The sequence below is a fragment of the Canis aureus genome, chromosome 7 (genome assembly GCF_053574225.1).
Source record: "Canis aureus isolate CA01 chromosome 7, VMU_Caureus_v.1.0, whole genome shotgun sequence".
NCBI classification, from domain to species: domain Eukaryota; kingdom Metazoa; phylum Chordata; class Mammalia; order Carnivora; family Canidae; genus Canis; species Canis aureus.
Genome location: NC_135617.1, coordinates 53853494 through 53925582, shown reverse-complemented (window position 1 = coordinate 53925582; position 72089 = coordinate 53853494). Strand labels below are relative to the sequence as shown.

The 72089-nt window shown below is 39.9% G+C and overlaps 1 protein-coding gene across 1 annotated transcript; it reads right to left on the bottom strand.

The window, feature by feature from the left end:
• Positions 1 to 18306: 18306 nt before the first annotated feature.
• LOC144316720 (uncharacterized) lies at positions 18307 to 54147 on the bottom strand. The gene is given in 14 exon segments (XM_077902609.1): positions 18307 to 18535; positions 18537 to 18711; positions 18714 to 19203; positions 19522 to 19670; positions 19850 to 21079; positions 21082 to 21184; positions 21186 to 21391; positions 21394 to 22527; positions 22530 to 22903; positions 22905 to 22996; positions 22998 to 23272; positions 23275 to 23762; positions 52050 to 52101; positions 54078 to 54147. Coding segments are annotated over 14 exon segments (5067 nt in total).
• Between the last annotated feature and the right edge of the window lie 17942 nt (positions 54148 to 72089).

Here is a 72089-nt window from a genome sequence, read left to right as displayed (position 1 = left end):
GATTTATTTATTTATTTTAGAGAGAGGGTGAGAGAGCGTGTGGGTGGGCAAGTGTTAGCAGTGGAGAAGGGCAGAGGGAGAGGGAGAGAGAAAGAATCCCAACCAGAATTCCTGTCAAGTGCAGAGTCTGATCCCACGGACTCAAGATCATGACTTGGGCTGAAATCAAGAGTTGGATGCCCAACTGACTGAGCCACTCAGGTGTCCCTGGCTCCAAGATATTTGAAGAAGGCAAATATTAATAGATAAACTTGTTTTTTCCAAGGGAAAATAAAAAGTCAACTATCTTTTCTTATAGAGTATATAGACTCCTTTGGAAATTTTTTTTTTTTTTGTAATTCTGTCATAAAATCTGCGCATGACTAATTACCGCAGTGGTAAGTATATGTGGAGAAGGTGAATAATTAAATGGGCTACCAAGATGATGTAAGATACTGCCACTTTGTTGAAACACATAGTCATCACTGCAGGTATGATTCTTCCAAAACAGAAGTGGGGAATATTGATATATCAAAGGAATTCTTCTGTATAATGTGAGTTTGGGTTTGTTGATCCATGTCTTATAGTATGACCTTGTCAAATTAATTCATTGAATGTAGATGCCCCAAGCCTAATATTATGAAAATTTAGTTGACTAGGGTCTTGTAAAGAATTGAAACAAGCTCCTTGTGTCCTCTAAATATAAAAATTGAAGGAATCCACTAAACAAGATCTCTCGATTTGGCTATAGCCATTCTTTGAGTTTGTCTTAGTAACATCTAACCTTATGTTAATTACTACCCAAAAAATTCTTAACTGAAACTTAAAAAAAAAAAACTGCTTTAAAAATATTGAGCATAAAAAAAAAATATTGAGCATTTCAAAGATAGCAAACCAAAAGTCATGCTGGTGGTAACTTGCATGTCTATGTTTTTACTCATGAGAAACTTACATATGAATGAGCAGAATAAAGGGAAGAAACTATTAATTGACTGAATTGTGTTTTAGTGGAATTCTATAGTATACATTTTCTTGGGTATTTGGGCTGAGAACGAGTGTTGCCTGAGGTGGGAATATAAAATGATGTAGCTGCTTTAGTAAGCAATCTCAGTTCCTCAAATGGTTAAACCTAATTATCATAGGATCCAGTGATTCTGCTCCTTGGGATATGTCCATACAAAAACGTGTACACAAATGTTTCTAGCAGTATTATTCACAATAGCCAAAAAGTGGAAACATCATAAAGTTCATTGACCGATGAACGAATGCATGAACAAAAAGGTGGTATATCTATATAATGGAATACTATTTGACAATATAAGGAAATGTAGTACTGATACTGCTATAACATGATGAACTTTGTAAATCTTATGCTAAGTGAAAGAAGCCAGTCACAATGTACCACATATTGTATGATTCCGTTTATATGAAATGTTGAGAATAGGCAAATTTATAGAGTAAAACAAATTAGTGGTTGCTTGCATATGGGAGTAGTAGTAGTAAGGGGTCTGGAGAGTGATAGCTAAGGGGATTCTTCTGGGGGTAATGAAAATGTTCTAAGATCTGTCGGGCGATGAGTGTACAACGCTGTGAATATGCTAAAAAACATTGAATTTTACACTTTAAATGGATGAATTATGTGAATTATGTCTTAATAAAGTTGTTTAAAAGAAAAGAATGCTGTCTCTATATAGAGTCCCAGTATATAAAACCAAACCACTTTATATTATCAGTTTTAAAACTTTCACTTGTATTTTGCTAAATGACCTTTGGTCTCTTTTAATAAAGATTTAGTAAGACTTGTATTCCATTTTATAAGGTGGGTATATGAGAGCTAGGGGAGCTATCTGATTATCACATATAATACACCAGCAATGCTTTTGGTCACTATGTTAAAGAGCCCCCTTTTAACCATGAAAAATCCGACTGAAGTCAATCACAGGAGAACCACATTCATTTCAGAAGGATTTTGTAAAAGCAAAAGTAATTGGCAATAATATATATAGGACTTGTAAATATTATATATACTTCATGAAGTTAGGTCTGAAACTTCTGGGCTCTTGTCACGTGGTACAATATTTGTACTGTGTTCTTACGCATGAGACCTCTTAAATTCATAAAGAAACATTAAAAATTGTTTTTAGCTGTTTAGCACTGCACATAGAATATGAGATCTGGTTGTCGTATTCTCTGTGTCCCATCACACAGCAAACTGTAGAAATGGGACCTTGGTCTTCTGTTCACATCATGCTAAACTGCTGCTTGGCAAATTTGAACAGATTAATATACATTTTTCTCTTTCATCTTATTAACTATGTAATCAGTATCAGTAATAGAAAGAAGCCTTGATTCTTTTCTTCTCATATTTAAAGAAAGAAACCCCAACCAACTTCAGTGTCTATAAAAGCAAATAAAACTCTTAAAGCATCAATAGTAAGAAAATTGAAGATACTGTCTTTATCCTGTAAGCATTCAAAAACTAGACATGTAATTACTAAGAATACGTTTTTTTCAAGGCAGACATATATGGGTTTATCAAGTGGTATGTTGGTAAATAGTTAACAACTAGCTTTCCTAAATAAAACAAAACAAAAGCCTTGATTGGTAGTGATGGTTGATTTCTGTGGTGTAATATGCCCACCATGGTTGATTTTTCAGGCTACCTGTGAGATATCTCTAATGTGCAGCTGAGAAAAGATGCTCACAATGGCTTCTGAAAGCTTCATTAAGCTGGCTCAAGTATATGTGTACTTCCTAACATACACATACACAAATACACAGACACATGTACTTGTGCATTGACGTAAATGCACTGCCATTGGTAATTTATATACCTCTATTGGGAAATGAGATGTTCAACAGTATATTTTTGTTGATATAAATACAGAGGTATTTACATTTTTAACCAAATTGAAGGCTTTTTCTAAAATTTCAAATCCCTTGCTTATGATATAGAATTTACTTCAAGAGATGTTATCTCTTCTTGATCACTCAAAATCAGTTGCCTGGGTATGAGGTAGGATTGAGGTTCTCATTCCAACTTAATCATTTAGTAGGGGTATGTTTGTATGTGTGGGGAGGTGTTTGGGTGTGTGAGAGAAAGAGGGAGGGAGAGAGAGACAGAGGCCACCTTCATTGAGCAATGCCTGAATTATCTCTCAAGGCTTGAGTTTACTGCCAGTGAGCAAGTTGACTTAGACACATTCCAAGGTTCATTTCATTTCCAAACCTGTCCACATACTCGTTATGAACTCATACATGCAAACTACTGGTCTCAGTGCAACATGGTGTAGAGTGCTTATATCTGTTCTTTAGGATTATTCCCTTAGCTGCCCTAATTTTTGCTCTTGATCTCTAGATTTCCTTTCCCTACCTTTAGTTGGCTGCTTCTAATCTCCTGTGGGCTTGAGAGAAGCAACCATATAGGAATGGTAAGTAAGTCATGAACAAAAATTGATGTCTTAGGGCTGGTTATCCGAAGAATAAAGTATGGCATATTAGATTATGTTATGAAGTGCTTCTTACTCAAGGTCTTTACAGTGATTGGAAAGCTGAAGTTGCTATATAAACGGTATTTGGATGAATTTTCTATATTTTTAAAAATATTATTTTATTTATTTTTAGAGAGAGAGGGAGCGTGTGTGTACATGCACCAGAGGGAGGGGCAGAGAGGGAGAGAAAGTCCCAAGCCAACTCCATATTGAGCATAGATTCTGGAGTCTGACATGGGGCTTAATCTCAGGACCCTGAGATCATGATCTGAGCTAAAACCAAAAGTTTTATTGTAATATACTGGCAGTTTTTAATAGAGGAAATTTCAAGAAATTCAGGTTTGTTTAGAGGGCGCATTTTATTTATTTTTTAGAAGACTTTTTAGAAAAAGATTTTATTTATTTATTTATTTGGAGAGTGAGCAGGGAGGGAAGAGGGAGAGAGAGAAAAAGAGAGAGAGAGAGAATCTGAAACACACTACACCAAGGCTGGAGCCTTATGTGGGACTGACCCCATGGTCCTGAGATCATGACCTGAGCTGAAATCAAGAGTTCGAGGCTTAACTGACTGAGCTATCCAGGTGCCCCTAAAGGCACATTTTAAGAAAGCCAATTTTTACATATGGAAAAGTTGAGGATGAAAGATGATCTCAAAACTGTATTATACCTAAAGCAGAAACAAGATTAGAATTCAGAATTCCTAACCCTTAGGACCATTCACAAATTTGTCATTCACCATCTATACAAGAGTTTCAGCAAGTGGGTCATAATTCCTATTTTGGAGAGTTTTATTTCCAGAGCCTTCAAAAGAAATGCATAAAAAATGCATAAAATAATATATAAAATGTGGCATTCCGTTTTTTATAAAGAAATTTGATTTTGATTCATTTTCATTGGTGGGAAATTCTAATTTGGTCATTTTTGTGGGTCTCCTTCTGTGTCAAGGTTTATGGGTCTTAAGCAGCATCCAAGATGGTTACAAAGGCTTTGGCTGGTGGCCACCTCTGGCCATTGACCCTCTTTCCAAATAGCTTACATCTGAGTTGTATAGTTGCCTTATTTGCAAAGCAACTTTAGGTTTGAGGGTCTTTGTTTTCATATCACAGTTGAGACATGAGAAAATTTTCAGGGTTTCAGTAGTGCCATCTCTACATCTTCAATGACACTATTTTTCCTGAAGGTCTTGTATCCCTGGTTTTTTTTAATCTACTCTGGGACCCATAGGTCTGTCTCCTTTCCCCAAGTCAGTAAGAATTTTTTTTTTTTTTTTTTAAGACCAACTTTCTCCTCTCTCCTTTGTTTCTTTACAGACACTCTGCTTCTTCCTGCATCCTCTCTTTGCATGTTTGCTTTCTTGGCCCACTCTCTGTGTGTTCACTTACGACCTAGACTTTTAGAAATAGAATCAGAAAGTGTCCCAGGCTGATTCTACTTTTTCTCCCATCATTGATCACACATGACCCTTCCACCCCCAAGTGTTGAAAAAAATAACTGACTACTTGCCTGAATATAGCAACATGAGAAATATATGTTATCATTGGTTACTTCAGGGAGATGGGATTAAGGGTGAGATGGAGAAAGATTATGGAAATTTTATTTATTCACTTTTGTGAATTTGATCTTTCACAACTAGTATATTTTACTTTTATCATTAAAAATACTAATGAGGTTTTAAAAAGGATTGGTTTAAGAAAATAGACTAGAGTTTTGCTAAAATAACTTTTTATAAAAAAGCCAGTGATCTTCTTTTTTTTTTTTTTGGAGGCTTCGTGTATTTTCCAAACTGCATTTTTATTTGCCCACATTAACAATAAACAATTGGGAACTAAAATCAATAATTCACTTACAATAGCAGAAAAGTAAAATACTTAGGGATGGTAAGATAAAGGACAGTCCTTTGAACAAGTGGCTCTGGAACAATTGGATCCCTGTGTACAAACAAAACGTACCTCAACCATTACCTCATACAGTACATAAAGATTAACTGGAAATGAGACATAGCCTTAAAAAGTAAGAGTGACAACTTTGAAATACCTAAAAGATAATAGAATAATCTTTCTGACTTTAGGTTAGACAAGTATTTCTTGGATAGAACACACACACACAAAAACATGAAACATAAAAAAAGCCCTGATAAGTCAGACTTTGTCAAAATTTTAAAAATTCTACTCCTTAAAAGACACTGTTAAGAAAATAAAAGAGAAGTCATAGAGTAGGAGAAAATATTTGCAAAATACATATCTGATAAACGACTTGTATCTAAAATATATAAAGAATTTCACACTTCATTAATAAGATAAACTACTTGATGACATATTGACAAGATATTTCATCAGAGAAGATATATGAATGATCAATGATCTTACAAAAAATATGCTCAGCATCATTAATTATCAGGGAAATTTTGATTGAAACTTACTAAAATTGAGATACCTTCATACCCCTACAAGAATGGCTAAAATTAAAAAGGCTGAGAGCTCCAAGTGCTGACAAGGAGGTAGAACAACTGGAAATCTGAAATGCAGTTCTACTTCATTTGCAAATGCAAATGCAAAATGATGCATTTTGGAAAACAATGTACTTTGGAAAACAATCAGTTTCTTATAGATGTAAGCATAACATTTGTCATAAGACCTAGCAATCTCACTCTTAGGCAAGAGAAATGAAAACTTAAGCATAGTTCACAAAAAGATAATGTATAAGAATGTTGATAGAGTCATTCATAGTAACTGCAAACTGGAAACATCTCCATTGCCCATCAGCGAAGGAATAGATAAGTAAATTGTGATAAATCTGTACAATGGAATACTACTCAGCACTTCAAAGCAATGAGCAACTAATAAATGCAACAACCTTTATAAATCTGAAAAGCTGTATACTAAGTAAAAGAAGTCAGATACAGAAAGCTCCATAGTGTATAATTTCAATTTTGTGATATTGTAGAAAAGATAAAAGTATAGGAACAGAAAATAGATGAGTGGTTGCCAGGGTCCAGGGTGGGAGAGGGATTGACTACAGTGGGGCCTGATCATCAATTTATGTCTTCCACTGTCTATATTCTAAGATTATTTGTAGGCAATATTTATATATTAATTTTACACTTTTTATTTTGAAATAACTTTATGCTTAGAGAAAACCTGTGAAAAACCATATAGAGAGTCCCTGTATACCCTCACACTACTTCTTTTAATGAGACTATTACAATCATATAACCATTGAACAGTTAAGCAAACCAGGAAATTAACACTAATATGATACTATTAACTTCTACACAGACCTTGTTTGTATTTCACTACTTTCCCACTAACTGTCCTTTCCTGGTCCGGGATCTGTTCAGGATTCCACATTGTATTTAGATGTCATGTTTCCTTAGTCTTCTCTAGTCTGTGACGGTTTCTTTCTTGTCTTTCATGATGGTAACACTTTTGAAGAGTCCTGGTTAGTTATTTTGTAAAATGTTCCTCAATTTTAGGTTGTCTGATGATTTCCTTATGCTTATAGTGAAGTTAAATATTTTTGGTCAAGAATACCACAGAAATGATGTAGTATCATTCTCTGTTCATCATAAAAGTGATACAAGATGCTCATATCGAGTCTTATTACCGGTGATGTTGATCCTGGTCATTTGGTTAAGGATGTCTGCCAGGTTTATTCACTCTTTTCCTTTTGTGATTAATAACTCTCGGGGGGAGGGGGACATATATTTTGAGAATCTGCAAATATCCTGTGTACTTTCTTCTATCAAATTCTAGGAAGAGAATCATCAGTTTACCCTGATGCTTAGCCAAACAGCTTTGAAAAAAAAAAAAAGGATTTAGGAAGCTTAAAACATGGGTGTATGGGTCTATTTTAGCCCTGAGTCCTTCTGAATATGCATGATTCTAAGGCTAAATGAAGAGAAGGAGTGGAGTGAAATGTGCATTGCAGGTGTCTGAGACAACTGACTGATTCAGTCACATTCACGGCATATTTCTGGGACTTATGTCATATAGCCCCTGCTGCCACTCTTTGGGACTCTGACTTACCCCACCTCCAAGCCATTCCACACCGAAGTTGTGAGGATTTCAGCTCAGTGTCCTGAGGGTGTTTATTTCCTAGTTTCTCAGAGGGAAGGCACAGTGTGACTACCCTGGCCTCCCTCTCCAATCAGAGAATCAGCTACCTCCACAGATGCCCATGTAAATCATCTTTAGTAGAACAATGAGAATCTGGGGAAAACCCCTCCTAGGGAAATGAGTGCCATTTCATTAAAAGAGGAAAAAAACCACAATCCTTCAAATCTGGTTCATCTCACAGTCTAAATGCAAGTTCTTAATTAAAAGCCAACAGAGATTTCTAAAGTTTGAGAAAAACTAGAGCAACAACTTTTAAAATTATCCTGTGGGCTTTTTTTCCTTCTTAGTCTCTTAAAGGGAAAAAGGCTAATAACCATTCAGTGGCAAATTGCTGTTCCTTCAGAACAAGGAAGTGAACGAGAATGAAAAGTGGCATCCCAGGGGAATAGGGAGTCATCCCGTAATTAGACTGGGCATCATGTAGAGAGGCAGCAAAAAATTACTGGAATGGATCAATGAGGAATTATCCTATTAGACCTCGATGGTTTATTCTAATTTCTAGTTTCTGAGAGAATAAGTAAAAGACATCTTACACTTTTGTGTTTTTCACAGAACCTAAAACAGCACTGAACACGAAGAACTCGGGATCCTTGTTTATTGATCTGAGGATTCCATCACTCAAAGTCTCTGGTGTTTTTGTAGCTGTGGTTTTTGTGTGAGCAGATCAGTGCTGAAACCATGGCAATGTTGATGGGTTCTTTAGGTCCAGCCTATCTCTGCCTTGTACTATTGACTTTTTAAGTCAGATAATTCTTTATTGTGGGGGCTATCCTGCACATTAGAAAATGTTTCATAGCATCCCTAGTTTCTATGCACTAGATGCCAGTAGCACCCCCAAATTATGACAGTCAAAAATGTCTCCAGACATTGCCAGATGTCCCCACAGGGGTTACAAAATCACCTTCATTTAAAAACCATGGCTTTATTTCTTTATCCCAAGGTCACACAGCAAATAAATGGTAGAATTGAGGCTAACACCCAGAAGCTCTGAGCCCTGGCCTCCAGTAATTTCTGTGATACAACCCTACACATTGCATTGCCGACTACATGGATAGGAACATAATGTTAGGAGCATTGATATAGATCGGCATGGATTTTTTGGGAATGGATCCTATCCACAAGTCTGGTTAAACCTAGTGGCATAAAGACTGCCTTAAAGAATCAAGAAACTCTGTCCATTTTTGAAGAGCACCAAATGATCACTGAGACATGCAGTAGTCTAAATGGGAGATTTGGTTTTGCCTCTATCTGCGAACCAGCAGAGGTCTGGGGCAGTTCTGAATCTGCATCTCTTTCCTTAATTTACATACTGCCTCCATTTTAGCAATGCAGAAGGGAAATGAATAAAAACAATTATCCTCAAAGACATTCAGTCTGGTCTTGACTTGTTAAGAACGATAAAAGTCAGCAGTTAGAAGCATTTAATACAGCTGAACAAACCATAGAGTCTCAAACAGCTTCATCTGGTGCATTTCCTCTCAATAGCAAATAAAAAGGAAGACTATAATTAGGGCATGATTCTATTCAAGCTATCAAATAAAAGCTTTTAAAAATGATTGCCCTTATAGACAGCAATGTAAAGAACAAAGGAATCTTGCGTGGCTTATTATTTGCTTATTAGTATTACTATATGATACTCTCTACTTTTTGCATTTTGAAACAAAAGGAAACACTAAAATGCTCACAATTATTTTTTAAGTATATTTTGACAACACATTGAAAGTACACTGGCTTCCTTATTTTGAAAGCCAGGTCACAGATTTAATCAATATTAAATCAATAAATATTATTAATATTTATTAATAATCAATAAATATTTATTAAATCCCACACTGTTTTCCAGTTCCAGAGAACTACATAAAATTTGGCTGAGACATCTTAGCCTCTTCTACATTCTAGAAATTGAAAGTAGAGGTAATCGGCAGAGAAATCAGTGACCTCCCCAATCTTCAGTGGGCATACCAATCACCTGGGGATCTTGTTAGAATGAGTTTCTGACTTAATCAGTTCTGGAGTGGGGCATGGGATTCTGCATTTGTAAGAGGTTTCCAGGTGATGCTCATGTTGCTCGTCCAACAGTCACACTTTGTGTAGCAAAAATCTAAATGACAGGTCAAGGATATATGATATAAAATATGCTGAGCTCTGATTACTAAATTCTAAATATGGTCTCCTCTGGGCACAGAGAGTTACATTTGTCTCCTCTCTGTGGCTTAGCAGTGACTAAAGATGTTTAAGTGTCCCATGCTAGTACACATTGTCGGTACCGCATACTATTCTTCATGTGTACAGTGTGTTTGCATTTGCTAAATGAGGCAGGGATAGGCTTCCACCATTCTACCTCTTGAAACAAGTGGCTCAGTTTCTCAGGAAACTATCTGTAATCTGGTATTGCCTGAAGGCCTGGACTTCCTCTGGAACTTTTGTGGCTCCTGCATTTTCTATTTAGGTCTTATGATTGTTCAGACACTATTCAGATTGGGGTCTTTGGTTTAACCATGTATTATTCACATCATAACCTTGAGGACATTCTTTGTTACTCTCTGAACCAGATGCAGCTTGGGGGAAAAAACAGGTATAAATTGAGTCCTGCTCTCCTATTTCATATAAATTTGTGGGAGGTCTTCCCTCTGGAGGTTTGCTCATAGTTGATGGTGACATTGTGTTCAGTTAGCAGCCGAACTTCTAGGCCAGTGCAGTCTAATTCATCTTTCTGCAGTGAGGGGATTTTCTCTTTCTCTGCTGTCCAATTAGTAGCCATTAGCCACATTAGGCTGCTGGGAATTTGAAATAGAGCTTGTGCCATTGAGGAATTGAGGTTTGAATTTTACTTAAGTTTAATTAAATAAAATTTAAAGCTAAATTCTACCTGTAGCTAGTGGCTACCATATTGGACAGCACAGCTAGATGAACTCCTCAAAGACACAAGTTCCTATAGGAAAACAATAGGAGATAGTTGGATTCAACCACAACTAGACTAGTTTTACCTGGCTTTCTAACTTATCAAGGTCATGAATTGACCTACGGAAATATCTGAACTTCTCTGTTCATTTTTGTACCTTTCCTAGATGTGAGAGAGACTAGGCATTTAATTTACATTTTAAAAAGTCTTTTGGTTTGTTTTACAAGACACAGAGGTAGCCATTATAGAAAATCTAGAAAATACTATTATATAACATGAACTTTAGGAAACCTCTCATAAACCCACCATCTAAAAAAATCACATTGAACACATGGTAAACATTCTAGTGATTAATTTTCAATTCTTTGTGTGTGTGTCTCAGCTAATGATCTGTGAATAAACTTCTAGATCTAAAAACTATAAATAAATAAATATTAATAAATATTACATAAAAGATTTAATTTAGATACAGTACTTTGGGGAGGGTCATAGTGACATAGTGCTAGAAAACATACTCCCTAGATGCCACAAGAAGAGGGAAGATAGGGTAATTTACTTCCTTTTTTGGAAAAAGTAAAGCTCTTCTTTGCAGGGTAACTATGACCAACCTATGAAACTCTTTTGTAGGCATCAAAGAAATGGAGCCTGTGAGTGACTGATCAAAACTCATGGGCTAACAGACGGACGCTAATCTAGGAGCCCTATATAAGCACTTAGCCATATGAGTTGCTGTCAGTATCACAGCCAAATAACAGATGGAAATGGGGGAGAAAGTAGACCCAGCAAACTCTAGGATGAAGTTTGTCTTCATCATGTAGCGTTAAGTACTAAACAAGATGTTCTCTAGTTAGTAGAGTTGTTTTCCTAAATGCTCTTATGTTACTGCTTAAGCAGCCCCTGCCTTTGTTCAGGCCCACAAAAAAGAAAAAGAAAAAAAAAATTCTTTTGAGGATCAAGATGGTGATTGCTTCTGAGGCCAGTTAAGTGGAAGGGGAAAGTTCCTTTGCAAACTGAGCTTGGAAACTTGGAACTTAAGGCTTTTGTATCCAATGGGATGCAAGTCATTTTAAGGAATCTAGGTGATTTTTTGTGATAGGGAAAGGAGGAAGGAGGAGGGAGGTTGCAGAGGTCAAAGGATAAATGAAAAATTCCCCCAGAAAGCTGTTGTAAGGGAAGTTCCTTAAATGTAGGGCTGTTTTCATTTGAGATCATTTGCAGTGTTAAGTGCTTAATCAATCTGAAAGCACTATCATAGTAGCAGCTAGCAATAATGCTTTTATTCTTTTCTGGCTGTTTCTCAGACTCGTATTGAATGACAAGTTCAAAGTTTATGAGCGTCAGCAAGACAAACTTAGACTTTTCTCTTGTATACTGTGAAAGCTTTATGTTGTCCTCTTTGCCACCTAAGACAGAAGTACAAGTACAGGTACAAGGAACTGAATATCCGATTTATGAATTACCAGAGGGTTCTTCTTCCTTCTCGAATTTTCTGCCCTCTTTTTTCACCATTTCCCTGCTTATTTAAACTTATGATTTCTGTGGCATTTTCAATCCAGACTGCTGGTTTTGATGTTTGGCTGTATCTTCAGAGCATGACTCTACCATTATTTGGATTAATTTCTAAGCAGTTATGTGTAACTCCTCTTATGTAACATGGCAAGAACAATAACAATATTACCTTTTATTATTATCTGTTATGGTCTAGAGATACTTGTTCCAACGTCATAACATTGTTGTGACTGAAATTAGACAACCCTTGTAAATTAGACCATCACAGTGACCAGCACAGTACATGTTCTAAAGTAACTTGGCGCAGAGTGCTTAAACCATGTTAGGTGTGCCTTACCTCACTGGCTTGGCTTCTCCAGTGAAACGTTTACCTATCAAGGCTGAGGAGATTTTTCCTTTAGTTTGTTGCCTATGGCTTTGTGCCTGGTACTCGAGGAGTGAAGAGCTAAACTACATAGTACTACTAGTCTCAGCCAGCACTTATGGTAATTTTAATACATACCTGAAGAGTTTATAAAGAGAGATGAAAGGCCCAGAGTTTAGAGTCAAATAGACTTGGTCCAGCCAATCCCAAATCTATCATATACCAGCTGTGTGATCTTGGGCAAATTACTTAACATCTGTTTTAAGGTCCCTTATTTGTGAGTTGAGTATACTATTCCAAGCTCATAGTGTTGCTGTGAGGCTGAAATTAGAGGGTCCTAATGAAATGCTCTTTATAGTGACTGGCACATTATTATCCTAGAGTATCTATTAGTAATAGTTGCATAATTTGCCATTTTCTTCTAGAGAATTATGTGGCCAAGCTTAGGAAGAACTTATTCTCTGAAGAATATTCATTCATCCTACCAAAATCAGATTCTCTACTGGTGCTCCCTGCTGCAGCATTCAATTCTAGGTATTCAGTGAATGCTTGATTTAAAAAATGTATAAATATATGAATAATATGCACATAGATATTGCATTTATGTAGCATTGACTCTGTGTGAAACATTTGTCCCAAGTACTGAAAAATATTAATTCACTTTATTTTTATATTGATTTCCATGAAGTAGTACTGTTATTATCATCCTCATTTTACAGATAAAGAAATGGAGTCAGGGAGAGATTAAGTAACTTTTCAGGATCTCAGAGCTAGTACATGGTGAAGGTGGGATTTGTGCTCTGATTCACGACACTGTGCTACCTCTAAGTGTTGCAGCCCTTACTCAGAGTATCTCACTGGAAAAAGGCAGGTGAAGTCACATATATTTCTTTTTTTTTTTTTTAAAGATTTTATTTGTTTTTTTTTTTTAAGATTTTATTTATTTATTTATTCATGAAAGACTGGGAGACAGAGAGCGCCAGAGACAAAGGCAGAGGGAGAAGCAGACTCCATGCACCGGTAGCCTGATGTGGGATTCGATCCCGGGTCTCCAGGATCGCGCCCTGGGCCAAAGGCAGGCGCCAAACCGCTGCGCCACCCAGGGATCCCGAAGTCACATATATTTCTTTACATTCTTCCTTTTCTTCTAAATCTGGAAATCAAACAACCAAATAATTTGTAAAGTCCCTTCCTCTTCCCTTCTCCTCCATTCTCTTCCCACCTCCTCCATTCCCTCTCTTAGGCCATTCCATTATGGAAGTCCCATTATGGGCCTCTGCTGTCACACTCTGGACACAGTATAATTCAACATGACACATGGTGAGCAAAGATGTGTAGAAATACCTGAAACTATTAGAGCCAAACAGCTTTCTGTTAAAGTTTTTTACTGCCGCATAAATATTCTCCTAGCTGGCTGGAGTCTCTGAGGTATAAATACTCCATTAGAGAATATATCTGTGGCGGCAGCATGGCCCTCTGGGTCTTGTCCAAGAGCCCAAGAAAATGCAAGGGTCTGGTGACATCTAATTTCATTGTATTTAAACAGCTTTCTCCAGTTTCGAGCATACAGAGACATTATTAACAAGATCCGTTTGGCTTATTTCTTCTTTAGAAGAAATCTCAAGACCCCTGTGGACAGATGTAAGGATCAATTAGACAACTGTATTTATTGAGTGCTTACTATGTGTCCAGCTCTCTGGCAGGTACTATGGTAGAAACAGGTAAGCATTGAAATACTACATCCCATTGTTATTGAATATTCAGATATTTTCCTATGAGCTCTCTAAAGTGTAATCTGGATTTGAACGAGGTGAGGGCTCTCTTTCATCCTAAAACAGCACATTCATCTTCCATGAAGACTCCTGAAAAAAATATTTATTATAATTTATTTTCATTTGACTGTTTTGCTTTCTAAAATAACAAACCTTATCTACAAAATGCAGACAAAAAAAAAAAAAAAAAAAAAAAAAAGGCTGCCTTGACTGTCTCTTCTTTCACAGTATTTTCTGAAGAGACCAAGCTTGTTCCTGACCACTCCAGGTGGCTGACAACACCATAGTCCTGATTACTTAGGAATTAATATTTTCTTAGGAGGGAGGCTGGATGTCAAGAGTGGTGAGGCTCAGCAAGAATGTATCATCAACTGGTCCACATATTTGACAGATTCATTCATCCTTGTTCTTGTTCTGCCCCTGGCTGTGCCACTCCAGAAACATGGGAATAGAGTGGCAGCATGCAAGCTGGCCACTGTATGCGGGCAAATGAGGCATACCCTCCAGTCCTGCATAAATATGAGAAGGGCATGCTTCCGTCCTCTCTGATCCACAGATCAGAAAATTAAGGTCAGTATCTCTTTGGCCTATACAACATCTTAGTGAGATGAAGGAGAAAGGAGGCAGTCAGCCTTATCACCATTTCACAAGCCAGAGAAGAGAGACCTAGGGAGGCCACACCTGCAGAGGGAAAGATGAAATGAAGCCTCTCTCCACTGAGGTTCCACATGCTTTCCATTTGACTGGGCTTCCCCAAACTTGGCTAATCATCAGCATCACCTAGGGGCAGGGGATAAATATGTGATTCCAAGGTTCATCTGTCCCTCAGAGACTCTGATTAAGTAAGTCTGGGTACCAGGAATCCATATTTTTAACAAGCGTCGTACATGATTCTAAAGACTAGCATTGCATGACACTACTGCCTGATGTTTTCCTAATTGTTATGGGATAGGAAAGAAAAGTCTCTGTTTGACAAACAGCAGAACTACAGACGTGTTACCCTGTTACATGGGATTCAGTTGCATCTTATGCAAAAGACATCTCTTGAAGTGAACAGCTTTTGAGAGGAAATGGCCAAGCCAGTTCCAAGCAGCTGACAAAGGCCCTGCCAATGTGTGATCAGAGGAATGAAATGTGGGGCTTTCATCCACCAAATGTTTATTTTGGTCATAGAAGTGCCATGCTATTTTGCTTGTCACTTATGCTCTCTGGGCTGTTTCATGAGGTTCTGAAGTCTTGGGAGTACGTCAGTGTGAAAGGGATGGCAAATTCATCACATAAGGGGATATCCTTTAATTATGGAATTATGGAATGTCTTGTCTTGGTCTCGTGGGGATTTGGTCTGTGTTTTTTTTTTTTTTTTTTTTTTTCAGGATGTTTTGTGGAAGCAGCACACAGATATCAGGACTGGCATGAAGTCTTGCCCCCATTCTGATGTTAGATCATTTAAGGAGGGATTTGCTAGATTTTATTTTAGTGAGTGGGCAAGTCACTGATCAAAGGACAAGAATTCTCAGAAATTAATCTGAATAAACTTCTTTACTGAGATCTTTCATCTTTTTTCAGTAAATTGCCAACTAAACATCATCAAGGAATAGGGATAGGATAACTAAAACACACACATAATTACTACTCATATCATTTTTTCCTCAAACTCACAACAGCCCGGCCTTGTTAGTAGAAATCAAATAAAGTAGCTTAATTTTTTTCTCTTTATGTACCCTTTCTATCTTCCTGAGTAGTTAATTCATTTAAAAAAAAAAAAAAGTATTTCTTTAACTGGAATGGGGGTCAGTGGAATTTTATTATCTACTTGGAAATATGGAAGAATTCAGTTATATTTATGCAGTAGCTTCTACAGAAGATTCCAACATCCAGATGGACATATTGACTTATTTGATCATCCCAGTAACAGCCTGGAAAACCAGAATTTCCAGATGCATGTAAAACTGCAATGATATGCCTAAGTAAAGAAAGATTCAGACACTTGGTTAATTCAGTTCTGCTGTGCATATGTGCAGACATGGCCAGGATTTTGCAAAATGTTTAAAATGAAGTACCTAAGAGAGAGAGTATTAGTTCTTTGCCTGTAGATATGTAATGGGAAGTCCTGCAGGTGTGTGGCTTGATCACTTTCCAGTAAGCATGTAGGAGCCCCAGAAGCTGGATGCTCCCCTTAAATGGCTAGCTCCATGCTTAGGTGGTGGTGACAATGACATGGGCCGAGGCTTTGCCCTGTCTTGCCCACGTGAATTAGGAAGAAAATATCTGTAATACTGGGGTGAATTCAGCTCTGTAATTTTTTTGCTTCACTCCTGATGCCAAAGGTCAAGTGATTTCCCTCCCAACTTGCCTCATGGTTCTTTAAAAATGAATTGTTGCCAGTTGCATGGTTTTCACTGCCTCAGACGAGTTTTCTAATGTATTTCATGACTAGCCCTCATTGGTTGATAATAGTTTGGTTAGCAGTTTACCTTCTAAACCTTGTTGGCCCCTACCCCAAATTCCTCTTAGTTCAAATTCCGCCAAACTGTGGCTTTGAATGAGTGATGCCTTCTTTTTTTTTTTTTTTAAGATTTTATTTATTTATTCATGAGAGACATAGAGAGAGGCAGAGACACAGGCAGAGGGAGAAGCAGGCTCCCCATAAGGAGCCCGGTGTGGGACTTGATCCTGGATCCCGGGATCACGCCTTGAGCCGAAGGCAGATGCTCAACCACTGAGCCACCCAGGAGTCCCAAGTGATGCCTTCTTTACTGATTTTTTACTATCAGGAGATCCTAACTGTTGAATTTAAACAGCCAGTTAATACATTTGAAGGAAATTTGGAAGGTGGAACTAAATTTTGTTTAATAATGCTACAGCATTGGACTTAGGAGCATACAAAATTTGAAAAAACATCATACTAATAGGATTGGCAGTATAAAACAATTGGAAGACTTTATACCAAACATTTGTGGAGACTTACTCTTTTGGAGACTTACTCTTTTGAGGTACTTCTCATTAGGCCTGCAGTTTTTAAAAAATAAAATTTATTTACATACTAAAGTATATACTATGATTACGTACATACAAATATGTACTACAAGTATATTTTTACTGTTCCTCTTTCATTGTCAAAGCCAACACAATTTCTTGTGAACTCCAGTTTCATATTTTCACGATGCCTTTCTACATCTGTTGTGCCCAAGATTGCGAATCCGAGAAACCGCCAAGGAGCCGACACTGATACAATCACACGAGGGTTTATTTACAAGCTCGAGCCTGGGTCCAAGTGTACCTGACACAGCGGAGCAGGGACTTGGACCCTGAGACGAAGAGGTGTAGCAGCTTTATAGGGGCCAGTGGCCAATGGGATACACAGAAAGTTGCACAGTCCTGTCGGTCCACATGCAGGTGGCCGATTGAATTACATCTTACCCTATAGTATCCACTTGAGCTGGCCTATTACTTTGGTCAGAATTGGCGCGCACTTTTGGCGGGCACAAGGCGGGGTTACATTGTCATGAGCCGATTTCCGATTAGGGTGTGCCCAGCAGCTTGACTAGGGTGTGCCCAGCAGCTTGACTAGGGCTGGGGCAGCGCCTTAAGCAATAAGCAGGTTATGTGGGGGTCATACAGGAGGTGGCAGGTGTAGCACAAAATGGAATCAGTCCTGCTCTGCTTTGTCCAGGGGTAGCGGATTTTTGTTAAATTTCCTGGGTCCCACATTCCCCCCCTTTTCGGAGGATCCTATGCAGGACCCAATCATGGGTCCAAGTTGCTCTTAGAATGAGCCAGGGGGAATGATTAAACCAGGATTCTGGGATCCCTGGGTGGCGCAGCGGTTTGGCGCCTGCCTTTGGCCCAGGGCGCGATCCTGGAGACCCGGGATCGAATCCCACATCAGGCTCCCAGTGCATGGAGCCTGCTTCTCCCTCTGCCTATGTCTCTGCTTCTCTCTCTCTCTCTCTCTCTCTCTCTGTGACTATCATAAATAAATAAAAAATTAAAAAAAAAAAATAAACCAGGATTCTAACCAACCTTGTTGCTGTTCTCGCTCTCCTTTATATTCCAGCGAAGAAGCAACATTCTACGTTTAAGGCAGCACATAACCCCCCCCCCCACCCACACACACCCTTTGTTGTAAGAAGACTAAGTCTAATCCCCTTCTATTTTGAAGGACAACCTCAGACTAGGGAGTCTTGGAGATGCGAAATAAGTGAGAAAGGTGTAGTCTTAGCTTTAGGGGATTGTCCTTGTCCGGTTGGCTTTTCCATTCTGGAACAAAGTTCTTGAGAACGGTGTGTGGGTCAGCTGGCCAGACGTGGGTGTAGTGGACCCAGGGAGTAATCCTGTCCACCTTGAGAGTGGTGGGAGTGGTCAGGATCATGATGTAAGGTCCCTTCCAGCGAGGTTGAAGTGTCACCTGGCCGATATTGATGGAGGTCTGGGGGTGGCCCAGTCTCATAGAGGGCCCTCAGCTTAGGCCACACCTGCTCATGGGTTCGTTGTAACATTTGGAGGGAGAAAAGAAGTTGGTGATCATCAAATTCAGCAAGCACCTCAGGTTTTAAATTGGGGATAATAGGTGGAGGAAGATCTCGTAGGGAGTTAATCCCATCTTATATGGGGAGTTCCTCACCCTATATAGGGCAAAGGGGAGGAGAGTCACCCAGTCCCCGCCAGTCTCCAGGGTTAATTTAGTTAAGGTCTCCTCTAATGTTCTGTTCATCCTCTCTACCAGTCCTGAGCTCTGGGGCCTATATGCACAATGTAATTTCCAATCTGCCCCAAGTACGAGTGCCACTCCCCGTGTTACCTTAGAGACAAATCCTGGGCCGTTGTCTGACCCAATTCTAACGGGAAAACCATACCTCGGTAAGATGTTTTCCAGCAGTTTCTTGGTCACGGTCTGTGCCGTTTCATGTTTGGTGGGAAATGCCTCTGTCCATCCTGAAAAAGTATCTACAAACACTAGTAAATACCTATACCTGTATTTTCCAGGTTTTACCTCAGTGAAGTCCACTTCCCAGTAGGCTCCTGGGTGGTCCCCTCGGAGCCGGGTGCCCGGGTTAGATCCATGGGCGGTGGCATTAGTTAACTGGCATGCGTGGCAGCTTGCCACAATCTGCTCAATCTTTGCTCGAGAGTCTTTAATAGTGATCTTTGCATGTCGTATGAGGTCTTCCATCTTCCTTGTTCCCATGTGAGGACTCCCATGCATTTTGGATAGGACTCGCCGTCCTAGTTCCTCTGGCAAGATGATGCTGGAGTCTGCGGCCCTCCACCAGCCACGCAAGCACTGGGTCATAGGCAAGCGTTTGATCCAGTGTAAATCAGCATCAGTATAGTTGGGGATGTTAGGCAGGGTCGGTGCCCCCGGATCAGGTAGCGTGGTAGTTAAGACCTCGGTCACCAAAAGGGCTGCCTCCTTTGCTTTTAAATCGGCTAGCCGGTCTCCCCTGGCTACTGGCGTGTCTGCCTTTTGGTGCCCCGGACAGTGGATGATGGCTAGGGCCTTGGGCAGCCAGAGGGCCCTCAGAAGTTCAGGAATCTCTGTTTTTTTTTTTGTTTTTGTTTTTTTTATGATAGTCCTCACAGAGAGAGAGAGAGAGGCAGAGACACAGGGAGAGGGAGAAGCAGGCTCCATGCACCGGGAGCCCGACGTGGGATTCGATCCCGGGTCTCCAGGATCGCGCCCTGGGCCAAAGGCAGGCGCCAAACCGCTGCGCCACCCAGGGATCCCCCTGTTTTGTTTTTAACAGTCTTCCCCTCTGCTGTCAGAAGCCCTCTCTCCCTGTAAAGGGCTCCGCGGATGTGAGCGGTGGCGAAGGCGGACCTGCTGTCCGCGTAGATGTTTATTCGTTTACCTTCCCCCATGGCCAGCGCCTTGGCCAGTGCGATCAGTTCTGCCCGTTGAGCCGACGCTCCGGCTGCCAGTGGCTCCACCCAGACGGTCTCCGTCTCTGCGGTTCCGGCTGCCCCCGCATATCTGACTCCTTCTCGGACAAAACTGCTGCCCTCCGTATACCAGGTGGCGTCCGCATTCGGCAGTGGCTGGTCCTGGAGATCAGCTCTGATTCCGTGCACCTGTGCCAAAACTTCTTGACAGTCATGCAGAGGGGGGTCCCAGTCTGGGTTAGGGAGTAGCGTTGCCGGATTCAGGGTTGTCGGTGGCTTAAATAAAATTCTGGTGGGGTTTAGCAGCAGGCTCTGATAATGGGTCAGACGGGCATTGCTGATCCAGCGGTCTGGGGGCTGTTTGAGTGCCCCTTCAATAGCATGTGGGGTGCTAACATGCAGTTCTTGCCCCATGGCCAGTTTGTCTGCATCCTTGACCATAGTGGCCACCGCAGCAATAATTTTTAAGCATGGGGGCCATCCAGCAGCCACCGTGTCCAGCTTTTTGGAGAGATAGGCTATGGGTCTCTTCCAGGGACCTAAGTGCTGGATAAGGACCCCTTTTGCCACCCCGTCTTTCTCATCCACATACAGGTAGAAGGGCTTGGCTAGATCAGGCAACCCAAGAGCCGGGGCAGACAGTAAGGCCTGTTTAAGGTCATTAAAGACTCTGTTCATGGCCTCTGTCCATTCAAAATTTTGCTGGTGCCTGGTGGCCTCATAGAGGGGTCTGGCCATCTCAGCAAAACCCGGAATCCATAAGCGACAGAACCCTGCTGACCCCAGGAATTCACGTACCTGGCGGATGGTCTGCGGCTGTGGGATTCTTAAGAGAGTTGCCTTCCGGGCATCCGTCAACCATCGTTGTCCATCCTTTAATTTGTACCCAAGGTAGCTCACCTCTGCTCTGTGTATCTGGGCTTTTTTAGCTGAGGCCCAGTATCCTAAGGCCGCTATGGTCTGGAGCAAGTCCCTGGTGCTTTGCAGGCACGCGTCCTGGTCCTCCGCCGTCAACAGGATATCATCTACATACTGTAATAAAGTCAAATGAGGGTGCTCGGAAGGAACTCACCCAAGTCTTCGTGTAAGGCCTCATCAAAGATGGTCAGTGAATTTTTGAATCCTTGTGGTAGTCGAGTCCAGGTGAGCTGGCCATTGATGCCTTTTTTCAGGGTCCGTCCATTCAAAGGCGAAGAGGTCTTGGCTCTTGGGCGCTAAAGGCAGGCTGAAAAAGGCATCTTTTAAATCTAATACCGTATACCAAGTTTTGTCTGGAGGCAGGGTGGAGAGGAGGGTGTATGGGTTTGGGACCGTAGGGTGCATATCCTCTACTCGCCGGTTGACTTCCCTCAAGTCCTGGACTGGCCTGTAATCGTAGAGTGCGGTTTCGGAACCGGCAGCAAGGGAGTGTTCCAGGCCGATTGGCAGGGCCTTAACATGCCCGAGTCCAGTAGTCGCCGTATGTGGGGTGTGATTCCCTTTCGTGCTGCTAGAGGCATGGGGTATTGGCGGACCCTGACAGGGTCTGCCCCCGGCTTTAGTTCTATGTATATGGCCGGTGGATGCTGGGCCAGCCCGATTCCCCCAGTTTCTGCTCATGCTTGGGGAAATTCCCGCAGCCAATGGTCAGTGTCAGTCATTGGGGCTGAGGGCATTTGGTGGAGACGATATTCGTCTTCTAAACTCAGGACAAGCACCTGAATCGGGTGCCCCTTCTTGTTCAGAACTTTTGCCCCTTTGGGGTGGAAGAAAATTTGTGCCCCCATCTTGGTGAGCAAATCCCGACCTAACAACGGGTAGGGACACTCAGGGATGACCATGAAGGAGTGGGATACCCGGCCCGTGCTGAGATCCACAGTTCTTCGGGTAGTCCATGAGTATTGTTTGGTGCCCGTGGCCTCTTGCACCCCTGAAGTTTTGTTTGCCAATTTCCCTTGGGGTTGTAATAAAACCGAATGTTGTGCCCCAGTGTCCACTAGGAATTCAACAGGTTGCCCCTCCACTTTAAGAGTTACCCTAGGCTTGGGGAGGGGTGCCGAACCCTGACTCCCCTAATTGTCCAGGTCCTCCATTTCCAAGATCTTGGCAGGGGCCTTAGATCTTTTGTTAGGGCAGCTTTTCACCCAGTGGCCCTCTTCTTTGCAAAAAGCACATTGGTTTTTGTTCAGCTCCCGACGGGGACCAGGGTCATCCTCCTTACCTGTCCCTGAAGCCAGCTTCTTGAGGTACCTCCGCCTTTCCTGTGGGTCGTCCGTGGTTGTGGCCAGCAGGATCTTGGCCAGGTTTCGGGTCTGCCGGTCACTTAGTTTGGTTTGTTGCTCTTCCGGACTTTCTCTATTATTATAGACTCGTTCTGCCACTATCACTAAGGCCTGCAAGCTCTTCTCCCCCAGTCTCTCTACTCTTTGCAATTTCTTTTTAATGTCCGGAGCGGCCTGGTTAACAAAAGCCATGATAATTGCGGCCTTTGTTTCCGGGGCTTCTGGGTTCATAGGGGTGCACTGCCTAAAGCGTCTATGACCCTCTCTAAGAAGGCTGCTGGACTCTCGTCCTTACCCTGCCTCACATCATAGACCTTGGCCAGATTGGGAGGCTTGCGCGCGGCAGCCTGGAGACCTGCCCCTAGAGCCTGGCGGTGGACCTGGGGTCTCTCCTTACCTTCAGCTGAGTTGTAGTCCCAGGTGGGGCGGGATAAGGGGAAGGCAGGATTTATGAGGTCTGGGTTTTGAGTCGGCTGTCTGTCCTCCTCTCCCAGGACAGACTTTCGGGCTTCTACCTGAATTGGTTCTCTCTCCTCGGTGGTGACGAGGACCTGCAAGAGCTGTGGGCAGTCATCCCAAGTAAGCTGGTGGGTAAAGAGAACAGTATCTAAAAGCCCGATCAGATCTCTCGGAGAACTTTGCATTTTGGGTTTTCCAATTATATAAATCACTGGTGGAGAACGGCCAATATAACATTAGCTGTTCGCCAGTCTCATGGGGGGGGGGGAGGGGGGCTCCATGGCGCGGAGAGGAAGGGCGGTGGAGTCAGCCGGCCCGAATTCGGAGGTGGGGCCGTCTGGTGGGTCCAACCATGTGTCCCCGCTGCTGGCCTGCGCACAGGGACTCCCTTGTCAGGGAGGGGTGGCGCCCCTTCTGCAGCCCCCGGTGTCTCCAATGGAGGGGCGGAAGGGGGAGGGGGTGCCCGGTAGGGTGGCGGGAGGATCAGGTCCTCTGGGGAGGAATCCTGGAAGACCGGATAAAGGGGTGATGGGGCGTAGAGTCGGTCTCCTTCCCGGCTTTCCGCAGGGCTAGAATCTCGGTGGGTCCTGCTTTGGGGGGTAAAAATGGTTTTAGCCAAGGAGGGGGATTCTCGATCATGTCCTGCCAGATCAGGATGTAGGGCACCTGGTCAGAGTGGCCGTCCGGTTTGTCCCTGAAGATCACGGCCTTAACCTGTAAGATAATAGGTAGGTGGAAAGTTCCTTCTCCGGGCCATCCCTCGCCAAAGGGGATTGGCCATTCTGATATGCAATAAATTTGGAATCTCTCTCTCCGTATGTCTATGCTCAGAATACGAGCTCTTTCCCTAACATCCGAGAGGTGGGAGAGCATAAGAGACAGGGGAGTGGTTTCTGTCTCCCCAGTTATGTCCCCAATCCACACCAAGACACAGACAGTAAAGACGATTAACAAGGACACAACAACACAGACAAATGCAAAAAAAGTTAACAAGGACGTAGTAACACAGACAAACGTTCCAGTGCGGCTGCAGAGACAAAACAGAAAGCAACCCGAAGGGCTGACAGTCAGACCTCCTTACAGATGAGGACCCCCATCCTCCTTACAGATGAGGACTCCTGTCCTCCTACAGATGAGGACCTCAGTCCTCCTTACAGATGAGGACCCCCGTCCTCCTTACAGATGAGGACTCCTGTCCTCCTACAGATGAGGACCTCAGTCCTCCTTACAGATGAGGACCCCCGTCCTCCTTACAGATGAGGACTCCTGTCCTCCTACAGATGAGGACCTCAGTCCTCCTTACAGATGAGGACCTCCGTCCTCCAGGCAGGGGCAAGAGACGTCTCCTCAAGACCCCCGGTCAATGGCCCGCCAGCGGGTCCACCTAAGCCAATGCGGACCTAATACAGATCGGAATTCCTACTGGTTAGAGCTCTCAGAGAATATGCGCGCAAAAGGTGGAAAAAAAGCTGAGTGCACTCACCACACGTGAAACCCTCCGGATGGGGTCCTGGAGGTTTCTTGGATCCCGGACGAGCCCCCAAATGTTGTGCCCAAGTTTGCGAATCCGAGAAACCACCAAGGAGCCGACACCGATGCAAACACACGAGGGTTTATTACAAGCTCGAGCTTGGGTCCAAGTGTACCTGACACAGCGGAGCAGGGACTTGGACCCCGAGACTAAGAGGCCTAGCAACTTTATAGGGGCCAGTGGCCAATGGGATACGCAGAAATTTGCACAGTCATGTCGCAGGTGGCCACACGCAGGTGGCCAATTGAATTACATCTTACCCTATAGCATCCACTTGAGCTGGCCTATTACTTTGGTCTGACCAAATTGGCGGGCACTTTTGTCGGGCACAAGGCGGGGTTACATTGTCATGAGCCGATTTCCGATTAGGGTGTGCCCAGCGGCTTGACTAGGGTGGGGCAGCGCCCTAAGCAATAAGCAGGTCATGTGGGGGTCCTACAGGAGGTGGCGGGGGCTGCACAAAATGGAGTTAGTCCTGCTCTGCTTGTCCAAGGGTTGGGGATTTTTGTTAAATTTCCTGGGTCCCACACCTGTTTACAGGCTCTCTCAAATATATAAATCTTTTTTTAAAAAGCATGTTTATTCTTTACCTTTTGATAAGTTTCTCAGTATTTATCAATATATGTATTGCAATTTTTTTTTCTTGCTCTTGGGGTAGTTTCAAAATGAATACCATCATCTCAATAGTTCTTCTTTCTGTTCATTCTTAAAAATCTTTTTTTGGGGATCCCTGGGTGGCACAGCGGTTTGGCGCCTGCCTTTGGCCCAGGGCGTGATCCTGAGGACCCGGGATCGAATCCCACGTCGGGCTCCCGGTGCATGAAGCCTGCTTCTCCCTCTGCCTGTGTCTTTGCCACTCTCTTTGTGTGTGTGTGACTATCATAAATAAATAAAAATTTATTTAAAAAAATCTTTTTTTGTTGTTTTATTACCATCTATTTTCTGTATACATATGGAATCCTACTTTTAGTTTCTCTTTACTATCTTATCCACTTTACTTTGCCTGTATAGGGTTTTCTCAATTTCTTTTCTATTTGTTTCATTTTATTTGCTTAAACTATTTCCATTTACTTTTTTCCCATTTTTATATCCATCCAAAGAACATTTTCTTAATATCATATTTTAACATATTATTACTCCTGTGATGTCTTGAGAGTAAGGCTTCTAGTTGTTTTACCTTTCTTCTTACCAGAGTTTGAATTTTTCTTGTTTATAACAGGACTTGGCTAATTTTTATTTATTCAGTAGTTCAAGGATCTTTGAGGAAGTAATATCAATTATGACCAGAGCATGATTAGCAAAGATGCTGTTTTTCATTCTCTATTATGCAAGCTCAGATTCTCTTGTAAATAAATCTTATCCATTGTAACTGACCAATTTTTTTTTTCAAATTATTATTTTTCAGACTCTTGGTGTAACCCACATGAAACAGTCATGAAAACAGTTTCTTAGTATATCTCAGTTGAGTTTGCTACACTGGGCTCATGCCCAAGGTAATAAAGTGCTTTGTAATAGTGGCATTTAGAGTAAGAAATAGAAAAAAAAGTGTAGGGGAAAGGCATTTGGGTGGCCTGTGCTCAGTCTTGAAGGTATTATTTTTCCTACCCCAAGTCATGAAAGTTAATATTCCTCTAACTGTGGCAGTCTAGTGTAGAGGGAATTAGCAAAGGAAATTGGAGGCATGCCTTGTATATTTTATGTACAGTATCAACTTTCACTATAACAATAGAAATAGAGCAATAGAAACAGTTGATAAACTTCTGTAGCAAAAGCAGGAAACCTGTATCATTGAGAGATTATAGAGCCCATTACTCTTAGCATATCCCCATTGATGCCTATAGTTAACAAGACTTGCATGGAACATGAAGGAACAAGACTGAAAGTTGAGCCTTAACACTCAGCAGGTCTTCTGGCAAAATTCTTGCAAATAATTTCTTGAGGAAGGACTTGATTTGTACTTGCCCTTATGTATTATTCACAAGTGCCATTGAATAGAGTTAGTTAACCTACAGTAAAATGCATGTAATCTGTTGTGTGTTTAGTTCTCCCTAATAAATGTGTGTGTGGGGTTTTTTTTTTTCCTTAAAAGTGTCTTGCTTTAGGGACACCTGGGTGGCTCAGTGGTTGAGTGTCCGCCTTGGGCTCAGGGCATGATCCCAGGGTCCTGGGATGGAGTCCTGCATCAGGGTCCCCACAGGGAGCCTGCTTCTCTCTCTGCCTAGGTCTCTGCCTTTCTCTGTGTCTTTTATGAATAAATAAATTAAAAAAATATATTTTTTAAAAAGTGTCTTGCTTTAAATAGCTGTTTTAGGATTAGCAGTAAAACATTTCCTGGTTGAACAATGCTATGGCATCACAACCTATAAAGCAGGTTTGATCTATATTTTTGACATATGTTGAGTTTCCTACCGTTTTCTTATTCTTCTAATCCTGAACCTTCCAACCCTGAGATTTAGTCGATACCAATTTTCAGCATCACCCTTGTCGTCAGGATTTCTGCCATATTTATTTGTATGCAGTGTGTCACTCTTGATCCATAATCTTATTTTTTCATGTCAAATTAAATCATTCTTTCATTCAGCGTGACACACACTGTAGGCTTCTTGAATTTTATGCTATTTTTATTACATGTCCACCTTTACATTGTGCTATCCCTATATTTTTGAGAATTTATTTAGTGTTGAGGCCTTTTCCCTTCTCAGACTCCTGTCGTTCTACTTGAAAGTTGTTCGTTCTTGTTCCTTTATGCTCCATGCAAGTCTTCTCATTTTTTCTCCCTTCTGAGACTTTGTCTGCATATATATTGAACATATTTTTTTCAGTCTTTTTTTTTTTTTAATCTTATCCATTAATTTCTCTGGATGCTATTTTTTCTCCCAAGAACTGAATTGCCTCTTTTGAGAAATTTGTTCTCTTTTCCTTCCTTGGCAGGAGCCACCTTTCCTTGAGGTTGCTAACTGCTCTTGTCCATCTCCAGCATCTCTATTTTCGCATCACAATATGCAGTGTTTATTTTCTTGAAAGCTTTTGCTGAGTTTTAATCCCAGGAGAATATTAAACATCTTTCACTCTGGGTCTTCAATATAGGATCATCTTTGCCAACCTCCTTTTGCCCATTGCTCCATCTTACACAGGTGGCATCACAGTAAGTGTGTTCTCATTGACCATATCGCTGTGGGCTTCTTGGTATGTTTACAATCCTTGTCTAGACTGCACAGTGCTTGCAGAAGGACAGCTGCTCTACTACATGGGCTCTTGGACCAGGTGTTGTAGAGGCCTAGAGGTTCATGAAGCTACCTGGAGAGCCACTGCTGGGTGTAGGAGAGGCGGATGGGCATGGCCCAGGACCTCTGCCTCTGATACTAACATGAATTCTTCTTAGATATTGGGATTCAGTGTAAGGTTTACATATGAAAAGAATAGTTTTACTACTAATAATATAGTTTGGAAGATGGTTGGTATAGTGAAGGAGCATTGACCATGCAGATAGAAGGTTCTGTCTTACCAGCTGGGCAGGGTTCAGGACTGTCCTGTCCTCTGTAAAGTGAAGAGTATATTTTATTTAATTTATTTGAGAAGATTACATGGAATAGTGTGAGGATGCATGAGTAACTGAGAAATAATTTAAGGTATGATGTAAACTACTTGTATCAACATATATGTAACCAAAAAAAAGGCAATGTTTAGTGAAAAAGAGCTAGTTGCAGAATGGTAGATACAGTGTGATAACATTTGTATTTAAAATAAATACAAAGGGATGCCTGGGTGGCTCAGCAGTTAAGCATCTGCCTTTGGCTCAGGTTGTGATCCCGGGGTTCTGGGATCAAGTCCTGCATCGGTCTCCCTTCAGGGAGCCTGCTTTTCCCTCTGTCTCTGCCTCTCTCTCTCTGTGTGTCTCTCATGAATAAATAAATAAAATCTTAAAACAAAACTAAACAAAACAACAGCATTTATTGCTAGAAGCTTAGGACTGGGTATGAGGACAAAATGGGCTTGAGATCGATATATATTGCTTTTTTGTTTTTAAAAAGAAGCATTTAAATCAAATATGTAAAATAATTGTATTTGAGTTTTGTGTGTGTGTATGTGCATGCGCACACGTGCTTTGTAGGGTACTTTTAAGGATATCCTCCCAAATATGTAAAATACAACTTAAATGTGGCCATGAAGTTTCTTGAGTTATATATATATATATTTTTTTTTTTTTCTTTCTTTGTCTAGTCCATAAAACTGTGTCTGTTCCACATGAGAGACTCCTTACTCTGGTAAAGGAACAAGGGGTGGTGGAAAGGGAGGTGGGCAGGGGTGGGGGTGACTGGGTGATGGGCACTGAGGGGGGCACTTGATGGGATGAGCACTGGGTGTTATGCTATATGTTGGCAAATTGAACTCCAATAAAACAAAACAAAACAAAACAAAACTGTGTCTGTTCCTAAATGAAAAGTTTGAGGGAAAGAAAAGACAACTAATTAATGTTCTCTTTTTAATGGTATGTTCGTGTATTGGAACATTTGTACCAGTTCATATCCTCTCTTTTGCTCGTTGTTTTATTCCTGAAACAATGAAGGGAAGCTAGAATTCTGGATAGTTCATCATTTCTTTTTTCAATGGTCTCATCCCTTTTCTCCATTCAGAAACAATATCTAAAATAAATTAATCTTTCACAGCCAATTTGGAACACAGATCAAACTTCTTCCTTCCCAGGATTGAATCCCTACACATCGGCCCTTGGAATCAATCCTAGTTGAATTACTAATCAGAGACTCCACTACATAACCTCTTACCCACCAGGATCCTGAGCATTGATCTCCCTCAAAGGGCCCTGCATGCTGCCTCCCCTCATGGAAATGGCAAGTAGCCAATATTGCATTATCTTTTCTTTCTTCAATTCCTAACCAGTAAGGAAGACAAGAATATTTTCTATTTTCTTTACTCTCTAAATCTCCCTAGTAACTGTTTTCTTCTTCTTTGATGCTGCTCTGACTTACCATTTTAACACTCTCCTGAGTGTATTCATTTGTAGCTTAGAGTTGGCATTGCCTAGGAGATGGGAAGGAGGAATTGGGGCTGGAGGCTGGAGATACAGACTGTAGCACATTTTGGAATTTAACTCTGGCCATTATACTGGTCTTTCTTCTTCCCAGTAGGGTATGGTATGTCTTTGGCTCACGCCTTTTCTCTCCTTGCCTGCTAGCCGTGCCACACCATTTCCCTGGTGACTTCTCACAGAAGACATATGTTGTGCTTCCCATGAACTGTAAGGGTGGTGCAGACACAGGTGATATGCCTCTTTTTTCAGGTTACACGCTGGACATGAGGAAACCTTAATGGTAGCCAGCTATACAGCTGTGATTAAAGTATGGGTCTCTAGGTGCTTAACGTCAGCCTCTTTCTACTGCACATTTTGTCCTAACTAAGCAATCTTTCTAGTCTTTGTTGGATCCTGCTTCACTCAGCCTTAAACGCTAGGACATTTTCTTCAGCTGTACTCACTTTCTTGGTGATCTCATTCAGTTCCATTTTAAATACCATCTATATGCTAATGACTCCTAAATAGGTATCTTTTGATTTGATCTCTCCCTTGAACTCAAGTTTCATTTATCTTTCTTACTTGACATCCATCAGGGTATTTAATAGGCATTTCAAACTTAGCTTGTCCAAGATCTTAATACCCTTCCATCTCAAAACCAACTTCTTCCAAGATTTCTCAATGTGACAATAGCCCAGCTGGCTTTTGCTAAAAACCTCAGAGTCAATATTGATTATCTTTCTTTTAAGCCATTTATTTAACGTATCAGTTGATTGTGTTTGCCCCACTTTGAATATATATAACAAATCTGATCATTTCTCACATTGCCATCCTATTACAAGCCACTCTTTTCTCAGCTCCTTTGTTACAGAAGATTCCACACTCATTCCCTTGATTTAATTCTTACTACCTACAGTCTATTTTCCACATAGCTGCCAGAGGGGTCCTTTTAAAGAGAAGTCAGATTATGGTACTCCTCTGCTCAAAGTTTTCTAATAGCTTCTCAGCTCATTTTTAGGCATTCCAAACTCCCTACGATGCTCTGACCAACACAGTGGGCCACTGAGTAATTCTCTGTACTTATTTCCTTCTCTCCCTACTTCACTATGCTCTGGACATGCTCACCGGCTTTTCCTCAGATTGCCAGGCACACTGGGCTTCTTTGCTATTGCTGATCCTTCTGCTTGGAATTATATCAAGATGTTTGCATTATCTCCTCTTTCACTACCTTCAGGTTTCTGCTCACCTATCACCTCTTCAGAGATACCTGACCACATAAACTAGAAATTGCATCTCACTGCCTTAGGGTCCCCTTTCATTTCTCTTCACAGTAATTATCACTTCCTTCCTTCCTTCCTTCCTTCCTTCCTTCCTTCCTTCCTTCCTTCCTTCCTTCCTTCCTCTATATTTCTCTTTTGTTTTTGTTTTGTGTATTTGTGTATTTTTTGTTGCCTCTACAAGCAGGTAAGCCCTGTATGTGAGAGAATTATGACTTTTGTTTGTTATTGTGTCCCCAACACCTAGAACAGTTTCTAAACCCTAAAACAGATTAAGCCAAACTCAATAATTTGTTCACTCAGTGACTGGTGGCAGATACTGCAGGGTAGGCCATGTACAAGGGCCATGAGAGACTCTTAACTCTGGGAAACAAACTGAGGATTGCTAAAGGGGAGGTGAGTGGGGAGATGCAGTAACCAGGTGAAAGGCATTAAGGAGGGCACATAATGTGATGAGCACTGGGTGTTATACACAACTGATAAATTATCGAACACTACATCTGAAGCTAATGAGGTACTATATGTTAGATAATTGAATTTAAATTTAAAAAAGCATAGGTATTTGATATATTTGAGATAGATAGATAGATAGATATAGATACAGATAAATAAAGAAGAGACCAGATCATAAGAAATCCTCTGATAAGGAGTGATCACACACTGTAAACTTCACCGTAGTTGAGTATATACTATATAAATCATATAATCCAGACTTCTTTAGGAGACAGATTTAGTTTCAAATAGTCTGTCTTAGGTTGGCTGTTACTATTATTTTACTTCCAAAAGTAAGCACTCATTTTCTCTGATTCCGTATATATTGAGTCCATACTAGAGGCATTCATTAACTCATCTGATCTTCACCAGAACCAAAGGGTGCTCCTGAGTTTCAGTAGCTTTTCCAAGGCCACATGATTGGTCAATGGTGGAGGCAGAATTTGAACCTCAGAAGCCTGACAAGAGAGCCATACTCTCAATCACCATAGCTCTGCTTCATAGTCTCATCCTATTTCTGTGTCCCCATTTTTGGTTTAGAAGATGTGATTATCATGCCACAGTGTCAAGGCAACAATCCCATCAGAGGATTGACAGACCATTACATATTTACTGAAGTATGTGGTGGTATGACATTTTTCTTTTTAAGATTCAACAACCCATTAATTTTGCAACTTTAGAACAACCTGCCCCATGTACTGCCCAACAAATATTCTTTCCACTTGTGATCATTGAACAATAAAGAAACCATATTCTGGTCATCTCTCCAACTCTTGCCTTGCCCTCCTTCCCCTAAGAACTGATTGTTTCCTGTGTTCTGCAGGCTGCTCAGTCAACCCGGTCACTGTGATATCCCGCATGCTAAGGACACTGGAAGCGGGAGTCAGGTTTGCACAATTAGATTGATAAGCAGATGCTAAGCCGATGTGACACAGCTGCTACTGCTGAGCTAGGAAAAGCAGGTCAAGGTTATCAGGAGAAAGTGTGACACTTGCCCATAGCTGGGAGCAAAAATATCCCCATGTACTGTTTCCTTTTCTAGTTTTTCTCTTTAAATTCCTTCTTGGCCTTTCTTTTTGTTTCTTTATATCTCCTCTTTTTAGAGGGCTGAGGTAGAAGACTCATATTGAAGTCACTGGACCTCTCTAAATGAAGGCCAACTATAAATCAGCCACTTTGTTTTTCTAACATTACATATGCATTATTTGATCTTCCAGATAGTGCCACACTTTCAAAATCAGACTCAAAGATTAACAGTGATCATTTGCCATTTATTATTTGAATCTGTTTATTTTTAGTGTACATGGTTTCACATCTGAAGCATACTGGATATCTTGTGCTAATGCATTGGATACTCATGGCACATTAGCATACATGCAGTGTAACCAGGGAGTCTGGTTTCTTGTTTCCATTTTTCATTGAATTGAGTTTATTGGTGGCTAAATTTGATTTTTCATCCAGAAGAACCTGTTTCCCCTAAGGTCTTTTTTTTTTTTAAGCTGTTTCTATATAATTTTGAACAGAATATGATTTAATTAGGTGAAAATGACCACATGAGGGAAGCCAACATTAAAACCAATGCTACTGAAAAATATCTTCAGATAAAGAGTACCTCAGCTTCTACTGGTAGATTCTGAAGCCATACCAGGCATATCACCAGTGGGTAGATGATGCCATGTCCCTGTTTGGGATTGTTCTAATTATTGCTAGTGGGGTGGCCCCTTTTGGAAAGCCCATTTCTCTTCCAGGATCCCCCATTCTCGTCTAACTAGGCCTAGTCCTCTGCATGGAAATCCTCAGACTCATCAAAAATTTGATGTTCTCTACTTCAATTTTATTTATTTGTTTGTTTACACTTTTCTTTTCAGTCCCTTTAGGATATGTTATGTGGAACATATAAAGAAGTTTGTGGGTTTGAAGTCTTGGCTTATATTTGAGCACCGATCCTTGTCAGATGTGTGAGCTGGGATAATTACTTGTCTCTTTGAACCTCAGTTTCCTAATTTGTCTGAAGAGAGACGCAGAAGTGAGATCAAATCTATGAAGTACCTAGCATTATATACTTGGAATAAACAAAAGCTTTTTTTATAATATTATTATTGTTTCATTGAACTAGTTCTAGTGCTACTGGTAATAAAATCACTCAAAGCAGAGAGTGGTAAGTGAAGAAGTTAAAATGACTTTTCACCAAATTTTGCTTGTAAAAGATATGATATTTAAACAAACAGACAACAAACTATCATACCCAGTCCAAAAAATCAGATCATAGAGAAGAAACTCTAGATCTTAAAAAAAGTAAAATGTGGTTGTAGGATTTAACAGTATATATACTTTTAAAGATTTTATTTATTTATTCATGAGAGAGAGAGAGAGAGAGAGAGGGAGGCAGAGACATAGGCAGAGGGAGAAGCAGGCTCCATTTAGGGAGCCTGATGTGGGACTCCATCCCAGGTTTCCAGGATCACGCCCTGGGCTGAAGGCAGCACTAAACCGCTGAGCCACCCAGGCTGCCTTTAACAGTATATTTTTAAGTGGCAGCTATAAAATGGGAATGAAATAATGCTTACTATGTGGGGGTGGTATGAAGCAGTTAGAGCACATGGGAAAAGAAGTCAGGTATTGTCATTAATGGATAAAAAGAATTATAGACCTAGTGTCATGCCAGTGATTATGGGGAGGGGGTTCCTCCTTGGGTTGAAATACTCTAAGTCTGAATGAGGTATTTCACAGGCTTTGGAGGGTGATTAAATGGTCAATGTACTGAGGTATGTCTGTCTATCTGTGTGTGTGTGTGTGTGTGTATGTATGTGTAAATCTATTCTTATAACTTCCCCCTTGGTACAGTATTTGGCCCAGGCTTCACATTTAGTGAATGTTTATTGAATGAGGGGATGAAGGAGTAGAAAAGTGACTAATCTTGTCTAATTCTGAGAGTTATTTGATTGAGACCATATCATTCTGGCACAAACTGAAATTCCTTTGTTTTCTTCCTCATTTTGCCTAACTACCCCATCCTGCCAAATACTGAAACCCCAATCTAGGCACAAAATTCTGCAATCTCTCTACCACTTCTCATTGCAGAAAGCATTTTCCTGGAAGCAGTGTGGGTTCACATATTCCTGAGCCCAAAGAGGCCAGACAGGGAGTCTAAAGGGCTGTGTGACTGTCTTTTATGAGTACCCCCAGAAAGCTAGGCCAGTGAGAGCAGCCACCTCATCTGTTTTTTCAGTTGTGTCCATTCAGTACCTGGAACAGTGACTGCCACAAAGCCCTTTATGGATAAATATTGGTTGAAAAAATGAAACAATAAATGCTCAGTACAGGGTGACTGTTGCAAGGCAGCAGAGAGGACCTAATGTTCAACACTTAGATTTCTCCAGATAGAGCAGAGAGTCTGCTTTTATGTGGAATCTCTTGGTTTCAAATGTTGGCAACAAATTAAAAATGTTAAAGCACTGTGCAGGTCAAACAAAAACATATCTGAGAGGAGAATTCAGCTCAAACTCCCAGTTTTCAACCTCTGCTGTCAGTAGTAGCTCATACAATGTTTTGTAGTCTGTATTTGCTCACTTTTATTACTGCATTCCTTCTTTACATGTGCTGAGTAGCATAGACAGTATTATGTCTATATTATACCGAAGATCACAGAGACTCAGAGAAGTTAATTGAGTTAAGGTCACAACACTGGTATGTTATAGAACTGGAAACTGAATTCAGGTTTTCTGACCTCAAATCCTGTGCACATTCCAGAATATTATTCAGATTATTCTACACATGTCTTTGGGAGCAGAAGGTAAAAGACAAAGCATGTGTTTTTGTTCACAAATTTGGGTTTATATTCTTCTTAGGACTGTCTAGCACTCTCTTACTCATGTTCCTCTCTCTGTTCCAACCAGTCTGGTCCAAGCAACTAAAATGCAGCATTATAATTGTAATTAAAATAAAGTTGCTTCCACTTTGGTATTATTAATTCCCAGGTAGGCCCGTTTCTCTTGTCATACACGTGTCTCTACAGATATCAGATTATCAGTTTGAATCATTGAGAACTTATAGCTCTGTAGGTTTGAGTCTAGATTTGGTTGCTATGAAACAACGAAAATAATATTTTAAACAAGATAAAACTTGTTTTGGGACACCTGGATGGCTCCGTTGATTGTCTGACTCCTGATTTTGGCTCAGATCATGATCTCAGGGTCGTGAAATTGACCCCCATGTTGGGCTCTGTGCTCAGCACCGAGTTTGCTTGGAATTCTCTCTCTCTCTCTGCCCCACCCCACCCTCTAAATAAAAGTAAATAAGTAAATAAGTAAATAAATAAAATCTTAAAAAAACTCCAAAGCTTTAGTTTTTATTTCCCTCTCTATCATGTAAAACTGTAGATAAATTGTACAGGAAAGCTATAGTTGCTTTAAGGTGGCCCAGAGCTAGACATCTTCCATCTGTTATGCACTTGTTACCCTTTCCTGCTTTGCTAAGTTCTCTCACCAACGTGAGACACAGAGGAAGGAGATGAAGGCACCACATTCCCTGCCTCTTATGGGCACCTAGTGGAGGTTGCACATGTTGCTTCTGCTCATTGCTTAGAGGCTGTAACTGAATATCATGGTCACCTAGCTATAAGGGAGGGAAGAATCTAGTTTTTTATCTGAATGGCCATGTGTCCACCTGAAAATTTCATTACCATATAAAAAGAAAACAGATATTGGGGAACAACTTGTCATCTCTAATTGCTAATGCTTAGTTAAGCATTCATGCCTTATTTGGTGTTTAAGCAGTGTTTTCTTGTTGGTTGGGTATTCCTTGATTCAGATACTTGGTCCTATTTTGTTTTTCACCTGCGGTCTGTAATGTGAAGGGTAGATGTTTGTTTGGTGAATGTTTTCATGCATAAAATTAGGATGCTAGCTGGACAAGTGTTAAGATTCTTCTCTGGATTCTTTGAAGTTATGAGTTAACGTTTTTAGCATATGTGCTGCTGAAGCAAGCACTCAGTTAACTTTTTAAACTTGCAATTGGCAGGGAACTGTCAGTACTTGTAGTTGATAACTGTTGATAGGGGCCCTTAAACAGGAATTTGTCAAATTCCTCTTTGGAGCTGACCTCCATTTCTCCAAATCTTTGATAATCTGATTGAGCCAATTACTTTGTAGATCTACTTACCATCTGTTAACGTGGGTGGTTGCATTGATGAGAACCCTGAAAATATTTCAGCATAATTGTATTTATTTCCTATGTCTGGTGTAACAAATTACCACATGTTTAGTGGCTTAAAGCATTGGTTTATTTTGTCACCATTTTGGAAGCCAGAAGTCTGAAATCAGTATCACTGGGCCAAAATCTGCATGTCAGCAGGGTTGACTTGCCTCCAGAGGCTCCAAGGAAAAACCCATTCCTGTTTCCAGATTCCAGTGGCTGCTGGATTTCTTTGACTCATGGTCATATCACTCGAGTTTCTGCTTCTGTTACCACATTGCCTTCTTCTCTTCTGTCTGTATCACGTCTTCCTTCGTGTTTGTCTTATGAAGGAGGCACTTGTGGTTTCGTTTGGGGTCCACATGGGTAATCCAGGATAATCTCCCCATCTTAAAATCCTTATCACACCTGCAAAATGCTTGTGCTGTATAAGGTGACATTCACAGACTCCACAGATTAGAAAGTGGTTCTCTTTTGGGGGAGCGGTTATTCTTCCTACCGTGGTAATCTTATTGGCACAAGAAACCGTGGCTACTTACTGAAGTTAAACTGTGTGCTAGACATTATGCTAAGTATTTCACTCACTTTAATTAATATTAGCCTTTCATAAATTTTAATTTACTTTTCTAGAAAATAAAAGGTTCAGAGAGGCGGAGTAATCTGCTCTTGGTCACCCAGTGTGCTCTGGCTCCTTTCCCCCCCACTCCCTCCCTAAGCTAGTACCAAAGTGAAATTAAATGCTCAATCAACGGAGAACACCAAGACAAAATGCCAACCTCCCTGTTGTCATCACCATGTCAATTCAGGCAGCACACTGCCCCTTCCTTCTAAACTGCATGAGGCCCTTTGTGATTCCTTTTCTCCTTCAAAGCTGCCTTAATGTTCATTTTATCCTCATTTCACCTGTGTGCAAAATTGTGCATCTAGGACAGGGGCCACATGCCCATGCAACTCTGACTTATAATTCACTCATGGGACAGTTGGGGGAGTATCTAGTTCCTTTCACGTAATTGGGTCCAAAACTCTTCAGGAGTTTGGCATTACACAGTTGAGTTACAAATGTCGTGAGAACAGGTTCTTTGGCAAGATATCTAATATTACTGTGTCCGGTCTCAACCAGACATAGCAGGAGATCAGCTTTTCCCAGGGGATTTTAGTGCTTCAGTTTCTGGTCCCGGCTGGAATCGAGTAGTGAAACAACTTTCAAGTAAACATTTAGAATGTTAGTGAAAAAGCTTAGTTCCATATTAAGTGTATCAATAGGTGAACTGGGGTGACTGGGTGATGAGAAGAGTGGGAGGAGCTTAGGTATATTTCTTCCCTGAATTAGCCCAAGTGAAGGCACCTATTGGCAAGGACTGGCCGCCTCTATAGAGTGTCTTACATACTGTTTCCTGAACAGTTATGTGCAGAGGTAGTGGCTGGCCTTCCCTGGCTTTATTGTTGGGATGCAAATGTGGTAGCTCAGCAATTTGGAGTTAATTGTTAATCAAGCCAGACATTATCTGCAATACTATTCTGAAAGGTAGAAAGGCCAAAAACAAACCAACAAAAAAATGCAGTATCTTATTACCCTTCTCATCCAAATGTTCTAAAAATTCTTGTAATGGAAATGGAAATGGCAGAGATGGGGCTATTATAGGTCCCATCTTCTGATTTTGGTTTCTATTTTCAAATAATTTTATGAACAAAAATCAGCTGAGAAGGATCTGTGGCATACTGGAAATTGGAAAGGCTGGCTTCCAGCACCAGCAGCACCCTCTCTGTGACACTCATTTTACTATTAAGAGAAGCTACTTAACAAACCAATTGTCAACAGGGGGAGATGAAAACACAATAGTTAATCGGGTTTTACAAGGTCACATATCTAATTCGAATTACAAAAGGACTCCATTAGTGCCTTCTCTCCCTTGCTCTTGAATGGTAGCCTTTCTCTAAATTAGGGCTCACTACTTTGGATCCCTACAAGATAGCAGTCAGTTAATAAAGATTTGAAGTACTTTTTTCCTTACTGAGGGCCCCCTTTGGAGCCTATTAACACCCTTTTTTTATGGCGAGCAGAGCAAGTAGCCACCTCCTGACATGTGTTGGCACTTTCTAAAAGGTCATTAATGCTCCATATTTCAGAGTATAACAAACCCAGGAAGGCTCACAGGGAGCCCAGCAGGGGTAAAATAAAAACAGTGAGTAATTTACAGAGCTCTTTGTCTCACCTTGGTGGTGCATGCTAAATGAGAGAACATTAGGGCGCCCCCTCCCCTTGAATTTGCAAGGATTGGCAAGGTCCAGGAAATTTCCAGGTAAAATCTTAAAAATCTAGCTTTTAAGAAACAGGCTTCATCAACAATTTGTGCTATGGAAAAACAGCATCACAGTGGTTCCTTATTCCTCTCTCTGTCCTTACTCTTTAGAATAAATTTTCTACATGATGAGGCCTTTTTGCCTTCTGATTGTTTCTGAAGCTCTTTTGTGATTTTTTTTTATAGCATATCACATTGAAATTGGAAATTGTGGGGCAAAGCTGGAGCTCCATTTTATTTCCAGTTTTGAAGGTTTTTTCTTTCTTTCTTTCTTTCTTTCTTTCTTTCTTTCTTTCTTTCTTTCTTTCTTTCTTTCTTTCTTTCTTTTCTTTCTTTCCTTCCTTCCTTCCTTCCTTCCTTCCTTCCTTCCTTCCTTCCTTCCTTCTTTCTTTCTTTCTTTCTTTCTTTCTTTCTTTCTTTCTTTCTTTCTTTCTTTCTTTTTTTTGTAAATAAACTCAATTATGTATTTTACAGGGAAGCTACTTGGATTTTGGTATGTTCCTAAAACTTACATTGGATACTAGATTGATGAGTTTATTTTCCTTTTTCTTTTCTTTCTTTTTTTTTTTTATATTTATTTATTTAAGTAATCTCTACACACAACATAGGGCTCGAACTTACAACCCTGAGATCAAGAGTTGCACACTCCTCTGACTGAGCCAGGTAGGTGCCCTGGTTTCTTTTCCTTTTTATTTTCTTTCTTTCTTTCCTTCTTTCTTTCTTTCTTTCTTTCTTTCTTTCTTTCTTTCTTTCTTCTTTTCTTTCTTTCTTCTTTTCTTTCTTTCTTTCTTTCTTTTTCTTTCTTTCTTTCTTCTTCTTTCTTTCTTCTTTCTTTCTTTCTTTCTTTCTTTCTTTCTTTCCTTTTCTTTCTTTCTTTCTTTTTCTTTCTTTCTTTCTTTTTCTTTCTTTCTTTCTTTCTTTCTTTCTTTCTTTCTTTCTTTCTTTCTTCCTTCCTTCCTTCCTTCCTTCCTTCCTTCCTTCCTTCCTTCCTTTCTTCCTTTTTTTCTTTCTCTCTTTCTCTTTCTTTCTTTCTTCTTTCTCTTCTTTTTTCCTTTTTTGAAGATTTAATTTATTTTAGAGAGAGTGAGGGGAGGGGAACAGGGTGTGTGTGTGAGAGAGAGAACCCATATACACTCCCCACTGAGCATGGAGCCCTATGATGCAGGGCTTGATCCCTTGACTCAGATCATGACCCAATCTGAAATAAAGAGCTGGCCACTTACCCACTAAGCCACCCAGGTCCACCCTCCCACCACCAGTTTATTTTCTTAGGTTATATGTGAAGGTGTGAGAATGAATGTAAAATGCTTTTTAAAATAACATTCATAGTGTTCTCACAAATGGAATGTGTATCTAAAGTTCACTTATGTAAGTCTTCGTAGAGCTGACAAGCCAGTGACTTTCCTGTGCACTTAAAGATAGTTACCCCATCAACTAATACCAAGGTGCCTCAAATCCCTTCTTGTTTGCTCTGTGGTTTTCCCAAGGGATAGAAGGATCATCACCACTGGCTGTTATCCCTAATGGGGTCTTCTTGTTCCTCTTGTATTCTTAAATTTATTTTTGTGCACCAATCCAACATTTGATAGTGAGGATTCTACTGAAAAGTATCCCCTAAGCATTCATACCATCTAACAACAATGAGGATATTCTTGGCTCATCCTTTATAGTTTTTCTGAGAATTAGCAAATGGCCCCACATCCGTAAGTCATGAAGTTAGCGTAACATCTCTTGATCCTCCGCTGGTCACATGAGAGCATTAGTGCTCTACTCTGTCACCCAGCTGACCTCTCACTGATCCTCACCGACCTCACAAACCTGTCAACTGTTGCTTAAATATACACTGATGAACTAATCGTGGGTAAAAGAAGTCAGGGCAGACCTGGCAGGATGCACTGGGCAACAGAATTGTCTGAGACCCAAAGCAAGAAAGATGAACATTGACCATTGCCTTTTTTTTTTTTTTTTTTAAGATTTTATTTATTTGAGAGGTAGAGAGAGTTAGCAAGAGAGAGCATGAACAGAGAGAGAGGGACAAATAGACTCCCTGCTGAGCAGGGAGCCCAATGTGAGGTTTAATTCTAGGACCCTGGGATCATGACCCAGCCCAAGGCAGACACTTAACCAACTGAGCCACCCAGGCGCCCCAACACTGACCATTTTCTTATGTTCTTGCTGCTTAAGATCAAAGTCCTGTTTTGCAAAGGAGGTGTCTACTTGGCTTCTTTGACATAAAAGAAGACTTATGTCACTCCGGTGAGTCTCTGTGTTTACTTAACAGAGTGTCCCACTGAAGTCTAAAGGAAAGGTAGACTCTAAGGGGTTGGTGACCTTGCCCTCAACTAGGCTTCATTTGTTGTGTCAGGCCTACAGACTTGAGAAGCATCTGAGAAAAGACCATGAGCAGGATCAGTTACTGCAGTCCAGAGATATATAGACATAGTAGAAAGACCTGGAGGGCCAAACACAGAATATCAAACTACTCAGCAGCAGGGTATAGAAGAGAGTCAGAGAAGAGAAGCCTATCTAGGCACAGTATATAACTGTTATCTGAATGTGCTTTGTCCCAGTCCCTCTGGCCATATGACTGTCCTTTATACCCCCTTTATTTAAATGATACATGTCTAGAAACTAAAGTAGTTCTCATTCTGGATTTTGCCAAATGGATTCTGTATGAATGTTGTGAAGTGGGAGTTAATGAGTGGAAAGTGGTTTTTCTCCAGTAGTAAGAGGTGAGAACTGAGGGTTTGGATTAGCATCAGGGCTGTCATGTATGGTTGTGCAGGTTGTACATTGCACAGTTTCAGGAATTATCCTTTACACAGACTGCGATGTATATATACAACTTTCATGGTTGTACTTGGCTGCCCTGCCAAGAATCAACATCAGCACAGGCTAGGGGACAGCAGCATCCCCAAAGAGGATCAGAGGTCTGAAATAGAACAGCCATGATAAGGCATGCAATGAGGGCTGATCCTACAAGATGGTCAGGTGTGGACAGTGCCCTGAAAAAGCTCAGTGGTCTAAATTGGCTTTGGTCTAAATGGTTGGCCTGAAGAAACTCTGAGTTCTACGAGATATTCCTGGAAGCTTCCAGAGATACTGGTGGTGGCAGTGGTGGAAAGGGGATGGTAAAAGGTGGTGGAGGAACTGGCTATGTCTATGAAAACTAAGCAAGGCTGGGTGTATTAATGTGGACTGGTTTTGTAGGCACAGTGGTAAGACCCTGGAGCCTTTGTATTATTTGTGTAAACAAATATGATTAACTTATTTTCAGACCTCAGCTTTATGGTTGAGCCCTATTTGTTCTTTTTTGGGGTTCAACTTAAAAATTCCCTCCTTGTTAATGGGAGAAGGGCTACTGCCTTGTTAAATCCTGCACATGCTATCTGGCTACAAAGAAGCATGCACTCAGGTTGTCACCATCATAGTGCGTTCTTACTGAACCTAGTTAATTGGCACAAACCGTAAAGTGAAGTGACATTAAGTGGACTGATGATCTGAGTTTTCCACAGTAAACTGTCAGGAAGTAATTCTTGGCCACGACATTTAAAGAAAAAAAGGAATAATAACAAGATGATTTTTAAGAGACCATCAATAAAGGGAAAAGTTCAGAATTTTTACTAAAAAGTACATCCACCGAGGAAGACTGACCAGTGGAAAATTCTTTTTCTCTCAACCTAATCATAACAAGATAGACATGATGGGAAATATTCGTGAGGAACATTTTGAAAGGTGGAATTTCTAAGTCTAAAGAGAAGTCAGTATCTGAAAGGCCTGGTGGCTCCAGCACTTCATAGACATTGACTAAAGGCAGCTCCCACTGCAAACTCCAGAGCCAGAGCTCTTTTTTTTTAATTTTAATTTTTTAAAAAAATTATTTATTTTTTTTAGTACCCTAACCTTCCCCCTTTGAAGCTTGCCTTCCATGACAATATTCTGTTTGCAGATGAGCTGCTCATGGACACAGGTTTGGTGCTGCCTTGCAAAGTGACAAACCTCTGGTGAGAAAACGATTCTTTGACGTCCTTCCAGTTGTGTGTTTTTCTCTCTCCCACGGTTACCTGGGATGTCTAAAGACATAGTATTCCACAAATGTGTGGGTTACCTGACTGCTGATGTGTCTGAAGGGGAAATATGCGGGAATTGCTTCTGAAGATTCCTCTTTGTTTTGTTTCCTTACAATACGAACATTATAGGATATATTCAAACCCATCATTTTGAGCTTGAATTTGCTGATGGAGAGACTAGCTGGGTTCTGGACCTAGGGTGGCAGTGAGGAGGAGGGAGGGGTGGGGGTGTTGGGGAAGGTGTAGACACAAAGCTGAGCCAGGCCTACAGGATCTGCCTGGGTTTTTTATTTTTTTTGTCAGTGTCACCTGCCTGATGTCTTGGTTGACTGTAGGGTATTCAGCACAATGTACTTGCTTGATCCTGAGGATTTCTGTAAGGCTCTCAGGAATCAAGACAGTGTTTTTTTTTTTTTTTTTTTTTTTTTTACTGTTAGGAGGGTAATGTGAGGAAGCTGATGACAGATGATGAGAGGTAAGAGGAAGTGACTGAGGAACTGACTTATCACACGCATTCCAATAATCAAATATCTCACATTTCCTGATAGAACTAGTGAGCATTTATAAAGAACTCACTTCTTCAGAATGGGTTTTGAGGAAGAAGCGTGATGCATGAAATACTTGTGGTGAAGGAAAGCAAGTGTCGTATATGGGACACCTCTAAGTGCCAGGAACTTTGTATTATCTCATGAGGTATACACGTAACTTTATAGATGAGGAAAATGAAGTTCAGAAAGCTTATGTGATTGCCCTGGTCACAGTAGACTGTGGAGTCGGGATTGAACTGAGTTACCCTTAATAGTAATGTACGTGCTCTTTCTGCCACACCAGGCTTCTCTTCCTCCTGACCTCCTTCCTGCTCTGGAAGTTTATCATGTTTACACATGTAAGTGCTAGGTGCTCTTCTCTTAGTACTGACAAACAGTCCCTCCTTTGCAGATCAGGAAGTTAGCATAACATCTCCAGACCTTTTGGGCGTGCTTTTTTCCCCCAGAGATCTCTACTTCATCTGTGTGTACATTTTCTTTTCAATCATTTTTTAAAAATTTTTATTTATTTATTCATGAGACACACACACACACACACACACACACACACACACAGAATGAGAGAGAGAGGCAGAGGGAGAAGCAGACTCCATGCAGGGAGCCCGACGTGGGACTTGATCCCAGGTCTCCAGAATCACGCCCTGGGCTGAAGGCAGCACTAAACTGCTGAGCCACCCAGGCTGCCCTGTGCATACATTTTCAAATTTGAAATCCATTACAACTGCCTTTACATTATTAGGCTTATTTAAATACCGCTTCGTTATACTTTAAGGAAATATCATGTCCTCCTTTCCTCTTTGTGCCCCTTGACCCATTAGGGTTAAAGGAATTTCGTCTACTTGGATTCTTTCAAATATTCTAATTGTGTCATATTTGAGTTTGTTTCATATTTAGACCATAACTTTTTTGAGCAATTTTTCATTTCCTACAGTTTCTAATTACTAGAAGAAGAAATTTAGCCTCCTGTACCATATTATTATGATCTTACAGCTTCATGCTCATTCCATCTATCGAATGGGATCAGTTCCTTTCTCTTGCTTATAAAGTTAGCCGTGGAGCCCACTCAGTGTCTGTTCTAATTTGGAGCAATTGCTTTATGTGTTGTCTATGGTGCTATCAACCTCTGATTCATTTTTATTGGGCTTTGAGTCATTCCCAGAAACTGTTATAGCTCAAGGCTTTTTCTTTCTTGGACTTCCCACTTACTTGGTTAGAATGTATCTATCTTCAAGTCACTTCCTCAAAAAGGGTATGAGGGCGGTAAACTTTTTTTTTTTTTTTGTATGAAAGATGTCTATATTTTCCTATTACAATTTATTGATAGTTGGAAGAAATGGAAAACATTAGGATCAAAATAACTTTTCCTAAAACCCGGAGGAATCCACTCCTCTACAGCCTCTTTCTGCCTTGTATTCTAGACTGTGGCTTCCTCCTGTGTTTCTGCAAAACAGTGCTTCCATGTCCTGTCCGTCTTCGAGGAATCTATGGAGTCTCTCTCTTTTTCCATTGTTAGGGATTTATTCACTTTTAAAGAACACTTTTATCTCTTATCATCAGTTTAACTATTTCATAGCAGGCCTGAAGGAAGGCATATTCTACTATGGTCAATCTACCATCTTGAAAAAACAAAACTAAACAAACAAAATCTTGGCCTTCACCTGTTAAAGTGCAAATACCCTTGGGGTGAGGGTGAGAGGCAGCTGACCTTATCATATGCATTCCAATAATCAAATTATTCTGGACAGCCTGAAAGAACAGTGAGTCAGAACTGCACAAGGATGAATCAACAAGGCTTCAGAATACGTCTTTATAAAACTAGGAAGTGGATAACAGTTTCTTTGAAATTGGAAGGCTGATGGTGGTAGCTAAGGTTTAATCCTAGCTTAGTCAGAATTACTTCAGATTGGAAATTCTGTTTACAGGTTGCTATTGAATTTTTTGTCAGTAGTGTCACATATCTATCTATATTTATGTCTATCTAAATATACATACACGTCCATATATATACAAGTGCTTATGTAAATACATATAGATGCACTATATATATATACACATACTTATATATGTACGCTTATATATACACATAGGTATATACACACACAGACACATATATATCTCTATATATACACATGTGTATATAAAAATACATTTATGTGCCATACACACATATACATATATACACATATACGTGTATATACACGTGTAAGTATATACAAATACACACACATATAGGTTTGAGCCTCAGTTACTTTCATTTCAGATCTACTTCCTTATTTCCTAGCTCATAAAAGGAGGTCTGGGTATTTTGTTAATGTTAGCCTTAACGATTGTCACTTATGGAAAAACTTACGGCATATGCCCATGTCAATTTTGATGCAACCAATCCTTCTGGATTCTTTAACTCTTGGAAATGTTCAAATTTCTGAATTTGATTATGGCCACTGCCACTAAGTAGTTTTTTTATTTTTCTTCTCCATGGCATCCTAAAACAAAACAAAACAAAACAAACAAAACACCTTCTAAAGTTGATATTATCATGTGGCTCTTCAAGCTGACCTTACGATCATTTGAGATCAGAGTTCTTTAACTACAACCCATCCACTTCTCATCTGCTTTCACTCCTAAAGGATTTCACGGGGTTTTGACTCTGAGAATATGTCTGTGAAACTGATTATTGACATAGGTGGATTAAGGCCACCAAGGAAGGAGACCATTTTCTCAGAATATCTCACCCAGCACTAAATCTTTACTTTGTCTCACTGTCTTAAATTCTATCAGTTGGGTTAATAAGGATTAGTTATTTATATTTAAATTGGCTTAAATGTCCAAATATTTTCCCTTCCATCTATCTTAAGAGTATTAGGGAATTGAAGTTTGGAGATAGGTGGAGGGAGAAGTCAGTGAGAAGGGAGACTCTGAGGTGTGTGGGGACAAGCGTGAGGTACATGAGCCTAAGGGAGAGGATACCGGAGACAGCATAGCTTACTCCCAAGGCCATGTCCCAGCATGCATGCAACTTCTGAGAGCAACAGAATGATTCTGCCCCTATAACTGGTTTCTGGCAGCCTTCTCCTCTATTGTGATGATAGAGCAACATGCTCATTTTTCCTAAAGTTTACTGCTACGGGTTTGAGGGCCTGCAATCCCAGGTTCCAAGGTATCTGGGCTTTTTAGGCCCATGCAGTCCAACCATGTCCATGCTGAGAATTCTCTCCTCAGCTTCCTCACAGCTGGAGCCATATTTGTTCAAGTGATGATTCACTGGACTGTGCACTCCAATTTCCCTGTAAGAAAGATAATGAGAAAAGGAAATGCCTACAGGGAAAGGAGGATGGAGGTGGTTTTGGACTTCTTCCTGAAAAAATGAGGCAATATTTATCTTCTAGGACTTGGTTTGATGCTAGCTGGGGGAGGCAGGTGCTATATCCATGTTTAAGAAATCTTGCTTTGTATGTTTGTTTATTTGTTTGTTTGTTTTCCTATTAGAATTAGGGAAGAGGACATTTTTGAGTTTTGTGTGTTTAGATAGTTGCAAATTGAGCACATTCTGGGGTCAGGCCAGCTAATCTGGCCTCCTGGCGCAGTGAAAATTTGGAGCCAGATCTCCGAAATAATACAGAACAAATAGCTATGGAAGGATTGAGTTATGTCTTTTATATGTCATTTTCAGTTAGCTTTTTCTCATCAGTGGGGTGGTATTATTTTTACTACATTAAAAATTCATGCCTCATTCTAGAAAAGGAAAAGATTCATAGTTTGGATTAGTCAAAAGAAGTAATTTGGAGTTTTTGCATATGCAAAGTAAATTTGGATAAACTAGTAATGAAAAAAGGATTAATGTTTACTGAATATGCTTCGTATGCCAAGTATTGTTTAGAGGCTTTATACATTTTCTTATTTTATTCATCATTACAATAGTAACAACAATAACACCTCTTTGCAAAAAGCATTATGATACTTTATAGTTAAGCAAATTGACTTTCAGTGAGCTGAGGTAAATTGCCCAAGGTCACTCTACTTGTAAATGGTTGAGTTGCATCCAGATCCAGATTTTTGTGACATCAAACTTGGGCTCTTTCTGTCATGTCTTGATATCTCTGAAAATGATGCCAGAAATTCTGTCTGGTCAGAAATTTCTCCGTCATTGATCTGCCACAGGGCCTGAACTTGCCCTCACTGAAATATATCATTTCTAGAAGGTACTTATCAAATGTGTACCCAGAACAAGTACAGTGTGGGAGTCATATTAATCAGCTCCTGTACCCCCGCCCCTTGTCATAGTTCAATGATAGAATCATATGGAGCAGAAAGAGGCTTTGGAACAATTTAACCAACCCTCTTTTTATAAATGGTGAAACTGGGATGCAGAGAGGATAAGGAAACTCCTCAGAATTACATAACTTGTGTGTTTATTTTATCAGAAATCAGGACCTTCAGGGGATAACACAGGTGAAATTTGATTGAGAGTGAGGGATGGGCAGACATGTCCAATGTTAGGGGTCCTTCTTAGTGGAGAGCATAATGGTAAATAGCATATAGAGAAACTGCAGACGTCCAGGGGATCACTGCCCTGAGGATCTGAGGTGGAAGGAACCTCCGAAATAGGAGATGCCTATCATGAGAAGGGTGAACGGTGCAATTTTGCCAATGACCAGTCCTGTCAGAAAGTCTAGACCATTAGTAACATTTGGGAAGGCATGAGCTATTGTCACCTCTTTCTTGAGAATGCCTCTAGTCACTCTTGGCGTTTCACTCAGAGTTGATGGAAGACTCAAACAATACTCTTAGAAAACAGTTTATACAGTTTATGCATAGTTTATAGGCCAAAGTTTGGAAGCATCTGGCACCTAGGAGCGAGAGGTTAAACTGATACCCTTCCAAATATTTGGCATGTCAGGGTGAGCCCACTGGGCCCTCACATGGACAGCTTCCATTGAACCTCTGATTCTGATAAATAGGGCAGCGAGGGAAATGGCAGGTCCAGAGAACGTGATAGCATTCTGGCTGGGGGGGCGGGTTTTAGTACTCATTTAAATGTGACAAAAGCCTTTTACCTCAAGCTTAAAAACAAAACAAAACAAAAACCAAAAAACAAAGCAGTTCTGGTTCCTGAAAGGGAGAAATGTTACCCTGCTCTTCTCAGCCTGGGAAATGGCACCGCTGGCACTCTTGGCAGCTGTTCTGAGGAGAGCTGTGTGGCCAGCTCTTCGGGCTAGAAGTGTAATGGTAACTGCATAATGATGTCTGAGAAAATCAAAGACCAAACGAACAATTAGAGTTTGGTAGAAACAAATACACAACCAAACCCAACTTTTGAGTAATTTTTGAAAGGATGCCCTTGGGTCTTGGGGAGACATTCTGGTTATAGATTCTGGAGGAAAACCATAATCAGGAGAGGGCATTGAAAGGATCCAATAACCTGTGGTTAAGTCTCTGTGTGTGTAATTGTGATTAGCTGGTCAAGAGAGGGCACTTGAGGGTCAGGAAGCCAAGAATGATGTGCCCAAGTATAGCAAAAGAACTCAGAGTACAAAGCAGAGAAAAGGAGGGTCTCATTTCTATGTCCTAAAATAGAAACGCCTGATATTGTCTTACCACCGACTGGCTCTTGGTTCTTTTCTATAAAAATAAAAGCTTTGACTAGAAAAATACATTCTGAGTCTTGGGAATCCCATGCAGGGTTTTTTTCATTCTTCAAATCGTTGAGCATCTACCATAAGTTCAGATAATTTAGTTGGTGCTGGGACTCTTGCACAGAGTAACACGTTAGGGTACCTGCCCTTAAGAGATTGGTGATTCAGTTTTGTTAATGCCCTGAACTGTCTGTGAAATTCAGTGCTAAAAGCATATTCATTCCCTGTGCTGTGGATGAGGAGAGATAAAAAGGAATATGATGACGTGCTGCGTGGCCATAGCATTGAGCTACTCCATGTAAGACAATTAGAAGACATTTAAGGAATGAACTTTTGTATACTGACTAAAACTGCAACTGGGATTCTTAACGTGGGCTGGAAAGGCAGAGCAAGCATACTGGGGAAGGAAGGGCTTGGCGGGACCATGGAGGAGTGCTAGGATTTGAATAGGCAGAGAGGACAGGCGAGGAAATGCCAGCTGGGGAAAATAGTATAATAATTAATAGAGGAAATATTCATAGTTTTTCTCAGAAGCACTGAGAGCTTCAGCTGTCCTCAGCCAAATGTTAACCCAGATGGTATATCCAAATTTCATAATTAACAGTTCACCCAGACACCACAGGTGCTTAAGTTATAAGTTTCATGTTATTGATTTGTGGGGCCATGGAAGAAGAAGGAAAACCTAGGGGTGGAGAAGGAGAGTGAGTGGGGGTGATCACCCTGGGGCCCTTTCCCAAGATGGGTCAGTTTGATTAGTTTCTGTTTGGTTACTGTTTCTGAAGCTGCATGTAGGTTTCATCTCGCATCCGGACGAGGTGTCTGTTTTATTGGGAAGCCACAGATGGAGTTCACAAGGCCAGCAGATGCATATATACAAGGGCACAGCGACGGGCACAATGTTCTCTCTTATTTCCCTTGGCTGCTGAGACCAGGGCAAGAGAAGGTGGGAACAAATCAGTAAAAATAATTCATCATTTCTGCTGAAAACACAAGTCGGAGCAGATCCCGTATGGCTGATGGTCACCAGGAGGGAAGTAAATAGAAGCAACACCCTTCACAGGGTGCCCCAACCCAGGGCTGGAGCCACACTGGCTTACCTATGGGACTGGGTTCTGCTCCCTGTACCAGCCCCTTCCTCAGAGGCACACAGATGGTTTCTGCCTTAAAGGCTCTAAGCAAAATTGCAAATTTATTAAGATTGAGCACAATTTATCATTTTCGCCTGCTTTTTCTTTTTGGCCCTTTCCCAACTCCTGTGAGGGAAGGTTTAACTCAGGTTATTCATTCCATTCTTGGAATTCTGTGTTAAACATCCTCCTGCTTAAGAAGTAATATGGTGGCTTTTAGGTTTTTAGATGACTTTTTCTCCAGCTTGGTTGACCCTTGCCCAATCTGAAGATTTTTTTTTAAATAGTTATAGCGATGGTGTTGCTGCAGTATTGGGAGAAGGGGACTATGTTCTTGATGTCTTGCTACATTTTGTATTTCTCCTGTCTGCCAGCCCCTGCTGCATAGCTGTCACATTGACTGTGCGTGGCCAAGTCAACTGACCATGGGAAGGGAAGCTTGGATGTTTTCTGAGAGGAGATAAGAAGGCTTCTTATTTCCTTCTTTATTTCTAAAAATACACTGAAATTAAAATAATTTGCCCCAAATACTCAGCAAACTGGGCTTGCACTTAGACTAGAATATTAGTCTTCTGGTACTTTTCAAATCCATAGATTTTTACTTGTCTAGAATTTTGCTCCTTTATGAGAGGCAATATAATACATTAATACATTGATGAAAAGGGCGGGCTCTGAGAGTGATAAACCCAGAGGGTTCAGATTCTTTTTTTCTTCTTACTAGCTATTTGAACTCAGACAAGTGACCTATCATCCTTGTGCCTCAGTTTGCAAAAATCATTGTCTATGTCATGTGATAATGATTAAATGAGTTAGTATATTAAAAATACAACAATGCCTGAAAAAGTAAGGATCCAATATATGTTGCTGCTATTATTATTTTTATTTTCTTATTATCATCTGATTGTCAGAGTATGATAGTACATTCAGGTGTGTGCATTTGTTTATTTTCAAAATAATTGGGCAGCCTGAGTGGCTCAGTGGTTTAGCACTGCCTTCAGCCTAGGGCCTGATCCTGGAGACCTGGGATCGAGTCCTGCGTCGGGTTCCCTGCGTGGGGCCTGCTTCTCCCTCTGCCTGTGTCTCTGCCTCTGTGTGTGTGTGTGTGTGTGTGTGTGTGTCTCATGAATAAAATAAAATCTTTGAAAAGAAAAAAAATATTTATCAAGAATCTCCTATTAGGCAAGACACCAACCTAGGCATCAAGGATCATTAAGGCAAAATCTCTGCTCTCAAGAAATTAGTCCCTAGTGGGAGAGACAAAAGATAAACCGATGTGAGAAATAGAAGACTTGGTGAGGACGGAGGCATGGAAATAAAATAGGGATTATCTTCTCAGTAGAGGTCATCCCTGAGCTGAGCCTTAGAGGTAGATAAGGCAGGGTTGGGACTGGCTTGTAGACACCATGCACACTTGGAGACAGGGAGAGCATGGCACACATGAAAGAATTGTGGGGTCAGTTTAACTGCAGGTCAGAAAGGGAGTGGCTACAGACGAGCTTGGAGAGTAAGAGTTTAAGCTAAGAGTAAAAGGTTTGTGTGCATGCTAAGCATAGCAGATTTCAGGGTACTTTTACATGAAATTACAAAACTGGTCCCTCTTCTCCAGGGGTACAACTCTTTACCAGCATTCCCAGTTGGTTGGTAGAAAATGTGCTGTTTCAACACCATACATGTTCAGGGAACAAACCACACAGCCACATGCAATGGTTCTGTTAGAGGATCCCACTTGTTCTTATGGCTACGCTCCTTCTCAGAGGCAAGGAGTCTAGGGGATGAAGGGACATACCCAACTAGAGTTGATTTCTCTGTATTCCAGATCGCATTCTGTATACCTAGGACCCTCAATGTCCCTGCCAAAACTGCACTGAGCCTACTTCACAGATGGCTTCACACCTCCATGAGTGTCCAGGCCTCAGGGGTGGCCCCAACACTGTTTAGGGGATGTGTGTGTGTGTGTGTGTGTGCATGCACATGCATATGTGGAGCTCCCAGTGAGGGTGGAAGGTGGGGTGAGAATGGAATGTAATAGCAGTGGGCTGCAGACCGCAGACCTCCTCTTGCTCTTGCCCTGGACCTGAAAACCTGAGGGCTTAGGACTGTTTAGGAATCTTTACTTGAAAGGTGGTTCCAGCTGCTGTAGGAAGAAGGGCCTGGAAAGAATGTGGCCTGTGGAGAGGGAGAAAGGGATAGCTGTATCTGAGTGAAAATGACCAATGTCTGTGCCAACGCAAAGATTTTGGTAAAGGACTAGAACAGGATGGTTTTGAGACCAATTATAGGTGGTAAAGCCCACAGGATTTGGGGCCAATTAGGATTTGAGCGAGAGAGAAAAATGAATTGATGGTGTGATTCCTCTGGGTGGACAATTGTGCCAGCACTGAGAAGGGTGGCCAGCAGGAGATGCATTAAGAGTGCATGGAAGAATAATGAGTTTAGTTTTGCCCATGCTGAATTTGATGGCTCGTGCACATTCAAATAGAAATGCCTGGTACAGTTGGATATAATAACAATAATGACTAATGCATACATAGTATTTCCTAGGTGCCAGATATTTTCCTAATGAAATCTACATCTGTAAACTGGACTTTCCCAATCTCAGCAGAGTTGACATTTTGGGCCAGATAACTCATTGCCATGGAGGCAGTCTTGTTCATTTTTGTAGGAGGTTTGAGTAGCATCCCTAGAGTCTACCCAGCACATGCCAGTAGCACCCACCAGTTGTTAATGCCAGAAATGTCTCTAGACATTGTAAAATGTCCTGTGAGGGGTGGGGGTAAAATCGCCCCCCTGTTGAGAACCACTGCCAAAAACTCATACCCTCACAATAGTTCTGTGATGTGCAAATGATTGTTGTTATTCTCATCTTACAGGAGGACTCAGAGACACAGAGGTTAAGGACTTGTTCAAAGTCAGGCAGAGAGGAAGGAGCAGAACCAGAAGCATTCTGTCTTCGACTCCCCCTGTCTAACGACTGCTCCGTGCTACCGCTCAGGAGTAAAACAGCCTAGAGAAAGACATTTTTTTTTTAAAGATTTTATTTATTTATTCATGAGACACACACACACACACACACACACACACAGACAGAGAGAGAGAGAGGCAGACACAGGCAGAGGGAGAAGCAGGCTCCATGCAGGGAGCCCAATGTGAGACTCAATCCCGGGACCCCAGGATCATGCCCTGGGCCGAAGGCAGAGCTAAACCGCTGAGCCACCCTGGCTGCCCAATATTTCTTTTTAAAGTAATATTTTGGGACACACAGGAATTACATGAAATTCTGATTTCAGTGTGTTTTATCATAATGGGGCCTCACCCGTTCATTGACGTAGTGTCTAGGATTGTTTTCATACTATAGCAGCAGAGTAGTTGCAACAGAGACTATCTGGCCCTTCACAGAAAAAGCTTGCACACTGCTGCTACAGAGGAAAGCCTTAACCCAGTACTTCCTCAGAATCATCCAGAGTGCTTTTCTTTTTTTAAATAAACTGGACTTGTAGGGCTCAGACCTACTGAGTTAAGGCTCCCCAAGAGTGAGGGCCAAGAATCTGTGTTTTAAAAAGTTCCCCCAGGTGATCCAAGTGATCAGCCAAGTTTGGGAAGGTCAGCCGGCAAGTACTTTGGCCTTGGGCAGTTACTCCTCAGGACCCTTTTACTCCAGCTGAGTAGAAAGGGGTGGATAAGGCAAGAAAGACCTCTCCATGCTCCGGAACAAACCATCCTCCAATCCTTGACATGATAGAAACTGGGAAAAATGAAAGCACTCAGGAATCAACAGGATTAAGAAGAGACAAGCCCCCTTTCTCTACTAGCACACAGTTCATTAGAAACAATATATCCTAAGGGGGAGGAAATGACTATGTTGAAGGCTCCTACTTGTCAAGGTCAGTGGTAACGTCTACAACCTGCTTGTCCGTTTTTGCAGATGAGCTGCTTCCCTTTAGCACAGGGCGGCTGACAGACTGCCTTAGCACCCAACCCTCTCCCACCATTAACAGAAGCACATTGAGAAGGCCTGAGAAACTCCTTCAACACAGCATCTCTAAAGGAATAATTCCAGTCCTAAACTCCAATGCCCTCTCCTCAGACCTCGCTAGCTGGCTTCCACTTCTATTGCCACAGTGAAATTAAGTCACAAAGCTCACCAAAGTCAGTCTTGTTGCTAAATCCAAGAACAGCTTTCAACGTCACCTTACTTTGGTACACCTCCTTCATACTCGTAGGGTTTCTACCCACATCACCCTTGGTTGTTCTCTTACTTCTCTAGCTACATCTGCTCAGCCTCTTCTGAAAGCCCTCACCTAGCTTACATAATGATGTTCCCCAGGATCCATAACAGAAACCTTTTCTTTTCCTAGTAGAAATTCTGAATGATTCACGACAGCAACTTGAGCCTACATTATTAAAATCTTTTCCTCTGGGACACCTGGCTGGCTCAGCTGGTTGAGCTTCTGACTCTTGATTTCAGCTTGGGTGGTGATCTCAGGATTGCAGAATCAAGCCCCGCATCTCAGAAGGTCCTCCACTCAGTGGAGAGTCTTCTTTCATTCTCTCTCCCTCTTCCTCTGCCCCTCCCTCCCTGTGCTCACACCATTCTCTCTCTCAGTCTCTATCTCTCTCTCAATATCTCTCCCCCCGTCCCCCCCAAAAATATTTTTTTTAAATCTTTTTTTTTTAAATATCTTTCTGGGCAGCCTGGGTGGCTCAGCGGTTTCACACCACCTTTAGCCCAGGGCCTGATCCTGGAGACCCGGGATAGAGTCCCATGTCAGGTTCCCTACATGGAGCCTGCTTCTCCCTCTGCCTGTGTCTCTGCCTCTCTCTCTCTCTCTCTCTCTGTGTGTGTGTGTGTCCCATGAATAAATAAATAAAATCTTTAAAAAAAAAAAAGTTTCCCCTAGCCATTTAAAAACAACAAAGTCATTTCTTAGCTTGCAGGGTATACAAAAATGGGCCGTGTGTTGTATTTGACCTATGGGCCATAGTCTGCTAACTCATGAGCTATATGATGCTTAGCTGCAAATACTGACTAAATGCTGACTCATATAGTTTAGGATATGGGTTTTACCGGTTGCCAGCTCTGTGATCTCAGGCTAGTTAACCTCCCTGGGCCTCTGGTGACTTTTCTGTGAATGGGATAGTTTTCATTCATATTTTATAGGCCATTGTGTAGATTAAATAAGATATTATATATTAGTTCCTAAAACAGTGCAATACCTGGTAATTATAAGTGCTCAGTGTCAACACTTGTACCATTACAAGGTATAGTGCTTGATGCTATAGAGATAGGACAAATAGATAAAGCCAGTTCTTCGGCCTTGAAAGAACTCATATACTAACCAGCAGGGTAAGACATGCATACAAACAGTTCTCTTGTTTGTATGCAGAATATAAGTTCATTCTGTAATGTCTGTAGACATTGAAAAGTGTGTCATGGGCTTGGTGCTAGAGAGGCAGGTCTGTAATCTTGCCTTGCATTCTCATGATTCTCTATTCTTTTGTGTGTGTTGGTCTCATATTATGGAGTTCATCCTTCATAAGAGAGTTTCCTGTAGACATAGAACAACTGAATAGGTTCTGTAGCTCTGTACACCACAATCTCATTCATTGAATTGACTTGAATGTCTAATTCATTGTGAACTTCAAGGGAGTGAACACAGAGCCTATTTTTAGGGTATAATTGGCTCATACTTCTGGAGTTACCTGAGCTATTGAAAAAATGAGAAGGGGCATAAAACACTTTTGAATTAGCCAAATAGTGTTTGTAGTATCTGGTAGAGTTTCTTTGAAAATGAAACAGTACAAAACAAAAAAAGGCACTTTGTCTTCACCATAATTAAAAAAAAAAAAATTGGAAAGTACAGAGAAAAGATAAAACGAATGACTTTTATTCTCAATATTTAGCTGTTATTTTATTGCATGCACTCCCAACATTTTCTGGGGGATTATGCCTTGATTTATACCATGATATATGCATTCATATACATCATATATTGTTTTGGAAAGTTTGGAGTTACACCATATAAATTATGTTTAAAATCTTTCTTCAGCTTAATAATATTGCATGTGCAATTCATGTCATTAAGCTTCTTAGTCAACAGCATCTCTATAAAATTGCTCCATCATAGGCCTAGGAAATTAAAATCGCAGTACATGAAACAGTATTTCGGTAACCATGGAGGCATGCCACTCAGCCTCCTCTATGGGCTCCTGTGATGGATGTAGTGAACTGACAGCCTCTAGCTGCCACACTTCGGGATATGCCCCTGTGTTCATGCTGAGGCCGCACACGATTGCACTGGACATGAAGCGAGTTTTGGAACCAGGCCATTCCTGCCTGATGCAGAACCCCTCTAAAAGGCACCTGTGTTGCTCTGTGCTACCCCGTTAACCTGGCTACAAGTTTTTCAGAGCTGCAGTGCCCTCCCAGGATCCTCCTACCTCAACTTCCTTCCTTCTTTTCTTCTCTTCTTTCATAGATGTCAAGTTGGTATCCCAGTCAGAAGGATCTCCTTGCTTACTCTTAACCATTCTCCCTTTTCTCTTTCATAAGTGTTTTCTCTTCTGATCTCATGTGGGAAGCTTCTTCTTGGACAACCCAAATTGATATAGGTATTTAAGGGTAAGTGTCCTTTCTACTTCTGCCTCTTATCTACTCAGTGCCCTTCTTCAAAGTCAACCTTGCTGGTACTTTCTTGCGTATCCTTCTAGAGTTCTTTATTTATATACAACCATTTCATGTATTTCATATATTTTGTCTTCTCTTTTTTTTTCTTTCTCCTGCTTTTTCTATATTTTTCTTTACCTTCTTTTCCTTAACAAGGCTGGTAGCATACAATGTGTATTGTCCTACTTGTTGCTTTTTCACTTCACATATCTTGGGGACAGGTCTTACCTTACTGGTACATGTACAATTGCCTTTCCCTTTTTATTTTCTTTTGCCTGTATAGTATTCAATTGTTTGAATGTGTTATAATTAATTTGACCTGTTCTCTATTATCTGATTATTTCTATCATTTTCTGTTCAAAGCAGTGCTGCAATGAATATCTGTATCTAAATATTTTTTGTACCTGTGTGAGAGCAAATCCCAAATGTAACCTTTCTGGGATTTGGGCATTGTGTGCATATTGTGGGTGTACGTTTTGTGATTTTGACAGATACTGTCAAATTTCCCTTTCTGATGAGTGCACTGATTTCTACTCTCAGACGTATATGGCAACAATAATGTCAGCTGCAATAGCAACATAAAAAAAAATTAAAATTGAAGTAGTAGTATTATACTCTTCTTTAGTGGTTTGTCTTTAAGTTTCTGATTTTTGTGTAGTTTCATGATTACTTTTGCTGGAGATTTCTTTGTGGAATTTTTGAACATACTCAGGGAAGTTAATACTATTTTTGTAAGTTAGCTGGCTGAATATTCTGTGTCATTTAACAGGGGATGATGACCATTCATGATGATAGGGGACTCATAGCTATTAAGGTATTATAATAAATCAGGAGGAAACCAGAAGTAGTTTATATCTTTAGGAATAATAATTCATACATTAGGAAAAACACAGAATGGAAGCCAGAAGACCTGTTCTATTACAATTTTCTCTCTCTCTCTCTCTCTCTCTCTTTTTTAAAGATTTTATTTATTCATTCATGAGAGTCACAGAGAAGCAGAGACACAGGCAGAGGGAGAAGCAGGCTCCATGCAGGGAGCCCGATGTGGGACTTGATCCCGGGACCCCAGGATCACTCCCTGGGCCGAAGGCAGGAGCTAAACCACTGAGCCACCCAGGGATCGCCTATTTTGTCTCTTTTTCTATGGTTCCTCAAATTCTTAGCTTTTGTGCATTTAACCTCACAGTGTTCTTATGAGGACAGAATATGAAAGCAAATGGAATACATTGTTAATATGATCATTTGTTATTAATAAGGGTAGGAGGACACTTGAGAGTGTCAAATGTAATTCATTTTTTAAAATATTTATTTATTTATTTATTTTACAGAGAGAGTGTACATGAGCAGGAGGAGGGCAGAGGCAGAGGGGAAGCAGACTCCTCGCTGAGCAAGGAGTCCCACTGTGGCAGGGCTTGATCTCAGAATCCCAAGATCCCGAGATTGCTACCTGAGCCCAAACCCAATAGCTGGATGCTTAACTGACTTGACTGAGCCACCCAGGCACTCAAAATATCACCCATTTTATTGAAAACTAGCACGTTTACTTTTCCTGGTGAAATTCTTCCAGTGTAGATGTGATTTTGGTGAAACATGAAGAGAGTTGGCTCTAGGGTAAGGTGCTTCACTTTTCTGTGCTTTAATTTCCTCATCTGTAAAATGATGCTGTTAATGATAATTGGCTCAAAAAGTTGCTACGAAAATTAAGGTAATTTTGTAAATAATTCAAAACTTTTAGAAAAGTCTCTGGTACCTAATTGGTGCCCAATAAATATTAGCCATCATCAATTATTACTGTACCACAATTGTCTCTATATAACTTATTTAATTTCCCTGAACTTTGAATTTAAGGCTATAAATAGAATCATTTATTAAAAATGATTTCAAAATTTTAAAACTGAGAAATAGCTCTAGAAAAAGAAATGTTAAAGATATAAAAATAGTGAAAAGAAATAGCTTCACAATGAACCAGAATTTTTAAAAGTAAAAGAAAAAAAAATCCCAGGAACTAGAGATGTTATTTTCAAAGCAAATCATTCTATCAGTGAAATCGTTTTGCCTGATGTGTATGCTGCTGAATGGTTGAATGTGATATATATGACTTTCATCTCCACTGGGCAAACCCTGGGCAAAATTTTGAACCAAGTAAAATATATCTTGGAATTCATTCCATTCCCTTTATCCTCCCCCTCCCCCATCTCCTTATCCAAATCTGTTAGAGGGGTGCTCATCTTGCCTCTCCAGCTGCTCACAGCTATGAACCCCTCCCCAAGCCACACTATTTTACCTCAAGCAATTGCAATGCAATTTGTTCTAAAGTTTTCTCTCCTTTTCCTGGCGGAGGAAATTAATCAGATAAATTAGTTCACATTAGACTTTACTTTTATATCTATCTTTATGAAAAATAGGTGGTTAGGCTAGATCAAATTCCCATCATATAGATGGGAAATGCAACATCCAAGGCTTGGTGGTATAGTACACCCATACAACACTCCTGTTTATCTATAGTCCTATCAGTTCTACTTCCTCAATATCATTTGAGTTTGTCCTGGATGGATCACAGGCTTCCTAAAATAAAATGTCTGGCCATGTCTACCCCTCTTAAATCCTTTAATAGCTCCATCTAATGTGGCATAAAAGTGTCTTCATGCCAAGGCAGCCCCTTATCTTGGGAGCTTCACCAGTTCTCATTTCCTTCTCATTCCACTCTACGCTTCAAACCTCGGGAAATTACTCATCTTCCTCCGGACTTCTTTCATTTGCAAATGCTTATCCTGAAAAATGTTTGCTTTTATTTTTATTTCTTTTCTCTGTTTTGTGACTGTATGATTCATATATGATCTGTAAATTCTCCTTATTGACTTGATTACTACAACAGTCGGAACCAAATTTGTGGTCCTCATCTCACAAATACATAGACATCTAATAGTGTGCATTTCATTTTTTTCTTTAGGTCCACTAGTTTTCCCTACTTTTTTTTCCATTACTGCCCTCCTCCACTTTCTTAAAAAAAGAATAGAAATGTATTTTGCATTTTTGTTACCCTTCGATATTGTATGAATCTTTGAAAATTTCCTTCAATCCTTTCTGGAACAAGGTTCATAGTAACCAACTATATAAAACAAACAAACAAACAAACAAATAAATACTGCTCCTACTTATCCTCCAAACCCAGCCTAAATATCCTCTCCTTTGCTTTGTTGGACCATGCCTTCCTACCTTTTGGTTTAGCTCTTAGGCTTCTATGATCCCATATTACTTTGAGTTACTGTTCTAACTCTAATCAATCTGTAGGGTAAATTTCTGTTTCTCTACTGAACTGAACTTCTCGATGTGGACGTGTTAGCCTTTATCATTGTATTTCCAGTTCCAGGGCAGTGTTTGCACATGTTAAACATGTGATAAAGTGTTCACTGAATAAATGAATAATTGTACAAACTGAAGAATATAGAACTTTGGATCACGTCAACTCTACTACTAGGAACACATGACTACCTTCTGGAACAGTGATGTACTACTTCCTTGATCACTCTTTGAAAATATGGGAGGATAATTTTTCTGTGCACACTTCTAGAGCTGCTGTTTTCAAGGTGATTATCTCTAGGTTGGTCACAGTGTGTTTGCTGAAGAGTGCCAAGGACCCAGAAGATGTTGTAAGGTTGGTGTTTAAAATCTCCTCTGAGCAGTGAAATAACTTAGTTTTCAGGGTGATGATGATGGCTCCTTAGAGCAGGCACTGAAGAGCAGAGGAGGAGAATATGGAGAGGATGTGGGTTAGCACAAAGAAAGTTATTTTTACCTGAAAGAAAACTCACTCTCTCCCCACTTCCCCCACTACCCAGTTCCTAACTGTTAGATATAAGTAATTAAAGTCTTACAGCCTCTGTGTTGGTCTTATTAAGCTCCCAGGATGGGCATGTAAGCAATAGGACATGCTCCTTTGTCCATTGGCAGCAGCAGTGAATTGGCCATGTGGTGATGATTTTCCAATTATTTCTTAGTTGAGTTGCCATGATCTCTGGCAAACCTACGTGGTGGGTCTGTTGGGTTTCTTCTCTGTAGACCCTACAATTGGCTATAAGCAATGTTTTCCTGATGACAATGAAGAAAAGTTGAAAGAGCATTGGAGAAAGATGCAGGCACTTGGAGAAATATTAATAATTGAAAGATGTTGCCTTGTTTGTTTTTGTTGCTCAACTCACCTGTTTGGATCAAGGAAAAATAATGTTATGATTTTCTCTTAATTTGAAAACCTGAGTGGAAAGAGCTGTCTGGCATTTAGTGTACATTTAGGGTCACCTGTGGTATATTCCCACATCTCCTTTAAGTGTGTTGGAAACTGATATGCATGGTTTAAGTTAGGTCTATTATCTTTCTTATGTCCAGCCAAAGATTTATCACCAAGTTTTGGGGGTCGATATCAGATTTGACTTTTAGGTCTTTTAGGTGAGTTTTCCTGGACGAATTTACTATTCACTTTGATACGGCTCTCAGGTCCCTTGACATGAGAATTTATGTCTGCATTAGAGGGCCTTTTTTCCTCCCCTTTTTCTTCCAATATATTCTTTTCTCATTCATTTTAGACCTCATGTTCTGTCCAAGTTCATTTCCAAAATGTATGTTGTGTGGCTTAAGAAGAGTGAGTTTTAATGCTTTTTCTCTTTGATTTTTCTTTTTAAAGATTTTATTTATTCATTCATGTGAGGGAGAGAGAGAGAGAGAGAGAGAGAGGCAGAGATACAGGCAGAGGGAGAAGCAGGCTCCCTGCAGGGAGCCCAATGCAAACTCTATCCCTGGACTCCAGGATCATGCCTTGAGCTGAAGGTAGATGCTCAACCCCTGAGCTACCCAGGTGTCCCTCTTTTTGATTCTTTAAATCAAAAGAATCTATTCTTGAATATCGTCAGAAGGGCAACAGAACCTTGTCTAGTCATTTTGAGAACACAGAGTTCCTCTGGGTAAATAGGATTTCCCATCCTATTTCTAACCATGACTACAAGCATGAAATATAAGGGAACTTCTTGACTGTGATCACAATGGAAAGGAAGTGGAAGAGTTTTACCTAAGTGACCATTTTATGGAATGCTGGCATTGTGAGATGTTCTATAGAAAAAGGGTTCTATATTAAGTTCAATATATCTCTCTTTTGTTGCTGTATTACATATTAGCATATCAAAGGCCTTAAAAGCTTCTGCATTACTAGAGTAATTTTGTTTAATTCAATGTTTCTCAGGAATATTTGATAATGGAACTTTTTTCACAGTAATGTAATTAACACTAGCACCACTTTAATATTCTGGTCTAATATCATGCTGGTCTTTTTTATGGCTGTGAAAACATTGCATAGTAAATGCTGACATCAGATGTACACAGTCATGATTCTCAGGTGTCTGAGATCTCTGTAAATGTACAGAACAAAACTTTCTACTTTGGTTAATTCCTATAGCAAGTGCTTATTAGGTGCTATGTTAGATATGATGCATGAAGATGTAAATAATACCGCAATTATACTTTTGTATAATGTTGTGTTGTTTATGGTTTAAGGGTTCATAGGAAGGTTCATACCCTGTTGCAGGAAGTGTTCCTGGGGGAAGAGAGGAGGCCTGATCAGGTAAAAGAAGCCCTGGACTGAATCACAAGACCAAATTAAGGAAGAAGCCTTGTCATTGGGCAGGCTTTTGGATGGCAGTCAATTTGACCAAGGTTTAATTGTGTCATCTGCAAAGTGAGCTTATGTAGGAGCTAGAATTCTAAAGATGCCCACCCCCCCCCCCCCAAGATTGCTGTCCTTTGCTTATTCAGTCAAATATAAATCTAGGTATTGCTGTGAAGGGATTTTACAGATGAAATGGAATTCCCAAGTTAATTGACCTTGAAATATGAGATGATCTGTTTGGGTCTAATTTAATCACATGAATCTGTTAAAAGCAGAGGGTTTTCTTAGCCATCAAGAGAATAGATCAGAGAGATAGGTTTCTGCGGGCTTAGAGGAAGGAAGAGACCAGCTATCTTGTGACCTGTCTATGAAGGCAAGTATGTTCTAAAAGCTAAGAGGGATCCTGATTTTTATTAAGACAATAAAGACCTCAATGCCATACTCTCAAGGAAATGAATTTTGTCATCAAGCAGTAGGTTTGGAAGAGGATGCCAAATCTCAGCTAAGGGTATGCAGTTGGCTGACAGATTGATTTCACCTTGTGAGGTGTGAGCAGAAGACCCAGGTAACTTGTACTTGGACTTTTGACCCAAGGAAATAATGAGATAATGAATTTGTATTGTTTTAAGGTGCCAAATTTGTGTTAATTTGTTAAGGCAGCAATAGAAAACTAAAACAGCTTATTAGCCATCCTGCTTTGTGAGGGTGCAGATTCACAGGACAAGATATATGGATAGCACTTTGTAAATGTAAAGCATGAAGACTGGTGTGTGTGGTCAAAGTCCAGAACAGGTCCTATGCATCCCACCCTAAAATTGCTTCTCCCTGAGTCTTTCCTGCTTCAGCAGATGGTGCCATCATCCAGCTAATACAACCCAAAAACCTAGGAGCTATCTTCTTCCTTAATTTTATTCCTTCCTGGGCAGTCCGGGTGGCTCAGTGGTTTAGTGCTGCCTTTGGCCCAGAGTGTGATCCTTGAGACCCAGGGTCGAATCCCACGTCGGGCTCCCTGTGCTTCTCCCTCTGCCTGTGTCTTTGCCTCTCTCCCTCTCTCTCTCTCTCTCTGTCTCTCATGAATAAATAAATAAAAAATCTTTTAAAAAGATTTTATTCCTTCCTTTATTCCTTTATCTTTCATGTCTAATCTGTCAGCAAGTCTGTTACCTTTAGAATAGTGCCTGACACATAGAAAGGCCTCTGCAATGTTTGTTGAGTAAGTGAAAGATAATTATTCCCTGGATTAAGTCACCTAGATAATTGCTTCCATGAATTCCTTCCTCTTCTGGCTGTCTGACATTGTAAATAGATTAGATTTTTTTTCCATAAATACTTACTCCCTTTCCAACTCCTCACCTCAGTGGAAGAGGTCTGCTTCCTGCCTTATTCAGGTTAAACTTGGCCATGCACCAGCTTTGACTAACAGGAGTAGATGGAAGTGACAATCTGCTAATTTTGAGTAGACATCTTAGGAAGCATTAGTCTCTTTCCACCTGCCTCTTGTAGAAGTTTGGGAGCCTCCAAACTTCTACATTAATAGAACATACTCTAGGTATTTGCGACCCTTCCGACTTGGGCCCTTGCATGAGACAAACAGAGCAGAGTTGCCCCAGACACCCAACATCTACAGGCGGAAGCAGAGAATTCCCAGGCACTGTGAGTGAGATGATAAATAATGTTGTTTAAACTCAGATTTTTGGGGCTGCTTTGTTATGCAGCATTAGAAAAGCAATAGTTGACCAATACACTTCTATGTCTGTAACACCTCTATAGTCTAGGAAATAATATGCTTTGGTTCAGAGATTTAGTGAGGCTATTTAAAAACTGATATCTGTCAGTTAAATAAACTCACTTATTTTGAGACCAAAAAGACAGAAAACTGTAAGGAGTATTTGAAATGAGAGTTTGCAACTCTCATTTTTCAGATAAGGAAACTGATGTGCAGGGGTGCTGCTCGTATAATTAATTTGTTCTAAAAAGGACTAAAGTCCAGAGCTCCTAAAGCAATGCCTCAAAGGCCTTAATAGGAGAATTTGATGATAAGGAGACTAAATTGTGTGTGAAAATCAGCTCATTTTGTAACTTCCTTTGAAAAATGCAAAGAGCAAGTAGCCCAATAAAAGGCAACAACGGCTTTGGGAAAAGCAGGACATATTTTTTAATATCCTCTGGGAGGGAATTGCCCTGTGTACCTATTAGCTCTCGTCATTCAGAGGCATAATTTTGGCTAACATCGGTATGCTGATTAGACACAGCCTTCTGTTTTGATCTCAGCTGACCGGTAGGACCTAAATTTTGATTCTATTAAAAGAATAGGTGACATTTAATAGGAAAATTTCCTCAAGTTAAACTTGGTTAAAGCAGTTAATTCCAAATCACTTCCTCTTGCCTATTTTAAAAGCACAACTGCACTTCCCTATGGAAAAAAAAATATATATATTAGGTACTTTTTAGGGATTATTCACCTTAGATAGATTGATATAATTTGCTGATTTTTTTTTTTTAATTTGGAGGAGGTGACTATCCTCAGAAATTCCTTTTGATTACAAATTTGGCTCCTACTTCAAAAATCTTATACTATTTTATCAAAGTATTATAGGGTTGTAACTTCCAGAGGCTTCAGTATCATTAATTTAGCACCCCCCTTACTGTTTTTACCTTGTGGGCATCATGGCCAAATACTACATTTAATTGCCTTAGAAACTCTATATGTTTTATAATCATAGTAGTTCAAATCTAGTTATACAATATTGTAGCAATTAAGTATATCTACTTTCGGGACACCTGGGTGGCTCAGTGGTTGAGCATCTATCTGCCTTTGGCTCAGGGTGCAATCCCAGTGTCTCAGGATCGAGTCCCCCCATTGGGCTCCCTGCGAGGAGCCTGCTTCTCCCTCTGCCTATGTCTCTGCCTCTCTTTCAGTGTCTTTCATGAATAAATAAAATCTTAAGAAAAAATAAATATATCTACTTTCTTAAAGAAAGAAAATCTATTACGTCCTACAGATTCTTTTGGAAGATAGTGAGTTTTGGATAAGAGCCAACTCAATTTGTGGTGCAAAGTAAGCAACCAGTGAGATGTAAGAAGATGTCATATTTATTTAGTGACTAAAAGAAAGACACTGGGAGCTAGGTGAATAATTGTTTACAAACTCCCATTTCTGTAGTTCTCTCAGTGAAAAATTTAGGCTCAAGCACAACATATCTACTAGAGCCCAAGTTTGCAATGCTGGCGTGTGTATCAGACTGATCTTTGGAGCTTTTGGAAAATGCCTGTGTTGGAGCCTGTCACTGAGACTTGAACTCCTCAGTACTGGGATGGGACTGTGCTATTTGTTAAAGAAAAAAAGCTCTACAGGTGATTCTGATATTTGATCACTGAGTTCAGAATTCTCTAAAGGTTTTAATTCATGACTATAGATTAAATTACTTCACCCTGCCTTATCTCTTTTGTTCCATGAGCAATAGGAGAATTTAGAAATATTAGTTCCGTCACCATTAATAGTAAATTATGCTGACCAGTTATGTTACAGTTTTGCAAATATGGTCCATGTTTAATTTCAAGAATTGAAAACTTTTGAATAGCCAAAAAATTATATGCCATAACCTATAAAAATAAAATTTCTCTACTTTTGGCTTTTCTTAGATTTTATTTTATTTTATTTGTTTAAAGATTTTATTTATTTATTCATGAGAGGCACAGAAAAAGAGGCAGAGACATGGGCAGAGGGAGAAGCAGGCTCTCCCCAGGGAGCCTGATGTGGGACTCGGTCCCAGGACCCCAGGATCATGACCTGAGCGGAAAGCAGATGCTCAACCACTGAGCCACCCAGGAGTCCCTTCTTAGATTTTTAAACTTTAATTTTTATTTCTCTTTAATCTTGGGTATCTTATCTGTTTTTTGAAATTGTTTTTCATTTAGAGGTTGGATCAATAAATACTTGAATAAGTGAATCCATGAAGCAAAATAAAATGAGATTTAGTCTTCTAAGGATAATTCTAGTACTCTAGATTTCATATTAAAATAAATATATTTGCATGTATTGTTTTTGAATTTTAAAAAGGATTTTTAAATTACCTTATTTCTGTTTTTCTAACAAAATCTATTTTTATAGCTTATCTCCTTAAAAATTGGAAAATTTAGAAACATGCAAAAAAATCTTCAGTAATCTTGTAATTAGAAAGTAACATTGTTAACATTTCAGTGTATATTTTTCCAGCTACTTTTTTCTAAGGTTACATACCCAAAATATAAACTGGGATTTCTCAGGCAGTGCTTTTTTGGTAACTGGCTTGTAAAAACATCATCTTTATTAGTTTTAAAATTATAAAGTAACACATTTAAAAACCTAAAACATTTAAAAACCTAAATAATACAATTTTTAAATTAAGAAGATAAAAACCTTTCTGTCCTCCCCCACATTCAGTCCTTCCCATAGAGAAGCTGCTATTTGGTGTTTTGCTTTGTTTTTGCCTATATGTGTATGTTTTTAGAAATAGATAGCAACTTTTGTTTCTTACACATTATAAATATTTTCATATTAAAGAATCATCCATACTGATTTTATTAGTCACACAGTTTTATGTTTCATGTATTACAACAATTGACTTTATTAAATCCCTATTATTGTAGATCTTTAATGATAATTTTTTGTATCCTCCTTAAGATGACTTCCAATAAATAGAACTTTTATGTTAAAGCTTTTATATACATGTGGCCAAATTTTGTTTCCAGAAGCATACTAGAGTTTGTGCTCAGCCAAAGTTGTACCTACAACTGTACCCATTTCTTTTTGCCCTAACTGGGATACTTTATAATATTTAATAATCGTGGTTAAAATTAGCTCCTTTTGATTTTATTTGCATTTATTTAGTAAGGCTGAACATTTTTCCTGTACTTACTGAGCGTTTGCATTTTCTTTGAGAATTACTAAGTTATGAGGTTGATCTTAAAAATTGGTTTTATTGGTGTAAAAGCATTCTCTAAATGTTAAAGATACTAAAACTTTTTTCTAAAGTATATGTTGCAAAAATTTTCTTCTCAAAAAAAATTTTCTTCTCAGTTCATTTGTCTTTTTTTAAAGATTTTATTTATTCATTTGACAGAGAGAGAGCGCACAAGCATGCAGAGCAGCAGGCAGAGGCAGAGGGAGAAGCAGACTCGGTTGAGCAAGGAGCCCAATGTGGGGCTCGATTCCAGGACCTTGGGATCATGACCTGAGCCAAAGGCATATGCTTAACTGACTGAGTCACCCAGGTGCTCCTAATTTGCCTTTTCATTGTGTTATGAGTTCTTTTTTTTTTTTTTTGTGGTCAAATTTGTTAATCTTTTAGTTATAGATGCAATATGTTCTATTAGAAAGGACTTCACTTGGAATCCGATAAATATCCATTCATTTATTAAAAACAAACTTTTAATTTTAGAATAGTTTTACACGGGCACTGAGGGGGGCACTTGATGGGATGAGCACTGGGTGTTATGCTATATGTTGGTAAATTGAACTCCAATAAAAAAAAAAGAAAAAAAATAGGGGATGGGGATGACGGAGGGCACCTGGGATGAGTACCAGGCATTGAATCCAAGGGTTGAATCACTGTCTTGTACACCTGAAACTAATATTATACTGTGTTAACAAACAGGAATTCAAGTAAAACTTTAAAATAAAAAAAAAGAATAGTTTTACAGAGAAGTTGCAAAGATAATACAGAGATTTCCCATAACTCTGAGCTCAGTTTAATTTCTTACCCTGCTATGGCACATTTGTCACAACTAATTCATCCATACATTATTATTAACTAAAGGCTGTACTTTATTCAGGTTTCCCTAGTTTCAACTGAAGTACTTTTTCTTTTCCAGAATCCTACCCAGGATACCATATTGCATTTGTTATCATGCTTCTTTAAGCTCCTCTGGTGTGACATTTCCTAATACTGTTATTGTTTTTCATAATGTTGGCATTTTTAGATGTATTGGTCAGATATTTTGTAGAATGTCCCTTAATTTGAGTTAGTCTGATTTTTTCCCTCCTCATGATTAGACTGAGATTATAAGGTTTTGGGAGAAAGACCACAGAAGAGGAATTCTATTGTATCATATCACATCAAGGATTCATACTATCAGTGTGATATCCCTTTTTTTGTTGATACTTAACTGCCTGCTAAGGTAGTGGTCATCAGATTTGTCTCCTCTACAGTTTTTCTCTCCTACTCTCCTTCTCCACACTGTAATCTTTGAAAGGATGTTATTATGCATATCTCACATTTAAGTTGTGGAGAGTAATATTTCACCTCTTAGTCAGAGGGAGTATCTTTATAGATTATTTGGAATTCTCTATAGGAGATGAGTTGTTTCTTCCCATGTGTTTACTTATTCATTGTTTTATTTATGTCTCTGTGCACTGGTGGACATATATTTTATGCCTTGGGTTATAATTTCAGTATCATATTATTTGTTTTGTAGCTCTAATTGTTTCAGTCTTGGCCATTAGGAGCTCTGTCAATTGACTTCTGTGTCCCTTTGACATCCTCCACTCAATTTTGCTTGTTGAGCCTTACTTTTGGATACTAAGATGTTCCAGGCTCATTTTGTATATTCCCTTCTCCAGCCCTAGGATCAGTCAGTTCTCTAAGGGGCCCTGCTTCCTTTTCTTGTAGAGTAGTATCAGAGACCAAGATTTGAGTCCTGGGTGTACTTGGTGCCATTGGGGAGTCACTGTTTGTAGGCCCTCTCAGCTAACAGAGTGAGAGGATATAGAGTATGTATACTAACCTGTGTGTATTCATTTATGTATAATTAAAATTTTGTAATTATAATAATTTTAATTGCTATAGCTATTTTCAGTTATATTTATCAGTATCTTTTTAAAGCTAAACATGAGGTCATACTGATGTCTCCAATTCTAATCTATTACCAACTGGTTCCCTCTAGCTTTAGCCCCTTGTTTATCCACATTCCGATAATAAGAAATCTGGCTCCCACCATCCACTCTCCATTTACTTATTTGTTCATTCCAAGTATACATGTATAGTGGTTTCACTTGTTAACCTATAACCCATGGGAAACAATTTTCCAGCTAGAGTGCGATGCATATGTAGTTACATTTCTTTAGCTTATTTCCAGTAATTTCTTTTTTAAAAAATTTTATTTATTTATTCATGAGAGACACAGATTGAGAGAGAGAGAGAGGGGCAGAGACACAGGCAGAGGGAGAAGCAGGCTCCATGCAGGGAGCCCTACGTGGGACTTGGGTCCCAGGACTTCAGGATTATGCCCTGGGCTGAAGGCGGCGCTAAACCGCTGAGCCACCCAGGGATCCTCTTTCCAGTCATTTCTCAAGTTACTCAGGTCAGTACTTCTTTTTCCCCACGTCTACACTGAGGTTACATCATACATCTGTGATACAGATAGATTCTTTTATTACACCAGCATTGCATTCTGCGATCCTCCACCCTTCCGGTTGATATTTTAATTTGCATACAGTAAGGTGGTGTATGAATTTTGACAAATGCACAGTGTCCTGTGTCCACCATAGCAGTACCATATGGAATAATTTCATAGCCTTAAAAATTCTTGGTGCTTCACCTTTTCAATGTCCTCTCATATTCAAATCCCTGGCCACCACTGATCTGTTCTCCTTCTCTATATAGTTTTACCTTTTCCAGAATGCCTTATAAATGGAGTCTACAATACATAGTCTTCTAGGACTGGCTTCTTTTAGTTGGCAATATACATTTAATATTGATGTTATTGCATGACTCCTTTTGAGTCATTCATTATTTTACCTAATTTTTTTGATTTTGGTTTTTCCATTTAACCCGTTAGTCAATTTAAAATTTATTTTGTTATTTTGTTTAGTATAGAGATCTAAGTTTCCCTCAATAATTAACTGATTTTGTGAATATCATTTTTCCCCCTGGATCTCCTCTGTGAATATCATTTATCAGAAGAATTTCTTTTCTCCATTGATTTGAAACGATTTTTTACATAACTAAATTCACATATGTAATGATCTATTTTTTTAGCTTTCTATGAGGCTCAATGTTTCTGTTAATTAATTGTTATGGCACTACCACAGTATTAGAAGTTACTGTACTTTTGCTATATAATTTGATATTTAGTAGATGTCTTCTTTAATTATTCTTCTTCATAAAAGTTCTTGGTTAAAAAAAAAAAAAAATCTTGGTAGTTTTCTCCAGGCTTTTCTTTTGAATGAACTTTAGATATATTTTCTTTATTATAAAATCCACATTATAAGTTCAAATAGAATTAAATTCACAGGCTAAATTAAGGAAGAACTGGTACCTTTCCAAAACTATCTTTTTTTTCAGACCAAGGTAGGATGCATTTTTCCATTAATTAGATCTTCTTTTATGGTCCAGTTTTCTTAGTTTGGGATTGTACTAATATATTATTAAGTTTAATTCTAGATATTTTATATTTTTCAGTATTGCAAATTTTTAGTATTCATTGTTAAGTTACAATTCCTTTTTCTAAACTGTAATTTCTTTGAAATATGAAAGGAATTAATATTTACATTCTAATACTTCGACTAGATGTTCACATTGATCCATCATTGATAATCATATTTTTTCATAGGCAATCACATCATATTAAAATAAAGAAATGAGGGCAGCCCGGGTGGCTCAGTGGTTTAGCGCTGACTTTTTAGCCCAGGGTGTGATCCTGGAGACCTGGGATCGAGTCTCACGTCAGGCTCCCTGCATGGAGCCTGCTTCTCCCTCTGCCTGTGTCTCTGCCTCTCTCTCTGTGTATCTCTCATGAATAAATAAATAAAATCTTAAAGAAAAATAAAATAAAGAAATAGTATGTCTCCTCTCTGAGCTTTATACCTCTTACTTCTTTTTCTTATTATTGTACTGGCCAGATCTTTTAGATGAGGTGAGCCTATATACTTCCTTGTCTTTCTTCCCAACTCTAGTGTGAATGCCTCTAGTGTTTCATGGAAACAGCATATTTTTAAAGGCACTGCAGATTCTTGCTATTTAAAGGGATTGTAAGAGCACAATTGATGTATATTTTGCAAATGGAGTAATTACCTATTAATTTATCTGTGTAAAACAAGACATACCTTTACTTATTAATTTTATGTTAGAAGTAGTATACCAGTATCTTGCTTCTCTCACTCATTATATTAATACATAACTCGTCCTCTTCTTGCTATCCTTGGGAATAGTAGAATTAAATCTGTTGGAGGTACAGCATCCAAATGAATACAGAAATTTTATTGCCTGGTTACTCACTTTTGCAACTGGAGTCTTGTATTTGTGTTATGGTGTATTTTGATAGAAATAGTGTATTTTGGTAGAAATACACTATGTCTTTAAAACAGTAAAGAAAAATGAAGACATAGTGAGAGATTTCAAAACTTAGCTTTTTATTTCCTTGTCTTTACAAGGATTTTTCTTTTTTCTTTTTTTTTTTTTTTTTACAAGGATTTTTCTTTTTCCTTTTTTGTTTTTTGTTTAGCATCAATGACTGATATAAGTACTGCTATGGCATACTGGTTGGTGTCCATTCTGATTGGTTAAATATTCTTATTGATTACTGTCCAATAACAAATATATTGACTGGTCACCTCATATTATGAGATAGTTATTCATTTTTGGAAAATAAGATTTTTATTCACAAGTGCCATGCAGTATTGCATCCCTAGTTAATGGAACATAAAGTCAATTTCAGCATTTCTCTTCTATCTACCAGAGGGAAATGTCAACATAAAAAAGAAGATAAAACTTGTTCTTAATCAGTCAATAGATATTTACTGAGTGTCTAATTTCACCCAGTGCTTATCAACCCAATTTTGTTGATAAACACTACAGA